The sequence below is a fragment of the Anopheles maculipalpis genome, chromosome 2RL (genome assembly GCF_943734695.1).
Source record: "Anopheles maculipalpis chromosome 2RL, idAnoMacuDA_375_x, whole genome shotgun sequence".
In the NCBI taxonomy this organism is placed as follows: Eukaryota; Metazoa; Arthropoda; class Insecta; order Diptera; family Culicidae; genus Anopheles; species Anopheles maculipalpis.
The window spans coordinates 6,416,975-6,484,871 of NC_064871.1; the positions used below are offsets into that span (position 1 = coordinate 6,416,975).

At 44.7% G+C, this 67,897-nt stretch overlaps 12 protein-coding genes across 12 annotated transcripts; 7 read left to right on the plus strand and 5 right to left on the minus strand.

The window, feature by feature from the left end:
• The first annotated feature begins 14,109 nt into the window (after window positions 1-14,109).
• LOC126557691 (zinc finger protein 629) lies at window positions 14,110-15,727 on the plus strand. The gene has a single exon (XM_050213549.1). It carries the CDS (start codon window positions 14,120-14,122, stop codon window positions 15,725-15,727), a length of 1,608 nt encoding a protein of 535 aa, XP_050069506.1. The 5' UTR covers window positions 14,110-14,119.
• Window positions 15,728-18,662: 2,935 nt separating this feature from the next.
• LOC126557863 (protein-cysteine N-palmitoyltransferase Rasp) lies at window positions 18,663-20,248 on the plus strand. The gene is made up of 2 exons (XM_050213772.1): window positions 18,663-18,773; window positions 18,841-20,248. The coding sequence occupies exons 1-2, from the start codon at window positions 18,677-18,679 to the stop codon at window positions 20,217-20,219; spliced, it is 1,476 nt and encodes a 491-aa protein (XP_050069729.1). The 5' UTR covers window positions 18,663-18,676; the 3' UTR covers window positions 20,220-20,248.
• Window positions 20,223-20,808, minus strand: LOC126559382 (peptidyl-prolyl cis-trans isomerase NIMA-interacting 4). Its single transcript, XM_050215531.1, has 2 exons — window positions 20,632-20,808; window positions 20,223-20,562 (listed from the first exon to the last, which is right to left on the minus strand). Exons 1-2 carry the CDS (start codon window positions 20,726-20,728, stop codon window positions 20,246-20,248), a joined length of 414 nt encoding a protein of 137 aa, XP_050071488.1. The 5' UTR covers window positions 20,729-20,808; the 3' UTR covers window positions 20,223-20,245.
• Window positions 20,809-21,182: 374 nt separating this feature from the next.
• On the plus strand, window positions 21,183-25,392 carry LOC126557273 (protein HBS1). Its single transcript, XM_050212984.1, has 6 exons — window positions 21,183-21,308; window positions 21,389-21,603; window positions 21,669-21,903; window positions 23,605-24,182; window positions 24,254-24,659; window positions 24,761-25,392. Exons 1-6 carry the CDS (start codon window positions 21,269-21,271, stop codon window positions 25,390-25,392), a joined length of 2,106 nt encoding a protein of 701 aa, XP_050068941.1. The 5' UTR covers window positions 21,183-21,268.
• A 222-nt stretch (window positions 25,393-25,614) lies between these two features.
• On the minus strand, window positions 25,615-26,187 carry LOC126559162 (ADP-ribose glycohydrolase OARD1-like). The gene has a single exon (XM_050215279.1). It carries the CDS (start codon window positions 26,185-26,187, stop codon window positions 25,615-25,617), a length of 573 nt encoding a protein of 190 aa, XP_050071236.1.
• Window positions 26,188-26,457: 270 nt separating this feature from the next.
• Window positions 26,458-29,858, plus strand: LOC126557277 (DNA repair protein XRCC1). The gene is made up of 5 exons (XM_050212990.1): window positions 26,458-26,604; window positions 26,673-27,998; window positions 28,978-29,066; window positions 29,136-29,627; window positions 29,696-29,858. Exons 1-5 carry the CDS (start codon window positions 26,554-26,556, stop codon window positions 29,856-29,858), a joined length of 2,121 nt encoding a protein of 706 aa, XP_050068947.1. The 5' UTR covers window positions 26,458-26,553.
• Window positions 28,084-28,891, minus strand: LOC126558936 (serine-aspartate repeat-containing protein C-like). Its single transcript, XM_050215026.1, has 2 exons — window positions 28,798-28,891; window positions 28,084-28,724 (listed from the first exon to the last, which is right to left on the minus strand). Exons 1-2 carry the CDS (start codon window positions 28,889-28,891, stop codon window positions 28,084-28,086), a joined length of 735 nt encoding a protein of 244 aa, XP_050070983.1.
• A 95-nt stretch (window positions 29,859-29,953) lies between the features above and the next one.
• Window positions 29,954-30,923, minus strand: LOC126558815 (26S proteasome non-ATPase regulatory subunit 8). Its single transcript, XM_050214887.1, has 3 exons — window positions 30,810-30,923; window positions 30,559-30,734; window positions 29,954-30,493 (listed from the first exon to the last, which is right to left on the minus strand). Exons 1-3 carry the CDS (start codon window positions 30,906-30,908, stop codon window positions 29,980-29,982), a joined length of 789 nt encoding a protein of 262 aa, XP_050070844.1. The 5' UTR covers window positions 30,909-30,923; the 3' UTR covers window positions 29,954-29,979.
• Window positions 30,924-32,160: 1,237 nt separating this feature from the next.
• Window positions 32,161-35,014, plus strand: LOC126557069 (uncharacterized). The gene is made up of 3 exons (XM_050212717.1): window positions 32,161-32,231; window positions 32,308-32,851; window positions 32,922-35,014. Exons 2-3 carry the CDS (start codon window positions 32,356-32,358, stop codon window positions 35,012-35,014), a joined length of 2,589 nt encoding a protein of 862 aa, XP_050068674.1. The 5' UTR covers window positions 32,161-32,231; window positions 32,308-32,355.
• Window positions 35,015-36,166: 1,152 nt separating this feature from the next.
• Window positions 36,167-37,392, minus strand: LOC126558553 (ribokinase). Its single transcript, XM_050214585.1, has 4 exons — window positions 37,325-37,392; window positions 36,684-37,232; window positions 36,444-36,597; window positions 36,167-36,373 (listed from the first exon to the last, which is right to left on the minus strand). Exons 1-4 carry the CDS (start codon window positions 37,390-37,392, stop codon window positions 36,167-36,169), a joined length of 978 nt encoding a protein of 325 aa, XP_050070542.1.
• A 1,640-nt stretch (window positions 37,393-39,032) lies between these two features.
• Window positions 39,033-39,411, plus strand: LOC126559514 (uncharacterized). The gene has a single exon (XM_050215683.1). It carries the CDS (start codon window positions 39,075-39,077, stop codon window positions 39,375-39,377), a length of 303 nt encoding a protein of 100 aa, XP_050071640.1. The 5' UTR covers window positions 39,033-39,074; the 3' UTR covers window positions 39,378-39,411.
• Window positions 39,412-39,964: 553 nt separating this feature from the next.
• On the plus strand, window positions 39,965-40,817 carry LOC126559235 (protein FAM177A1). Its single transcript, XM_050215364.1, has 2 exons — window positions 39,965-40,192; window positions 40,492-40,817. Exons 1-2 carry the CDS (start codon window positions 40,001-40,003, stop codon window positions 40,810-40,812), a joined length of 513 nt encoding a protein of 170 aa, XP_050071321.1. The 5' UTR covers window positions 39,965-40,000; the 3' UTR covers window positions 40,813-40,817.
• The last annotated feature ends 27,080 nt before the right edge of the window (window positions 40,818-67,897 follow it).

Sequence of the window (67,897 nt, forward strand, 5' to 3'; positions counted from 1 at the left end):
GGTGTGTGGCCCATATTCGGTTGGCAGTGAAGATACTTTCACCATCCGTGTCCGTGAGAACGATCGCGTGAGAAATGGTTATTTATATTCGAAATCTGAACTGGATGATGATGAAGTATGTACACTTCAAATGCACCATTCGTTGTACGGTTGATTGCATTTGGTCGAACAAGAATTAAAACCAGAAATTGTGTTGGAGCAGAATAGAGACTAAGCAATAAATCATCTACTTGTGCCTGATCCCGAACTATGCTCTAATGCTCCTTCTTTAGCATAGGTTTAGAAGGAGATAAAGCCGTTAAGGGAGCATGAGTTAAGTAACAAAACAAAGCTTGCTTTACGTGGCAAATAAATCACTTTTCCTGTGGACTTGTTGTGCTAAAATTTAATTATGCTTAAACTAGAGTAAGCCCACCACTGGACAGATTGGATTTTCCATTCAATTATTTGGAAGTGAATATATTGCATCATCATCACGCGTTTCGGACTTTCGATGTAAACCAACACGCACCATCTCATTGTGCTTCTGGTGGCGCATGAAAACACATGCCGAAGGGACCGGGTTTTCGATTGCCTATGTAATACATCATCATCAACTTACACCAAGCAACACCACCATCTAACCACCTTAACAGCTAACAAAATGCCGCTCATGCTAGCCTCGGGCAATCCCTGCAAAGGCATCATCCACCGGCTTTAGGCCCAATACACCCCAAACAGCTTCGCAGGATGCTTCTGTATTCTCCTTTTTGCGCTCGATCGGTTCGGGCGTTTCGAGACTTGCAGTGACCGATACCGAGCTCAAAACCACTGGAACAGATGGTCAAATGGGATGCGAAACTACGGGACCGATGCACGATTAAGGAACGTACGGTGTGTGTAGGTTGAGTAGAGCGAAAAAAGTTGGTGCAGTAGGAAACAAAAAATACCCCAGCAGGACACAATGCGCACCCTAACTAGGTTTTGGTGAGGCTTTTAAAAATGGTGGTGGGCATTGGAAAAGATGGCACACAAAAAAAAAACACCCAACAACAACATTGTATCATCGTGCGTTCGTCGTCTGCTGCGCCCTATCCCCCTGTTGCAGTCCTTTGATCTTTCCAGGCCGGGAGAGGCTGGCAAGATACATCTTTGTTAAGCTGTTGTCAAAAATTCACAAATGTCAACATCAGCCGGATTCCGATCGGGCACGGGATACAGGTATGCAATTTTCGGTAGGAATAATCAAAAACCTAACCGTGGCGCTAGTGCATTTGTTTTGATGTGGCAACCGGCCACTGTTATTCTATTGCTATGCCCGTGCCGTTATATAAACAACGGGACCAAAACCCCCACGGTTGGAAAAAGTCATCGATAGTACGCGCATCCGTTTTCGAAGATGGAAATGAATTATTGGAGGCAGTAAATTATCATGGAAATTAAAACGCCATGAACGGGCGTCGGGGTCCTTTGGGATTGTTAGCATTAGAAAGATTTCAATGAAACACAAGCGGGAAGAAGATTGTAATTAAAAACCTCACAGCAACAGATTATCTTGTCGCGTCGTACGGGGAGTTACGCCAGGAAAGATGATCAGATATCCGATTGCGAATGATATCGACTCAATAAGGAAGGAAGGAAAGGGCGAAGCAGGATTTAACAGCGGGATATGCACAAAATTCAAATCAAGCTTGGGTTGTTTGCTGAAATGAGGACTGTTATAACAAGGACAAAATGTAGCTCGGGGAAACGTTTGCCACGGTCTCGAGGGACACAGGAGCACGCAATGGAGATAGGTATGTGGCGATTAACGTGTGCTTAGTTTTCAGCCACAGTTACATGTTTGTATGATTTATTATTGTATCGGAGAAGAAGATGGGACGGATATAAATTTAAATCATTCCGTATCCTTTATCCTTTTGAATGTCACAAAAAAACGTGTTGCGCCTAAAAGTATACAATATTGCTTTCCCTCCGGGAAACAACTTCACTTTGGATCTTTAAAGTACTCCACAAAGCAGTCAGTACGGCAGACGAAGGATGCATCAGTCTATTTTACTCTCCCACGCTCTGTGCATGATGATGCACACCGGGAAAGTGCAGTTCCAACCCCACATCCCAAGCAGGATTCCTCTGAAGGGCTTCCGCCGAAACAAAGGTTCAAACGTTCCGTGCTACTGCTACTGGAAATCGATTATTCCGTTGTTTTTGTTTCCCTTTCCGAGTAGTACGGAAGAATAATTTACAACCGAAAAAAAAAAAATGAATCGGCCCGGGGGTTGCCCTTCTTGTTGCTCGTTGTAATCCCCAAACGTTCGATTCGGTTTGCAGGACAATTCAGTCTCCCACGATGGGTATCGGTTGGAAATAGAGAAGCCGAGCAGTAATTGAAAACCGTTCAAACATTCATCGTGTAACATCGCGCTGGGTCAGTAAACTTAATCTCCCGGTGCAGGAGAGAAGTATTCAACTGGTCAGCTATGGCCATTGCCCTCGGAACCGATCGAGGGTTTTTTGGTTTCATTTTCTACTACACGTAGGCAAATAGCTTCAGTTGATAGCTTCAAACGTACCGATGGAAGCCAATCTTTACGTTGGTATTTTTCAAGATTTTCCTAGGCCCGGGTCCTAGTTACATCGCATCAGTGTTCCCCCTGGCATTTGTCACACACAAAAAAATAACTCTTCCTTCGTCATCAAAAATGCAATAAAACACATAATGCGTGCAATATCCCAGCATAAATCGACTGACAAAACAGGTTCAGGTTGTTTTTATGGTCTTTTTTGGCGACAAACCGACTAGACACCCGCTACTCACGTATGCAACGGCGTTTGATGAAGGGTTAAAATTGTACCTGTACCAGTATCAAGCCGCAACTGAACAAAACAAAAGAAAAACCTACACACCGTAATTAGGGCTTCCCCTGCTACGGACGAGCCGAGTGGTGGACCACTTTCACCCGTTTTGCCCCGATGTGGCGGCGAGTTGGTTGACCATCTACAACACTCCATCGATGGCGTTGGCGTGAGTGCATCGTCCCGCACCTGGGAAACAGGAAGTGTAGAGCTATTCCGGACGCCAGGTCCAAGGTATGGTCAAGTTCGCAGCTTGCTTCCGGATTGGGTCGGGTTCCCTGTTTTCCTCACGTTCACGATTATGGTTTTGGTACCGGAACAGCGACCCTCTTCGGGCACATTTGAGTGAGTCCAGTGGTTAGAAGTGGATGGGAACTGTGTGCTGGGAACTGGTCACGCAATTGCTTCATGTACCGTTCCTTGTGTCCTTTCCGGTTTGCTATATTTGTGATGATGTTTCCACTTATGAGTGTGTGTGTGTGAGTGTAATGATTGCCTGATTGCATTCCCGTATTGCTGGTGTGCTAAACTTCGAGTGGCGGCTACTATGCCAACTGGAACTTGGCACAACAAATGCACTTGACCACTTTTAACGACCGACTATGTACACGGTAGCAATGCATGCAGGACGATGCACCGACCTGCTCGATGAAGCATATCTTGATGTTCGAATCAACCTGAAGTTCAATGTAAAGTTCATACAATGACAACTTTTGAAGGTGGACGTCTAAGTGTGTTCCACGAAACAGGCGCATAAAAAATTCAAAGCTTCGAGGAAAGAGTACTTCTGGAACGGACAAAACAATGCTTGAGTTCTGTTATGGGAAATAAATTCCTAAATCAATTAAGGACATCACGGACTAATCCCATTAAACGTAATAGAAAAGGAAAAAGATGTCACCATGTTGAGCCAGTTCCTACATTCGAAACGATCGTATGGTTTCGTCATACCGCATCCACATCGCACCACAATCTGATGATCCAAAAACCCATGCCTAGGGGAATTGGAAGAATTCCGTTATCTGCTCTCATCCTAACCGGCCCTCATACGGACGGGTCATCGCCATCCTCGCAGCGGGCGGAAATCCATTAGAAGCGGCGGTCGATCGTGGTTCAGCTGCAGCACGGTGTCATGCAACTTCATCGGCCCTTCTCGAGTCGATATCGTACGCTGCTCATCGTGTCCTGCCGGCATAGGGGAACTGGAAGAAGAAATAATATTAAATTACACCAAACAACAGCAACACCAAAAACGTTGTTCCTTTCAGCTTTGTTTTGTTTCATTCCGTTCGGTTCATCTGCCTATTTTTCATTGGGTTCCATCAAAACTGCTCCATCACCTCGGCCCGACCTGGCACATATCCCTCCAGGCAGAGGTGCAATTCTGAGGCATGCTGCTTGTGTTAGAAGAAAAAAAAATGCCCCGTAAAACACATCCGGAAGAATTATTAATCGATTATTAAACATTCTCCACCCTCGGTGGAATCTCTCGTGTTCGCTGGCTTGGCGATGGATGTGTTTTTTGTCCAAAAAGTTTTTGGTTTTCCCCTGGTCTCTTTTTTGTCGGGTGTTCGTGTGCTCATCGTCAAGCGGGATGAAAAACGATACGAAACTCATCCGGTCCGGTCCAAAGTGGCGTGTAATGTTTGGTGAACCACAAAAACCGTACATTTAAATTACTCTCTCACCTACAACCGGTGTTTTTTGGGATATGGTGAGGTGAGAGGACAGGCGTCCGCAAGGACAGGACCTATTCCAAATAATTCCATCCCAACCAGCTGTTAATGATGCGATAGTGTGAAACGGTACGGTACACACCCACATATTTAATGGGGGAGAAAACGGCATCAAGGTAGTGATCAATCTCATTAGATGTAATCATTCTTTTCTGTTAGAAATAATGTGAATCGACGATGTGCATCTGTGTCAATAAGGAATTATAAGAAAATAAAGTGAGGATCCTCTCGAACCGAAAAAAACCCACATCTCATCTCGCCTAACTCGTACAAAAGTCAGCAAACTTTTCATGCTGTTCCATTTTTTTTGCACTCTTCCAAGCCCAAAAGCTATAGGGGCACTTTGTCCTGGTCCGCTGGAATGACAACAAAATGCCAGCATAATTCGTGCTAGGTTTCCTGCGGAATATCATTGCACCTAAAGCTGCGAGTGACTCACACGCTAGACGGGAAACCGGATGGCACAAATTCCGGAACTGATTCGTGAGACTTTGGTTGTCACTTTTGTGTTGCCGTTTTCCACATGAATGAGAACCGGATGGACAAGTTCATGCTTAAGTAGTCATATTGCAACAAAGCACCTAGAAACTTACAAAAAGCTGTAAAAGAAGGAAGGAAATAAATTGTGGCTTAAAACACGGCTCCTTAGAAAATGGGCCGGTCGTCGTGTTATGCGGGTTTTGAGTTTGGCGAACGAGTAGACATCCTTTATCGTTTTGTCCCCCATTTTCGGCTATCATAACCGATATTCTCCACGGGACAAATGGTTCCCTTTCTTTTCGGGTGAAATTTGAAACCGATACCGCACCGTACCGTACAGTTGCTCCGAACTGATCACGCTCATCAAGAATGTGTTACGGCACGATCAGATGGCCAAGAAACGTCGAAACGCCCTTCCTTTTTTGCTTCCTGAAGGCAATGTCCTTTCTTCGTCACGCGGCATGTGGTGCGTTCAAGACCCGCGGAACGATAATTACTTCTCTGCACGATGCCTTTCCCTGCCGGGCGCTGGTTAGAGATTCTAACCAGCAGCAGCCGGGTGTTAAAGATGGGATCACTAAAACGAAACTACTAATAAAAAATTAAATACATCGCGACCATACCACTCGAATGGCCACTTGAAACGTTTACAATTAATGTTATCCCATCGCAAAAGGATCACTTTAACCAGGGGGCGCTTATTTCACGTTCTTTAGACGTCGTGGAACCAACACTCAAGCACTATTTGCACGAAACCCGCAAGATGTGTTCGAAGACCCCTATGCGTCGAACGTCTTACGCCCTCCCGGTGTGCTACGGTTGAGTTCCTGTGCAGCACGACCCATTTACCGCAGGATTAGCGGTACGGCTAACGATGGCTAGTGAGCTCTAGTGGAGATGGAGATTTCACGCAACCGAGCCCAGGATGACACATACACACACATGGGCTGTAATTAGGCAAGCAATGAAAGTAATAATAGTTTCTTTTATTGTAAGAGGTACTCTGGGGTGGACGTATGAATTGTGATTTGAAAGCGTAAAATGGGCAATGTGGCAATGTTTAAAGGGGATATGTATGGCTATTATATGGAGAAATGCACAACACTTTGAACAATGGTGTAAGAAAGAATATTTTGATCGATGATAAGCCTTTGCATAGGGACATAACTCTTCAGATGTTAGTGCTTATTTATATGAACTTCTCGTTTATATTTATAACAAGTTTTGTCTAATTTTTGGCGCTGAAAACTTTGAATATGATCAGTTAAAAAATGCTCAATTTTGATACGAAATATTTCAAGCACACAATTGAAGTTACAGAGATCACTTAGCAGCTACAAGTTGACTGATCTGCAATGAATTATACTTGCAGAAGATCATTGAACCAATCTTCTGAAGGTTAAGTTCAAGATCTTTATTGTAATTCACCACACAACAAGCCCTAAAATGGCTAAGCTCTGTGATAATATATCATTATAGAGATCAGAGAATAATTGAGTTGAATGTGATAGTGCTATGGCTTTCTCTTTTTCTTCTACTTGGCTTAACTACCCACTAGATCACGCTGGCCATAGAATTGCTTACTAGACTTGATGATATCACTTAGTTAAATAGTCAATCCTCACTACAGAGGAGCGGTCCTTTCTTGTGAAGACCGGCGCCGCTGTCGGCTTACCGCCGGACCGGTTTCATGAGCATTTCTTATTTATTCTGCTCGTCACATACAGAACCAAAGCCCTACTGAGGATTCAAAAGACATCAGTAGATAGCGGGACCTCGTTTTGGTTAGGAGTCTCATCATCTACAACTAATAGTGTTAGTCGTAGAGATGGCCAAGTGACGAAGTGGCACCTATTGGAGTCCAAGAAAGAATCTGTAAATTTTTTAGTTCCTTATCAATTAGCTTAAAGTGAATATCCTTACGTAGAATTTTTATCCTTGGTGTTAAGGACATTTGGGCACTCTCAAACTTCCGGAGGTAATGATCTGAGGCCAAAATCCTTACCTCAAGACTTCGATTTCTTTTTGTTTCAATATTCTCATTCACAACTGTTACAAGTTTCTCACGCATGCAGTATCACGTCGATCCCGCATTTATTTCTTCACTAATAAAATCCTTTTCTCACCGCAAAACACTCATTTTCACCGTGAACCCTACCAGCAGGGTGAAGACAAAGAACACAAAAAAATAACGCTACTTTTCCCATTGTATTGTCCCATGGCTGGAAGTGTGATATCAATTCTTAAGATCGAGCACCAGCTGAAGAATGCTTCAAGCGGAATGAGCAATATCGGTAGCAAACGATCGCAATGCGATCCACTTTCTTGCTGTTGCCGAAATGCATCTATAAACCCCTTTTGCGTTTCTTCGTTTTTTTTTAATTACCTGCCTCATACCTATTCACGGCTCATGGCACTTGAAACTGTGCTTAAGATTGTAGAACAAGAAAAGGACTACAGTGTAGCACTAAAAAGGAAACAATTGCTGGGAGGGGTATCAAACTAACCGGCTGCGTGTTAGTTTTGCGTACCGCACATTGATTAATCTTATCCGAACGGTTGGGGGTACCTGCTGTGTTTTTCATCGTGAAAATGCCTGAGAAAAATGGGAACAGTTATTAAAATCTGTGCTCGATTTGAATAAAAAACTTCGTTTGTTTCTTTGAAGTGTTCTCCTATTGCTACTTTATGGAAATAACTACCTTTAAAATTAATCACCACAAGCTTCACCCATTTCTTAAGCAGTGATTATAAACCTATCAACAGCCTGCAATTAGGAAAACGTTCAATGTGCTTTCCCAATTAGTGCCAAATACTCTATCTATCGGGAGCAGCACATAGCAGCGCATAGCAGCACGTGCAGCACGTTTGACAAGATAGTCAGTGTGACAATTCATATGCTTTCTTTGTTGTCAAATGCTTTTCCCCTTCTTTTTGAGGGTGGAAAACATGAGAAAATCACTTTTGCTTTGCTGCCACGTTGATGTGGCCATTCTATATATCGAAATGCGTGTCACACAAGAAGGACACGTAATAGCACATCGTTACGAAGCACCACCTTCACCGAGCTGCGAAAAAGCCTTCGGTGCTTTGTGCTCTCTTTAGTCTTCAGAACGCTTCAGCTAGCTCAGATTGCGTTCATCCGTTGACATCGAATGAATATTTATCGTGCACCCTGCAATCTTAATTACAACCGTGTCCACAATCCAAGACACCCATGTCCCATTGCCGGTAACTCGATAGGGATATTCGGTTCCATTCCCGTCCGCTGTGGAGGAAAAAGTCCGGCGGTAGTCTCAAAATACGTTCAAAACTTTAGCCAAACGCCGCACGATGGAGGGAGCTATGCGACAGTGACAAATGCGACGTTATGCCACTGCATACGGTCGAGGGAATTCAATCGCAAACTAATCCACCCCCTTTCTAGTTCGGTCCGAATCCGATGAGGGGTGGTACGCATCGTAGGGGAGTGGTAAATGAGTTTTCGTCACAAAACGACGAAACCCATTTATCCGCTGCCTAAGATCCTAATTGAATAAGAAGTACCGTTGAGAAGAAGAGCTTAGGGAGAAGATTTTTCCGCAGCATTTCTTTGCTGTGCGTGGAAAATCTCCTTTTTTATGTTTCGCACATCATCATTCCCTTACGCTGACATTGCACTGAACGTACACCAACGAGCGTGTTTAATTAAAATTAATACATCGAACCGTAGGTCGACACCAACGGTTTTCTGTTTTAAAATGGCACCCGGTTACTCATCGTCCCCTTCGGTGGAGGCGCCTAGTGGATGGGTGGTCAGGGTGCTATTTTTAAAAATATCTTTTTTTATTAATTGCAAACTGCAACGCATTGCGACTCATTCGTGGGCTCGTACCGTGAGTCATAGAGTGGAACAGAGCCATGCAAATGACTAATCACCAGACGGTTCCGTCGCACGAGACACGTTTGACTCATGCGCGCTAAATGTTGGCGGGAAATGTTGTGGATTTAGTTTTTGCTTTAGTACACGATGTGCCGTGTCTCATGTGCTTGGTGTGGTACATAAGTAACAGGTTGGTAGAAGCGAAGAATCGAAATGCAACAAGTTGCTGGAACGATGCCAAAGACAGAAATGGGCTGGAGGCATTATTTTTAGACCGGTGGTATTTGCGATGACTCATAGGCGTTTTGGGATGATGCGTATTGATTTCTTCACCGTTTTCTACTCACTATTTAACACTCATCATCAGAAGAACATCCTCTACTCGGCTAGTAATTTAATCGTGTTTCAATCCGAACAGAAAGCACACGTCTGCAAAGCTCAAGATAAGCCTTCATTGAGTGCATAATTTGATACTTATCTTGACATGTACCTTCTGGCCACAGGAAAGCCGACACAAAGCAGCAAAGCCGTTGGTGACCTTAGGCGAGCGAGGACAAAATGATTGATTGATTTCTCGTATTGTTTACGTACCGAGTTGGCGAGAGTGCTATGGAATTATCTCCCAAAGAATTATTCCAAACTTAAGGGCATCTATCTGAAATTAAATTCTACCCAGTATTAAGAACATGCACCTTCTCCTTCCAAAATGGCCATGGACAGCCCAAGCTAACGCACCAAATCACATTACTCAAACTCATTTGCATTCGCTTCTATTTCCGTGCCGTTTAATTATGTCCATAATTCTCCTTGCATTGGATCTGTCAATCAACGCTCGCAGCAGAGCATGCATCATCGGTCTCCTGCCCCCCCCCCCCCCCCCCCCCTCGGTACAGCAGGCATAATGCAACGCCGAATCCATCCCATACGGACTACCAAATACCGCTGGGCAAACATAATCGTACCATCCCTTTTGTGTGAGGGAAAATCATCCCTTCGGTATCGTGGCACACCCTACCCTACAGCATTCAACGGCACACAACTACACAAGCAAAGTAGGAAAACGGAGCCGTAGTAGAATGCTCAATTTTCTCGATCGGTGGAAATATTTTGTACTTCACTCGATGAGCGGGGGAAATACTTTGACCAACGCTGCGTTTGCTGTATTGCTCGTAGCTCCGGTAGCTCAAAAAAAAAAAAAAACATGTCCCATAAGCACAAACACAAACATCTCCCCGGCTCGCGAGCGAAGGGATGCGTCGCATTGTAATGCACCCATACACGGGCGTACTAACGCGACGCGCACATCCACACAGCATTCGGACCTAGGATGGGTTCAAATCTTGCCATTCGAAACTGCTCGAAACTGCCGTAGGGTGAACGATAAAGCCCTGTGCGGTGCATCTACCATCGAAGGCATAATGGGTTGCTCAGTAACTAGCTTTTCTTTGGATTGATTGTGCTGGAAGAACGAATATTCAAGGGTGGTGGTGCATTGTAGAAATGTTTTACAACCCCTTTTTGCTGAATACTAGAAATAAAATCATGCTATATGATGAAAGCAAAAAAGGGGTCAAAATGGGTTTTTTTTGTGTGTGTGTGTACTGTTAAAGGCAACAACTGCATTTCTCGGCAAACCTAACCCACTGTAACATACCGGGCTGATAGCTATAGCTACGAGCGTGTTTCCGATTATGGCAAGCGTACTTTAAATGTCCCACTCGCCTACTGCATTTCAGTGTAGAAGCATTTATAAACGCCGGATGTAGAAATAGAATCAAGTAATATATTTATGCAGCATTATTTAATACCGGTCGGGGGTCCTGGGGTTGTACTGTACGGACGCAGCGCCTGTCCAGGTGAGATAAGGCTTTTTGGCTAAAGGTGTGCAGACTGGGAGCGCATAATTTATGCCACACGCGGGTATGTCACGGCCGGCAGCACTTTCGGTATGTTTTGTGGCGCGTGTATGCATTTCACGTTTCATTTTCCCGAATCCCGAAAGCCCAGAAATCCTTGCCAGCGTGCCTCGTGTTGAACGTGCGAGCGTAGATTAATGGAATAAATAAATAACTAGAAAATAACGCAGAATGCACACGACCAGAACGATTGTGCGGACAAGGAGCGTGACATAATGTTGACGCGAGTTGTTCTGGGTCCCCCGAAAACGACCTCCCCAGCTAAAGGTGTGTGCTAGAAAGGGGTGTATGATAGATTTTTATTATGATTATCTTATTTGCTCGATAATAGGGCAGAGATAAGCATTGGGACAACATGAACATGGTTGGACGAGGGCATACGCTTTACGCCGAGTCTCAGTTATTGGCAGTCGAGTGCCCGATTAAATGACTTTCTTTTGTAAAAACAGATCCTATAATAGCTTCTGTTTGCATTATGTCGAATTGAACCCCAAACGTTAGCCCATCCCAGCACTGTTTCCTTCCCGAGACCGTGAACTTGAGAGTATAAAGCGGAAAGAAATTCACCTTCCTTACGTTAAAAGCACTTCCCGCGATTGAAAACATTCCCTCACTGACTCTGCGTCCGGTTTGCCATATTGCTTCTAGACGGTAAAGGGTAGGGTCTTCTTTTTGCCTTTGCCACCTTAGACGCAGACCATCAAGTTTTACGAACCATAAGTTCCTGGTCGACATCCAAACATTCCCCGACACATCCTTGGTCCCTAAGACGCCGTAACCAACCAACGGAAAGCATAAAGGGTGAGTTTGTGGTAGCTCCTATTACCGGTAGTTGCTACCGGTGTTTATGGACGATAAAAAAGCGCTGTAAGGAAGGAAGGAAAGAAAAAAGGAGCCATAAATGTACGTGCCCTTTACAGGAGACGAAGCAAGTGTCTTGCAGGCAGGTTCACACCCCACTAGTTGTTGGAACTGGCTGTACGCGTTTTGCGGTAAGAAATCGAGACAGGTGTCACCAGTGAGGAAGGTTAGGAACTTTGGTGTAAGGTGCATTGCAGAGTAGATGACTTTGAGCAGTGGATTACAGCGTTGTAAGTAAACAGAAAATAGTTGATCAAATTTAAGATGTCGAGAATGAAGACTTCAGGATCACGAAACAGAGAGGCCTTTTAGTCGATAAGGTCTTTTGGTTAACTTAACGCCTTAGACGACGATCTTGAGGTGAAGTCTCTTGGTAGACGAAGAGAGCGTTTAAAGGACACGATGTCTCTTAGTCGAATGTATTTCATAAATTGACCCAACATTGAAACAACTGTCATCTTTACTAAAAATAAAATTCTCTCAAATAATTGTATAGAATTTGCCAAATTCGCCTTATCCGTTACCAGCTGACGGAAGACGGCACTAGATTCTAGATTCTTCTCGTTGTATAGGAATCCCTTTAAAAAAGAAAACCACCAACACAGCAGTCCATCTTAACAAAGCAGGCTAAGAGAAACCCGTAGAAAAAAGTTCATTGACATTGAAAGAGATTCACCGCAGAACATATGATCGTGCTCGATCCTCCCAAACAAGGGCAACAGTTTCGGAATCTTTCCTTACCTGCGATCGGCAAAACTGTCAATCTGGTCCTACCTACTTTGGTCGATCCTTGCCCAAAAGCAGCTGCAATTTTATTGTAACTTAACGGTTGACTCAAAGCATCAATCCAAAAAAAAAAAAAGGATCGTATTCCCTAGCACACTTCACCTTCACCTCGCGCAAACCTCAGCCATCTCCTACCCTCACAGGAGAGGAAAAGAAAAAAGAAGCAATAATGCGGAAAAATTCATTCCAGCGTGTGCACACGAAGCCACGGCACCGGCACGAGCCACAAAGCGTCCCCCAAAGATCCGCATACATTGCAGCTGTGGTTGGCGCAAGCGGCAGACAGAGAGAACAAAATAGCGTCACAGGAACAAGCCTGGAGGAGTTGAAAATCAATCTCCTCCATTCGCTCCTGTTGGCATTATTTGTGCTAAACAGGAGAAAAAAAAGGTTGATAAAAATGCGTTTCCTTGTGCGCGCATATTCATTTCCATCTATTTTCACGCTTTACTGACCTCGTGTTGGGCGACAGCAAAAGGGGCACGTTGCACCAAAAACTAATCATAATTAACAGTCCAAAAAGCTGGGGTTGTTTGATCGTGCCCGCCACAAGCAGTGGTGATCTTTAAGGACGAAACAGAAGGGATAGATATAGAGTCCGGGAAAACTGCATTAAGTTCCAAAAGGATCAAGGAAGAAAAAAAAGTCAGCAACACACACACACACGCACAAGAACATCAACGCCTTAGCTTACTGTATGTTGAGGCATTGGTGATTCACCATCCGCGTGCGCTATTGCTGTAGAAAATTGGCCGGCATTAGCAGATACAACAAGAACAAGACGAACCTGATGAATCGAAACTCAACACAAACCGGGGTGGCTTCGTACGATTATTGTGCAAAAGGAGAAAGGACGCTCAAAACAGACCCTCAAATATCCTTACAATCGAAGAGCGAAAGAGAGCCCGAAAAGGAGAGACCAGAACACACCGCAGAAAACTTGGCAAGGGAAAGGACGCCATCAACGCCGCACGTGCTCGAGCTCTTTGTGCAAGTCAAAGTCGCGTGCCACACAGGGCATAGGGTGGCATAGGGAAGGGAGCAAGAACCGGTGTGTTTACATCCGTACGGCTTGGTTTTTTTTTTTTTTTTTTGGTGCCGCTCGTTGTGTGAGTAACCGAGTTCTTGTAATAAAGAGGGGAAAACTCGTACACATGCGCATGGACACATAGACGATTCTTATGTATCCGACCGACGGCGCTTTTCCGTCCGGTTCCGGTGGTGAACGCATACGAGACCGGTTTTTGAGTACGATCGGCACGGTAGAGAGCGAGAGAGAGTGTTGCCGTATGAGTGACCCCGAGTTTATATCCTTGAGGGAAGTGTACATTGTTATGTACAGTGAAGCCCTCGCGAGTACGCCCGATGTGAGCACACATATAAAACGGTCCGGATCTTCCGGAGGGAGGATCATTCAGTGCCTGGCCACGGCCGAGGTCATACAGCAGCCGGAGAACGATTTAGTTTTTTGTAACTCGTTAAAAAAAGTGTTTGGCTTCGGAGAGACTGAACTTTGTAAATAGCAAAACCTTCCCGAAACGTAGTGGCCTTTCCTACCCGGATTTCGGATTAGTGGTGTTTAGTGTTTCGGTTTCGTGTGCAGCAAGTGACTAGTTCCTCTCGCGGTTGTGTGACATGCAAGGATGGCAGCAATCGTACAACCATCCCAGTCCCGTCAGCCATCCCCTGCTGGTCTCCTGACCACGGTGGCCAGTTTACCGCCCTCCTACAAACTACAGTACGGTGATGTGGTCGGTAGGTCGGTCATCTCCACTGCCAAAGCGCCTACGGCGACCGGTGGTGACAGTCCGCTAGATTTGACCGTGCGCCAGGTGACGATGGCAACGACAACGTCGGGAGGTCCAATAACACCACCGGCAACACCATCCCCGTTGAAAAAGCGTTACCGTGAAGACAATCAGTTGAATGTACTACAGCAAAAGACGGAAGAACCACACCCGAAACGGGTCAAATCGGGATTCGAACCCAGCGAACCGTTGATGATCGACGTGAGGAAGGATTTAATTACACCAGCAAAACCCACTGCCAAGACCGGTACCACCGACGCTACCGTTCCGAATCCACCGAAAAGTACGAAAAATCCTCCCGCACCGGCAGCACCGTCCGGTGGCACAAAGGAACGACGCGCCAAAGCCATCCGGAAGCTAAAGTTCGACGAGGAAAACTCATCGCCCGTGTCGGGCACGATCATTATCTCGCTGGAGGAAGCGCTCAGCGGTGACACACCGCGCGAATCCGGCGACATTGATCCACAGTTTAATCTGGTCGAGGTGTCGGATGAGGTGCGTGCCGAGTTGGCCGCCATACCGAACGTGATCGGTGGCTATAACTGTAAGCTGTGCCGGTTGGAGTTTGAGGATGCGTTCGGGTTGGCACAGCATCGTTGTTCGTGTATCGTGCTGCTTGAGTACCGGTGTCCTGAGTGTGGCAAGCGGTTTAACTGTCCGGCGAACCTTGCGTCACATCGCCGATGGCATAAACCGCGCGATCAGGTCGGAAAGAAGGCGAGTGCTGGGAAGGTGGAAACGGTGAGCAGCGATTCGACCGATTCGGACAGTGCCACAGGGAAGTTCCGGTGCCACCAGTGTGACAAAACGTTCAAACGGCCTGCCTACCTCAAGAAGCACCAGCTAACGCACAACAAACAGTCAAACAAGACGGTGAAGCCGGCATCCAAGCGAGCTCGAAGTCCAAGTGTTGCTATCGCACAAGTTCCGTACCGTGGTGAGGACTCGAACCATTCCAACCACTCGAGCCAATCGGTGGAAAGCAGCAGTGTTGTCACGTATACTACCACGATTGAAGAGTTGACTGCAGGATCGAAGCCACCGCCACTGACAGTGTATACCACGCTCGCCTCCAACGATAATGGAACGCAGGAGATTGAGATAGTTACATCGGGATTCTATCAGGACCCGGGTACGGTGGCGTTTGGGCAGGAACGTGCCGGATCGGTAGTGTCCTCGTCTGGACGGGGTAGTGTTGCGCTGGACCATGATGATGATGATGATGATGATCACGATCAGGAGAGTGATTGTGAGGAACGGACGCTGGTCATCAACGAGGACTATCGCGATCACGAAGAGGACGACGATGACGAGATGGAGCGTCAGTACCGGTCGGCGTACTGCGATCGTTTCACCGAGGAGGAAAATCTGGCTGCCGCCGCCCTTGCCCGACTCCGCAACGGACCGTCCGTCATCCGACATACGACGGCACTGGTTGTGTAAGTAGTAAGTTTTAGCGCTAAGTAAGTCACTAGGAATACGATCGTACGTAGTGGTAGCCTTTTAATACGGTGCAGAGTGATGTTCTACCGCCGGATGCGTCCATATGCAAATCTTGTACATTTCTTCAATCGTATCGAACCCGATTCTACAGCGCCATACCAAAGGACTACTATTAAGGGAAAGTTGTGGGTTTTGGTACCCACACACCAGTGGCTCCATCTATACATATTATTAGTAACTCGTAAGCTAGGTAAGCGATAGGAGATGAGAGACTTATTTGTAGAAATTTACATTCCAAAGATAACGAGCAATATGCTAGTCATGATAGATTTTTTTTATGGAAGCAAAGCTTCACCAACAATACTCTAGTCTTAGTGTTCTTATGTTCTCACAATTTTTTTGTGACGGAAGTTTCGGTGGCGAGTTTCGAGTGTTTGTTATCCTGTTTACTTTTTCCCTAATTTCTTTTCATATCATATTACTCACTATCTCTCTCTCTCGCTCTCTCTCTTTTTCATTGTCTGTGGAGATGCATCTATTAGTATTTTACTATTTCTATCCCTATTTAGCTTAAACAAAAGAAAAACAAAATCAGGAACTTCCGTCCTTCGGCCATACTTCTTGTACATTCGAGGTTTGTCGTTTACGAAACTTCATTCCCAAACCCCAAAGATGAGTAAACATCTAGTCATTCGTGTAAAGTTTAGGCTTAGTCGTGTGGATTTCAGTTTAGTATTTATCTATCAACAGTAACGGCTCGGCTGATTCCATTTTCCTCCGTCATTAATTTTCATCCTCATACTAACATTTATACTATCATCCACATCATCCATCTAACAAGCTCTCTGGACAGCTCTACTCTGTCTGTTATGAGCAGTATAAGCCAAGACCTGCAAAGATTTCAATCATTTCGTCCTGGGACACTCACCCGGTCTCAGACGTTGTACAAAACCTAGTTCCAGCTCTGCCGAGCGCTATTAAGAAAAATCCTTTCCCACAGCGAAAGGTGTTGCATTTGGTATACGATTTTCGGTTAATGTTTGTTGTAAATCTTCAGTTTTGTTTCAATTTCTAGCAAAGGCTTTCGAATGCACCTCCTCGTCCAAAAAGTGGTGCGCGTGGTGCATTTGAAATGTGCGCTGCAGGTTCGGGAGTGGCTTTTGCAATCGTGCGAATAATCGTGCCATGTTAGGGTAGCAAAGAGGTCCTTTTTTTTCGGTCACTGTTTTTTCTTTTGCTCTACAAAGTGCAGTGAGGTAACGAAAAAGGTATCAAACTATAGCACAACATGCCAATTGTACAATAATGCGCACAATAGGTAGGAAGTAATACAAGCTGTTTAGTTTAAGTGTGGCAAAGCTAGTCATGCGGCAAAGTCTTTTAAATTATGCTAGTCTCGTGTTAACGCCAAAGAATGTGAAATTCTAGTCCCAGTTTTATGATCACCAAACTAATCCAATAGACCCACTAGTCAGGGTGCACTTACTAGTCATATTTATTTACTTAATAATTTATTTCATCGCAAGCTTTCATAAGATCTCAATCCCAGTTCGAATCATGTCAGGCTAGTCATCATCATGTACATTTTTCTAGTCCAAAACACCAAAAAGATTTTGCTTTAAAACCAGGTTTACTACCAAAGATAGTATTACTTTTGTGTCAGTGTTTAGGTATTTTTCTATCTATTTATGTATATTTATTCATTTATGTGAGTTGGTAATTTATTCAGTCTATTTATTTTCCTATTTATTCTCACACACTCATACACGCACATGTATATTTTTTAATAGTTTTTAAAATAATTTATCTTTAGAACTATATTTATAACTACAAGCGGCAAATGGCGGTAGAACATCACAATCCACAAAACAATGCGGTACAGTAACACAGCCTAAAGAGTGAACGATTAACAATAAGAAAAAAAAATGCAAACAATCACATCACAATTTTTACAAAACCCTTAAGAGGATCACACAAGGAGAACAATCGCTTAAAATATCTTGTTGTAGACATGTTGTTAGGAGCTTCTATCATATTTACAGAAAGACAGGAGAAAAAAAAACCCTCTAAGATTACGGTCAAATCATTTGAATATTACAACGTTTACAACGGAACGCTACGGGAACGTTTCGAATGGGGGTTTCGAAAACAAATCAAACATGTGATATTAGGTGCATAAGATCTCTTCTACAAAGAATTAGTATAGCTCTGCTACCAGTGTACCGCACGGATGTGTATTGCTTTCGTGCAGTAAGCGTTTTCCTTCGTATTTTCATTTGAAGATTTTATGCCCATTCTCTCTACGTTTGTTGCATGTCATGTCACACGGTTTTTTTTGCTTCTTTTTACGTCCTAATTTTTAAGTAAACTGGCTTTTTTGATGCAAGCAAGCTGTAACTGTACCGAACTGCGTAAGATTAAAAGTTTGCGCTTTTGATTTTAAGACGAAAACAAAAACAAACGTTCATCACACTCAATTACAAAGATAAGTATGTGTGCGTACACTCTTTTATTTTTGTAACCAGTGCATTATTTTAAGTGGAATTTTGAAAATTTATATAAAAAGTGAAAAGAAAGTACAATAAAGCCAACGCAAAAAAATCGAAACACGTTATGAAGTTTTTATTTTGTAATCGAACGTAAATAGTAATGGTCCATTAATTTAACCGTCGCTTATACCAGATGATTTGAATATTTGAATGCTTGTCAAAAGAGGGTGTTCGATGGCGGTCGCACTGTCCAACGTAAGTTGTTTTGTTTGCCTCCTCAGATGCATTCAAAATGTAAACAAACTGAATTTCTGCATTGGTGGAGTAATTGTGGGTGAGATAAACCTGTAGAAAAACAGTTATTTCAGTTTGCCTTCCTGTCGCATGTTGCTAAAATTTGTACAAAGAACCTCCATCATGTAAGTTTTGTTTCTAAGGAGATCGTAAATGCTGTTCCAAAATGGTGCAAAAGCCCGCAACGGAGCTGTTTGTGTGTTGCGTTCTTTACGTCGGATGTTTGCTATATTCTTTCTATAAAAACTACGAGCTAAGCAATGGTGAGTCCAAATAGCAGGGTATCTTAAAATTTGATTAACTGCACAGCCCTTTTCCTGTTTGTTGCAGAAAATTTGATAAACTACCACAGTCTCGATACCGGTTGGTACATATTCAACTACAGAAGGCGAGATGATTTCGACTGGGAATGGGAACATTACATCGGTTTCATCGAGCGGCATGGAATGTATTTCCTTGTGCACGTTGTTGTGATGGAACTTGCCAGGCGCTATTCTCCGAAGCATATTTCCTTCGTTTTAACGCTGTTCGGACTCGTGGTGATTTATCGCATGTACAACGTGCCTGTATTGATGGTGATAATAGTGCAAAGTCTTTCCTTCTATTATGGAAACTCAGCAAGGTACTATCGGCGTACAATCTGGATCAAAACATTCCTATGGATCGCTGTGATCAACTACTTCAAAGTGTGTTATTTTTACGACAAGCTTAATGTACATCTCAACATCCACAACGATCAACTGCTGGAGCTGAGCCTCATCACTTCATGGAACGTTATCAAGTGCACCAGTTTCTGTCTGGACAAGGCTAGGGAAGCACCATCGAGCGAAGACTACGGTCTGCTCGATCTGATGGCTTACTTACTATACTTTCCACTGCTTTTGATGGGACCCGCCATAGTTTACAGCAGATTCAAAACGATTCACAACCATTTCCAACACGAGCTGGAACCACACAGCTTTCCAGATCGTATGTGGACCCTAGCAAAGCGGCTAATGATGGCATGGTTTTGGGCGCTGATCATGCTGGCCGGGCAACACTTTCTGTACGTGAATCTCATCCAGCAAGATCTGACATTGCTGCAGCATGTGAATCTTTGGGCACTGTATGGGCTAGGCTTTCTAATGGGACAGTTTTTCTGCATCAAGTACGTCGTGTTCTATGGCGTGGGGATAGCGTTTGGTTGCTTCGACGGTATTGATATGCCCGCCAAACCGATCTGCATTGCCAGAGTGAACCAGTACTCGGACATGTGGAAATTTTTCGACCGAAGTTTGTACGAATTTCTGTTCAAGTACATCTACACCGAGTTGTGCACAAAAACGTCCACACTTCCGCGGAAAATACTTGCCAGTTTGGCTACATTTGCTTTCATCTACATCTGGCACGGTGTGTTTCTGTTCATTTTCATCTGGTCGTTGATAAATTGGATTTGCATTTTGCTCGAACGATTGGTCAACCATTGCACACCCGCCGATAGCCGGTGGCGCCCAATCATCGGAACGCACGTGTTCATTCCTTCGGTCCTTTCGAATTTCTTCTTTTTTGCCGCTGAAAATGTGGGCTACATCTACCTCAAGCGCACGTACACCGAGGGAATCAGGAACTATGTGGGTTTATATGTGGCTTCGTATTGCTTCTACCAGACCGGACAGCTAGTGAAGATAATGCAGACGAATCGTGCTATCGAAGAGCGGCGAATGAGATGATATAATATAGAAAGCATTTATTTATCCTATTTCTTGCCTTCTACCATTATGATATGGTATCCGAACTTTGTTTTAATGGGCGGGTCCGTGTACTTGGGCGCGTTAGTTGTGGAAATGGGAAGTGCAAACGCTGCATCCTGGAACGGTCCCACCATGGCACCACGAATCTGCCAGCCAAGATCACCTCCCTGGCGTGCCTTGTCTTCGCTGTAGTTGGTCGCCACCACGTTGAATGCCTGTCCCTCCTTTAGCTTCTCCAGTGCTTCCATTATTTTGCCTTGTTTTTCGCATAGAATGTGTCTTACTTTCACTGCCGATCCTCCTTTTTTCTCCTTTGCTGCTCCTGTAATGTGCGCAACGAATCGTCGGTAAGCGCGAGTGGAAAATAATAGTGACCACAAGGAGTGTTTACCTTCTTCAGCAGCACCACCGCCACCTTTCTTGCCACCGGAACCGCCCTTAGCCGGGGCAGCTTTTCCACCGCCCTTTGCGTCCTTTTTCGGTGGCATTTTGTGGTGCGCGCTGTTTTCAAAACAATCCTACGGCTGGTGGTGCGGTGCGGATGGGATTTTCTAACCTACCGCCAGCCGGCACACAGGCAAAAAATGCCGATCAAATGGAGCTGTCATCTAGCATGACACCTGAGCGTGACCACGGCAGTTTGTTGTCGTACCATTTTCTTGAGAAAATTCCCATATTGGGTGAAAACGATTTGTAGATAACTTTTTTGATGGATTTTTAAACGAAACGTTTTAGTTTTCTTAAATTTATTTTCTCTATTATTTTTTTATAAAAATCATAGTACTGAACCATACGATATAGCAGCACTTGATGAAGAAGGTTGACGTTTGCTTGCAATCGCACACGAATTCGCTTCCAAAATAAATAAACACGTCGTGCATTCGGCCAGCAATTAAATTGATAATGCTGTGTAAAATATCCTCCTAAGTGAAGTAAACATCCAAGAAAACGTGTGCTGTATGTGATCGTCAATCGATAAACTGTAGAGTGTACGTTAGCTAGCGAAAAACAGAGCAAAATCCCACATCATGTCTCGTCACCGAAATGTACGGAACGCAGTCTACGATGGTATGTAATAGTGTTGTAAATGCCATCTTCATCTTGTAAGCCTCACCAGAAACCTTTCCACACACTTCGGTGTCCACTAGATTACGACGATGATGATTATCAGTACGGCCATTCGGTGGAGGATGAATGCATCTCACCGACCGATGCCCAGCAATGGATCTACGACCGTGCCAAAGGTCAGCAAAGTATGTCCGAATTTCTTGCCAACAATCGCGACATTGAAGAAGAAGACGACGATGAGCTGGCGGCGGAAAATGTGGGTGAAGGTGCGGCACACAAGAGGCGCGATTCCGAGGCAAGTTTGCGCGCTTTGCATCGGTTTTTTATCACAAAGCTAAACGTTTTTGGTGCCTCTCACAGTGCTTTCAAATGCCGGATCTGAATGATGAGGATCGTGCACGGTTGCTGTCGTGTATGGACGAAATCCGTGATATCGTGGGTGAAACGTGCAGTGACCGTCAGATGGTGGAGGCAATCATGAAGCACGATTATGACTGCAGCAAAGCGCTGGACGAGATACTGAACAGCAACAAGACGCCACCAGCACTTGTCGCGAAATCAGGAAGCAAACTAACGGCTGATACGATGGAAAAAGGTAAGATTGGGGTAGCGCCGTCACCAATACATTAACATGAGATATTCGGTACATAAAGTACTGAGGGGGAGGGTTGCATTACACCACATGGCTCATAACGGTCGAGAGAATACTTGCATATTGTGAAATTTGAAATTTAACTATGAGAAACTACGAAAATCGCATTTTTTCCATAAAATTCCGGCAATTCATATACACAGATTTGGTCATGAAAGTTTTTTAAAGTAAATTAAATTACCTCATCGATTGGTGGATTTAAAAAAAAAAGTATGCTATTTATTAAACAAAATTATGAGACGATACCAATGTGCCCGGTTCGATATATAAACATGCGCCCCGACCTTAATCGATTGCAATGTGATACTGGTCCGTGCGCGCGCATCTACGATACTAACGGACGTTCATTTTAACGTATCTTTTTTCGGTTTTATCACCTTTTTTTGGGCTCCGGCTTGGCTGCATCGGATGGGCATCACAATTGGATTGCTTACGGAAGGTAAGATTTAAAAGCTTCTCCCAAACCCAAGGATACTAAAGCGAATCTTGCACCGGCCTCCCCAGGTTCGGGTCTATTTGCTTTGCCGAAAGTGCAATTTAGCGGTGGTGGCAATTTGAATGATCTAGTGAAGCAACGCATGAAACAGGACGACACTTCTTTAGGCAAACCTATCGGAAATGAGGTTTTAGAGAAAGAAAATAACACACCAAGAAAAGCTCAAACACTGGCAGAATTTGCTGCACTTTCAATCGGTGGTCCAAGCACTCCGAACCTGGCTTCTCCTGCCGTTCCGATAAAATCTTTCACGAATTTATCGGACCTAGCAAAACATCATCTGAATGTGCAAGGAACACCACCTGCCTTCCCCGTCAAAGCTCAGTCGCCAAGGTTTGCCATCCCTCAGCTGTTTCAAAATCCATTTTGTTGTGCCTCACCTCCGTCCGCCTTAACGTTGGGCGGTCCGCGCACACCTTTCCAAACCCAATCCAATCAGCAACAACCACTTGCTGAGGGTAGTTGGATGTTGGATTTGAAATCGGCCCTTATAAAAACGAACTCCAACCCATCCCGTGTGGAAAAAAGCTCGCAAAAGGCTATTCCGAATCAAACCGATACAATTCAGTACGGTTTCATCGACTGCGATATCACGGAAGCGGTGAAACCGACGATCGATGAGTTTTGTACGATCGATATTAGCTCGGTGCTGGAAAAGGATCTTTCCACTCACCGTACAATGACTTCCTCGGCTATGGGGCTTGTGCTTGGTGTACGATATCGGAAACGGAAGCTTCCGGTACAGATATCGCATCACTTTCCGGCTTATAACACCGTCGATCGGTTTCAGTTCGATGTGCCTTCGCCGGACGATATAGTGTTGGGCCATATCAAGAAATACAGACCTTAGCATGCGCTTCTTTCTGACGATCAAAGACTTTAACAGGACTCTGATTGATTCCGTCGCAATCGACTACCGATGAATCATTCGACGTGTATTGTATTAAACCTTTTAATTATTCTGTGTTTTTAAATTAGCCATTCTGTCTAGCAAACTAAGTTGTATCCAATAAACTGTCTTTATTTATATTAAATCCATGTTCGTAAGCATTCATCTGTTCGGATTTGCGTGGATTGTTGCACAATATTATTCTCTTTTTGTCTTTCCCCATCAAACGAACACCACCTTTCCTTTCATTTAAATGTAGGCATCGGAGAACGATTGCTAGAGCGCTCGGGAAAGAAGCTACAGACGACAATTCACAACGTACCGATTATCGTTGCAACACCCATCGAAACACGACCCGCAGGCACTGATGTGGCATCTACCGTTGTAATAACTCCAAATCCATCGGTGGCGAAAAAAACACTCGCCTTCGAGGTGAACAGTCCACGCATGCAGTCACCCTGTGTGTCCGGTAGAAATACACCGGAACTAACGGACGATGCTCGACAGCAGCAGCAACAATCCCTCAAGGCAACCCCGAAGGAACCGGCGCGAAATGCGAAAGAACTGTTCAGCAAGGAGCGTGGCACAAGAAAGGATCACATCCATATGGTGGTAATTGGCCATGTGGATGCGGGCAAGAGTACGCTGATGGGTCATCTGCTGTACGACACGGGGAACGTTTCGCAGCGAGTCATGCACAAGCACGAGCAGGAGAGCAAAAAGTTGGGCAAGCTAAGCTTCATGTATGCCTGGGTGCTGGACGAAACGGGCGAGGAACGTGAACGGGGCATTACGATGGACGTTGGAAGTACACGGTTCGAAACCACGACCAAGGAGGTAAGGAACCTGGTTGGGGAAGCATTTATACATCAATTATAAATGATTTTTACGAACGATTTCTCTTCCAGATTACACTGTTGGATGCTCCCGGGCATAAGGACTTCATCCCGAACATGATATCGGGAGCGAATCAGGCAGATGTGGCACTGTTGGTAGTTGACGCAACCCGTGGAGAGTTTGAAACCGGATTCGAGCAGGGTGGCCAGACACGGGAGCACGCCCTGTTAGTACGCTCGCTTGGCGTCAGTCAGCTCGGTGTGGTCGTGAACAAGCTGGACACGGTCGGCTGGTCAAAGGATCGGTTCGATGAGATCGTAAGCAAGCTAAAAGTGTTCCTCAAGCAGGCTGGCTTCCGAGATGCAGACGTTACGTATGTTCCCTGCTCGGGTCTTACCGGTGAGAATTTGGTCAAAGATCCGACCGATCTCGGGTTGATTCAGTGGTACGATGGGCCGACCCTTTTGAAAGTTATTGGTAAGTATGGATCTCTCTCTCTCTCTCTCTCTCTCTCTCTCTCTCTCTCTCTCGGAATGCTAGATGGGAATGTATAATCGTTTAAAACTGTTTCTCTGCAGATTCCTTCAAAACACCGGAACGCGCTATCGATAAGCCGTTCCGGATGTCGGTGGCGGATATTTTCAAAGGTACCGGCTCCGGCTTTTGCCTGTGCGGTCGTATCGAATCCGGTATCGTGTGCGTAAACGATAAAGTGCTGGTGTGTCCCAGCAAGGAGCAAGCCGTCGTTAAGAACATCACCATCGATGAGTTACCGCAACAGACCGCCTTTGCTGGCGATCAGGTATCGCTAACGCTGGCCAACATTGACATCAACACCATCTCGGTCGGGTATATTCTTTCGGACATCTATCATCCGGTACCGCTAGCCACTCGGATACTCGCACGCATCGTGGTGTTTAACATTAAAGTACCGATTACGCGTGGCTATCCGGTGCTGCTGCACCATCAATCACTAATCGAGCCGGCCACGATCCGTAAGCTAAAGGCACAGCTGCACAAGGGCACCGGTGAGGTGATTAAGAAGAATCCACGTTGTTTGGGTAACAATTCGTGCGCGCTGGTTGAGATGGAGTTTCAGCGACCGATCGGTATGGAGCGGTATGCCGATTTTAAGGATTTGGGAAGAATTATGCTGCGCGTGGAAGGTGTCACGATTGCTGCCGGGTTAGTAACGGAAATCGTGAAGTAAAGGACAACGAAAAACTTTATCCTTCCTCCTAACTTCACAAACTTTTTGGCTTTGAATGTGCTGTGTTTGCGATAAATGGGTGAGACGGAATAAAAATCTTTCTTCCGAATGACGAAAAAAAAGTCATTCGGAATCGTTACACGGATTGTGAAGGATTTAATAGATTCTTTTATTACTATATATACCTATTAAGGAACATTCGGTAAGTTCATCTCGGAGTGATTACTTTGGAACAAAGTTGTAGACAACGATTTCGTAGGCTCCATTCTCGCCAAAAACGTTGTTCAGGATATCCTTTACCTTGTCCCACTCGAGTCCATCAATCCCGCACCCGATGCGTGGAATGGCCAGCTTTCCAACACCGTTCGCCGACATGTGCTCTTTCATGGCGTGCAATGATTTGGTCAGATCGTCGTACGTAGGCTTCAGGTTGTACGTTTTCTTGGTAATTAGATAGTACACGTATCGTTGCGGCCCATCCGCTAGTACGGCCACACCTCCAACGCCAACGTTTTGTGCCTTCAGTTCATCAACCTTTCCGTACAGCTGCTTAAACCTGACCGCTATTCCGGCACCCATCTTTAAATCAGCTGCAACGCAGTGTGCCAGCGAGTGATCCTTGGGCGCGCTGAAGAGGTCACCTTCGATTTCCCGCACACAGTTTGCCATGATAGAAGAGGATGCGAATGTCCGTTTCACGACCAAGGAAGCTAGCCGATGATGACCGTTGGATACGGGTACGGGCAGGAATTGGATGGAACTAGCTGCTACCCGAACAAAGTGACCAAGTGTCATGGAGGCTGGATTTTGGAGAGAATTGTCTAGCGGGAAAGAAAACCAGCCAGCAAAGAAACTGGCAAACCAAACACAGCTGTTCTGAAGAGTCAGCTACACCAGCTTAAGTGGGAAAATAATTTTATTTGAAGAAAAAAAAATTGTTTGCTAAAAATCTTTAAAACTCTCTTTTTATGTTAGTAAAACGACTTGAATGAAATTAAAATTAAATTAATTTTAGTAGTTCAACAATTTTGAGAATGTGATCTTTTCCCGATCCCATAGTCCGGTGTTTATTTAAAAAGTGTCAAAATTACGCGCCATCGGGAAGAAAACGCACAATAATCGTTATTCCTGTATTTACACGCTCAGCTCTGCACCGTACAAATGCCTTCTGTGAACTTAAAATCGATCGAATCGTTTAGCTCTGAAGATCCGGTGAGTATGAAGTGACCAGTCTTGGCTATCCTCGACCAAGAAATATACTCTAATTGTCTCTCTTTCAGAACTATCCTGCTTCGAATCTTCTGAAGCCCGGTAACAAGAAATGGAAATGCCGAACAGCGGGCGAACAGCAAGCCTTCGTTGTGATACGGCTCGAAGAACCGACCCAAATCACCGGTATCGATATTGGGAATGAACACTCGGCATTGATCGAGGTGCTGGTCGCACGGAGCGGTCCTAGCAATCCTTCGTTTAGTGAAATTCTACTAGCGACAAAGTTTATGAATCCGGTAGAGAGTCGCAACTCGACCGGTACCAACGGGGTCCAGTGTTTCAACTCGTCCGTACTGATTCCCTCGGTGGCCAGCGAAAAGTGGGATTTAGTCAAAATCATCTGCACTCAACCGTTCAATTTCCGTGTCAAATATGGTCTTACCTTTGTCGCACTGCACACAACCGGGGCAGAGAAGAAGGAGCGAAAAAGCTTAGTGCCGGAAAAGTTCCAGCAACAAATCCGGGAAGAAGCAAACAAACCTAAACCACCGCCCTCGATTGGGCTTGATTTTGGAAGGTTTAAACTGCGTGAAGAATCGCCCGATTCGGATGATGCCGGCAGCTCGAATGTATTTGCACGCTGGAAGAATAAAAATACGACGATCTCAACTGGCGCGCCGGGTTCAACCGTGAGTGCTTTGATGCGCGATACAAACACACCGAAGGCAGTGGAAAAGAATCTTCCCCAACCTGGAAGTGTGCGAACCGTCGCCAAACAGCGGCCCAAACCTCAAGCGTTTCAGGACAGCGACGAGGAGAAGGTTAGCAAGCCAACCAAAACAAACCGAAATGATGAGTCCGTTTTATACGACGCGGAAGATGATAAACCGGCCAAGAAGCTGAATGAAAGTGTGATTGGATTACAGGTCCGGAATGACACAGGAGTGGCAAGGCGGGAATCTAATACCCCTAAGTCAGATACGAAAAATGCCTCGAAGATAGGCAGTACATCATCGTCCAAATTTCAAGACTTCCTTAACCTAACCGGACCAGAACGGGAGTCGAAATGGAATTCACATTCAACGGCGGAAGTTAAAAAATCACAACACAATAGCCCATCGCAGCTGGACAGAAAGAAGACACCGACTAAAACCGAAGATCAAGCTCGTCCACCGTTGTCCATCGAAAAGCAACCGGTTCCTTCTTCCAAGCGGTTGTCGTCACCTACCCGAGGAAGCCCTGTGAGCAAGCATGATGCTGCTTCACCTACGACGAAAAAGCCAAAACTGACGATCGTGGACGACGATAGTGACGTGGAAGTAAAAAAATCGGTTCAGTATAAACCCTTTGGCAAGCTGCTAGAAAATGTTGTGCTGGTTATCAGTGGCATTGTGGTAAGTAGACAAGATTTTTGTAACTTACTTTCATTTAGCTAGTTTTTTAAGTTAGCCTGATTAAGAATTTGGTAGTTTTAACTTTTCATTCCTGCTTTCGGCTCTCGTCTTCGTTATCCGATTTTTTCGACTCTGTATCCGGTTCTTGTTTCATCGGTTTGTGCTGAATGGTTGAATCTTCATCGTCTGCATCATCATCATCGGAACCTACATTCGAGGAGGTGATTGTATCCGACTCGCCTGAGTCAGAATCCGATTGTTTCCCAGGGTCCGAATTAGTTTGCGATGCGTTTGAAGCTGTTTTAGCTTTATTATCTTCATCATCTCTATCACTGTCGGAATTATTGTCCGGTTCAGTTCTGTTGGGTTGTTCTTCAACATCCTGGTCCATAGTAGGACCTGAGTCTGTGGGATTTGCATCCATTGTATCGGTGGGCCACATCGTAACGGTGTTGGAAAAATTGACCATCTTTCTCAAACCGGATCCACTACTGAGCTCAAATTCGCGCGATCCACCGTTACCACTAGCTTCCGCTTGCTGCGTTGTAGAGCTGTGTGCGTATCGCAGCAACTCGTTCAACCGAAAGTATCCATTCTGATTACACGCTATTCCAGCTGCAACTAGCTGGTCCATGACGTGGTTTGATATGAATTTTAGCTCGGCTTCGGACAGTTGCTGTAGACTCTTCAGAAACACATAAGCTTGCAGGTCTGTCAGAGTGCATGCTGATCAGGAGTGTGGCATAAACAGAAAACGGGAATAAAGTTCTGATCCATCTATTTTCATCTACTCAATTACCTTTATTCAAGTGGCAGGTGTAGTATGCTAAGCCTTTCAAAAAGTACCGGTAGTACTTTTTGGAGATTTTTTCAGAATTCACAAAATCGCCCATCTTTTTTGGGTCGTCTCTATCGTACGGTTCAATTTCCTGCACTGCTCGTTCGAACGATTTCAATGAATGCTTCGATGCTCTTACAGAATCCTGATCGAGCAAACATACGCAGTCAAGCGTTGGCGATGGGAGCGAAGTATAAGCCTGATTGGGATGGTTCCTGTACCCATCTGATGTAAGTATCGTTTTGAAAAAAATAAGATACAATTCAAATTTCTTTATCTATTTCCCATCTCTTGATTAGTTGCGCATACAAAAATACACCAAAGTACAACCAAGTGCATGGAAAGGGCAAAATTGTAAAGAAAGAATGGATCGAACGATGCTACACTAACCGGAAGCGACTTTCCTGGCGCAAGTTCGCACTCGACACAGCGGAAGCTGATGTGTCCGATTCGGAAGACGAGATTGTAGATATAGCGAACAAACCAGCCGATGCGGTGGTACCGCAGCCGCTACCAAGGGAAGAACGTCAAAGTCCTCCAAAGTTGGTGAAGCAAGCACAGAAAGATGCAGTGATGCTTCACGAATTGAGCGACACGGATGATGACGAACCTCGCGAGACGACTGTACACCAGATTTATGAGAAAAGCACCGAAGAGGAAGGCGATCGGCAGGAGGAAAACGCATCGGGGGGTAGTTTGGATTTTTTCAAAGGGAAAAAGTTTTTCCTTCACCAAGAATTGGGAGCGATCGATATTATAAAGCTGGAGAAGTACATTGAATTGTATAAGGGGTAAGTAAAATTTTTAACGGGGATAAATGTATGTTTCGCGATATTGAGTCCTTGAAAATCGTTTTCAGATCTGTATCGAACGATATGGCTGGCGTAGATTATGTGATTGCTCGCAACAAAAATAGCTTACCACCGTCCAACAGCCGAGCTGAGCTGGTGAAGCCACTTTGGATATACGAATGCAACGACATGGAGTGTCTGATACCGGTGAATCGATATCGAGTGGTTTAGGGATGAACAACTAAAACAAGACGAAAAGCAAACGAACTTTCCTTTTAGTATTATTTATTCCGATCGAAAAAAAAGCTAATCAGGAATAGGTATTATCGAAACGAAAGCGTCACACCCCGATCTAAACGATCATTTCCAGCTCACGTGCGTACATGATCGCTTGTTCGGCGAGTTCCTGCGATGGTATCGGTTCCTTCGGTTTGGCTAGCTCATTCACGAAATGATAGAACCCATCCGGACTCATCTTCCATCCCTTCTGTTCACCGAACTGTTTCACCTCCTCCTTCGTCTTGAGGTTCAACCGCTTGGCTGCTTCCTGCAGCGAGATCCGCTCGTACGAACTTTCCAAACAGGCACCGATCTCGTTGCGTACCGTTTGCAGCAGGATGTCGATGAAAAAGTTGTAACTTTCCGCCGGCACATTACCCTTCGCTTGGAAAATTTTGTTGTACCGTCCCTCCATGAGATACTGTTCCAGTGCTAGCGGATGCCGGATGAAGGCGTTTGTTTGTATAATATCGGCGGGCAGCAGTTCGAGTTCGGTGTGGAACTCGGCTACCCGGTTCTGAGATAGCAGAAACAGCAAATTTAATCCCAGCAGCTGGTACTTGTTCTTGGACTCTCCAATCAATGTGCTGAAAGAGGGAAACTAAAACATTAGTATGAGCTGACAATCCAGTTCAGGACAGATGGTACGTACTTGTAATCGTAGTAGAACCACTTCAGCTGCAGGATGTAACGCTCGAACGCCGGGATGTTTTTGGTGGCGATACTATACTCCACACCGATCTCGAGGACATCTCTTGCGATGAGCAGTTCCTGCTGGTTGGCCGGCGTGTTCCCGGTGGGAATGTAAGACATTCCGGCAAGGGCCACCTGAAACACCACACAACAAAACACGCATAAACAATATGCGATCCCCGTGCAATCGCGCACATCCGATCCTCCTACCTTCAGTTTGTCCAGGATTGTGCCACACAGTTTCAGATTGATTGGCGACTTGGTCCATTCCGTTTTCAGCTGTTTGTACAGTGCAACCGTGCTATCCATGCTGTCTCTGTTGTCGTCACCTGTTTGCGCCTACGTTGAGGAAAAAATCACGTCTCCTTATTTTGTAGACTCGCCGCTTTTGTTCCAGTTTTCGTTGCTGCTGGCTGTTGCTGCAGATGATAAGTAGAAATTTGTGTGTGTCATTCGTGTCAAAACTGACAGCTCGGTCGCTGACGTTCCGCGCGGGCGGCAAATGCTCAACTCGGTGCTATATACGCGTCGAAAAAATTAAATTTTTGTCCGTGCGCCATTTTGGATTTCATTTACGGCGTCACAAAGCTTGACAGCGTCAGTTTTCACTGTCTACACACCTTGGATACCACGCAACGTCGAAGCTCAGCTAAAATAGTGTCAACTTCTGCAGAAAATCGAAGCGTTAGTTTTATTTGTAAGTGATGTGATGCTTTTAATTTTTTAGCTAACGATTGGTGGGTGGAAAAGTTGTGCTAGAAATTCGATTCGTTCGTAAAGGAAAGGGTGAATCTCGTATCGAGCCCGAGTGCTGTTCCACCATTCACAAGCGCGCTTGTGATTTCGTCCCAATTTGGCTTGGCTGGCGGCGCAGGATGACGATGAGCAATTATTGAGTACGGCGTCGTTCGCTTGCATCGTTGGTTGGGGTCCAAGTGACTTCGAAGGTGCAATTTCTAAGCGCGTTTCATCAGCAAGTGCGTACGTCGATGCGATAGCAAGCATAAATAGTGGGTGCCCATTCGCGCGCGCGAATCCGCAGCTTGATTGGTGCGATCTTTCGGGAACAGGGTGAACAAGATTTTCACAATACCCCCGACAGCGACATCTAGCGTCGTCAAAACGCGCTCAAAGTACGCCGTCACCTCTAGACGGACCGCTGCAGCTGAGGAGAAGAAGATAAACAAAACAATCCGTCGGAGTCGGAGAATCAAGTGCCAGCAGTCCCACAAAGCACCGAACCTAGAGGCCGAGTTTCGGCAGACGACCGATTATTTAAAGTACGCTCGGGACAAGAAGTATCAGGTAAATAGTGAAAGCGCGCCATCCAAAGGCTTGTCATTTTCAGAAGTGGAGGAATGTTTTCTCATTAGAGGACCCGTTTTCTCTTTGCCACAGCCTGTTGTAACTCTCGTCGATTGTTTGGCAAGTGAGAAAGGCCCCCAAAGCGCAAAGTACGCCGCCACTTCTAGACGACTTGCTGCTGCGGTTGCTGTTGAGCAGAAAAAATCAATCCGTAGGAACCGGAAAAGCAAGAATCGAACGCCCAGTACACCAGCACAGCAGAGCCTACAGGCCCAGCTATCACGTACGGTCAATTATTTGAAGTACGCTTGGGATAAAAAGTATCAGGTAAATAGTGAATGGTTTTAGGTCGCACAAGTGGTTGGAGTGTTACTATAAGGCTCCAGCTTTCCTTTTTTCACAGCCTGTTGTCACTCTCGTCGATTGTTTTGCAAACGAGAAAAGCCACAAAATGCCACGATTGAAAAAGCGCGTCGAAGAGGCACCCGTTGTGGTCCCGAGGACGAGAGAAATTCCGGAAACGCTAACTGCGGGCAGAGCGCGTCGTACGATAAAGCCCAATCCGAAGTACATGAACGATGAAATGCTCATACCTACGCGAAACACCATCGAGGAGGAAGAGCAGGAGGAGCTCGATATGAGCGGCGATGAGTACATAGTTGATTACGAAGAGAACGATGATCCGGAAGATTCCGGGCTGGTCATTCGGAAGTCCGTAGTCACGTCCACACCGCAGACGACGTATGGACAACCAAGGCGCCGCGGTCGTCCACCGAAGCAAAAAAATTTGGACGCTCCAAGAACGGAGCCGGTTAAAAATCTACGCAAGGAGGTGTTGAAAAAGATGGATTACAAAACGATTAGCATTAGCAAATCGCGGCACATGGGATCACAGTTTCTAGACGGAAGGCGCAAGCTGAATTTGACTGCAGATTCCATCGATGGTGGTACGAAGCGCAGCCAGTTTTGTTTCTTTACTTGGTTTTGATGTTCTTTTTTGTATCGCTCCCCTTGCAGACTCCGCCGATCAAGATGAAATGGACGATATGGAGATGGAAGAACACTCCCTTAGATCCTCACAGAAGGCCCTCAATGCGGCCTCTTTGAAAAAACATTTGATCGGCAATATCGGCGACCGACGTAGCAGCATGGCCAACAGACGATCGGAACATGATGGCACAACGGAGGAGGAAGAATACGACGACGAGGGCGAGTTTGTGAACGACAGCGACGCAAAGCTGAGTGAACCGGAACCAACGGAAAAGGTCAAGCGCCCGGTAGGAAGACCTCGTAAGCATCCGGTCAAGCAGGTGTCCCCGTTCGGTGGCAAAGTGCTACTTCCGGGCATGAAAACATCCACCACCAGCAGCACACCCATTCTGAAGCGCAAAGCGATCCAAATGGATGAAGTACAGCAGGAAGAATCGCAACAGTCGAAAATGTTGCGCCGTTCGTATGGGATGAAAAGTGTGAGTGGTGGCGGCGGCGGTGGTGGTGAAACATCGAGCAAAACAGTCGAAATTGAATCGGACGAAAATAGTGAGGGAAGAGAAAAACAGCTAAAACGATCTGCCTCATTCCAGACCTTGCCCCGCGGTCGTCCACCCAAGAACGCGTCCAACAGTGTCCAGCCCGGCGTCAAATCGGAGCGGAATGTCACGCAAGGGAATCGCTCGTTTCCCGAAGTCAAACCCTCGAAGCCTACAATAACGATCGTCAATGTGAACGATATAATGAAGATGAATTCCAAGAGTGCAGCCGACCTGAGACGAAAGCTGGCTGAAGAGGAGGCCGACTCGGAGGATGTGTCCGAGATCGAAGAGATGCAGACCGACCACCCGCAGGATGATGCGAAAACCAACAACCAGCTGGTGGCGTCCATCCTGGAACGGAAGCGACCCATCGCGCTGGAGCATCTGCAAAGTGTACGGCGGCGGGTGCGCGAATCGGGCGGCGAGATGGTACGCAACCGAGTGGTGGAGTTGAAGCCGAAGCGTGTCGGAAGGGACGGTTCGGACATGCTTACCGAAGAAGATATGGTTGACTTCGAGGATGTTCTGCAGAAGAACATTGTGAGCGCGAACAAGGGCGCCCGCTCGATTACGGTCGGTGCGGTGCGAGGCCGTGGGCGACCACCGTCCCATACGCCACAGGATGAAAACTACAGTGCTGGTTCGCCAACCAGACGTTTCCAGCCGGGCGGCAATCGGGTGAGTGTAGCCGGAAAACCGGTCGGAAATCAGAGACGCTCGTTGCAACCGCCCCGAATATTGAACGCCACGATGAAGTTGGGCGACAATCATCCGCGCTCAAAAATGTCCGGCGGATCGGGTGACAATCATTATTCGATTGACCTTTCCGATCCGGACAACAATGTGAAGCTAGTGTCTTCCTCGAACGAAAATACACCAATCAAACGATCACCTGCGGCCAGTGGTCCGGTCGCACCGACACTAAGCCAAAAGCTGGCCGCCGGTGTTGGAAGCGTGGCAAAAGCGATGCTGGGTGGTGTACGGACACGCTCACCGCTGGAACCGAAAAAGAAACGTGTCACCGTGTACGAAACGTGGAACGTGTTGCAAATCAAATCCATCGATTCGACGCTAAAACCGCCCCATCTGGCCCTGTCCATGATCAGTCTCGGCAATATTGCGGACGAAATTAAGCTACCATCGTCCGCGTGGTCATACCGTACGGTGGTGGAACAGCGCAAGATCCCACCGGCGGACGGTGACGAGGTGTTTATCGGCAAGACAGCGGATATCACCATCCGCGAGGAAGATAGAATAAAGTACGTGCCGAACAAGATCGTGTTCCGGCGTAAGGCTGCATCGCCCGGACGCTTCAATGTGCAGTACGATCGGTCCGTAACGTTTTGTGACGATACGTACAAGCTCAATGTGGACGGGCAATTCTGCAAGCTGGTTGCCGCACCGAGCCGACTAGAAACGGTCGAAGATATCGAAACGCTGCTGATGATTGTCGACTATGTGGATCCGAGGAATGGTTGCCTTGATTTGCCGGCGTCCGCAAGGATGCAGATAGCAAGGGATGCTGCTACGATGGCTAACAAGCGGTCCATTGGTAGCAAGGATCCGGTTATAATTTAAACAAACTGTAGCGCGAGCAACCATTAAAACACACAACGGGAACAATAGAATGGACCGGGACGTGCAAACAACGCAAACAAAAATACCGATCGAAACAGGCCACACAACCGTTGTTGTTACATTTGTTATGTTTTATACAAATGTTTAAGGTAAATATGCAAGATGGGCGAGTAGCATAGTTTAATTTTCTTTTTAAATCACAAGCGCCAGTGTTAATAGCTCTCCATTGAAGAAACAAAACTTTAAATTGTAAGTTTTAACGGATAGAAAGTACTTTTGAAGATAAAAATGACCCGCCAATTATCTGATTGATTGGTTATGTAAATAAATATCTTCCGCTGATCGATTTTAATTACGGGACGAAGTAAAATTTTAAACAATTTTCAAATTGGATCAACTCAACGGAGGAGGAGTTCGCCGAATAATCAACCCCAAGAGGTTTATTTTTTTAATAGACCATCTATAAACCTTGGTCCGATTGTTTGTAATTTTTTTTTTACAAGGACTTGAATACATCTTGACTGTCATCAATGATTCATAAAGAAAATTGTTTCGATTTATCTTTTTTCTCTATCAACCTTGGCGCTTGATGCATGCCAACATGAAAAAAGTACTTCAAAAATTCAAAACTCATTAAATTGATGTTAATAATTGTTTCCCACTTCATTCCTTTCAGATCACTTCACCATCCCGCAATTGTAGTAATGAAATTCAAAATTGTATTCGCTATCTCGTTGATGATCCTGTTTGCCGGCGCGAAAAAAAGTGTTACAAGCTGTGCCTGTTTTAGAAAACTTACTACAAACAAAAAGAAAATGCACATGAAGCAAAAGATTTAGCTGAATGAGCTAGTGGTAGAATATTTAGAGAGAGCGAGAGTGTAATAGTATATAGCAGTACTCAAAGATGCAGACCCTTTTGTACACAGTATATTTGTGTAAAGGTAGAGAGCTGCAGAAAGGGACACGATTTTATCTTTGTGTGTTACCCACAACACGCCTATAATACATGTAAACTGTAAATTGTGGCTCGTCGAGCATCGAACTTATAACACTTTGAACCTTTTTTTTTATTTCCAATTTGTTAGCTGACTATATATAGATTGAAATAAAATAAAATCCAAAAAAACAAAAATAAATCGATCCAGCTTTTTTAAACACATTCCCACTGGTCCCGCAGGGTGGTCAAATCGGCCGGCAGCTCAACATCGCCCACCTGTGGAAAACTGCTCTGCGTGCCGGGCCTTTGCACGGACCAGGCCGCAACACGGTTTGCTGCCGCAATGCAATTGCCCAGCGCAACGTCCGGATGCTTGGCTAAGAAATGTGCCAATGCACCGATAAATGCATCGCCGGCACCCTGAGATGCAATAAAAGGCAGGAAGATTGTACGCTTACGAGAAAAAACCGAGGCGTTCCTCTAGACTTACCGTTGTGTCTACGACCTTTTTCACCTTTAACGGCTTCACGTGGTACACGGTTGCGTCGTGCGGTTCGGCAAAGACGGCTCCCTTCTCACCGAGCGTTACGATAACCGTTTTACATCCCATGTCCCGCAGCTTGTGGACGGCCGCTTTTGCCTGTCTGCAAAGGAATTGCGCAGCGTTTATCGTTAGCGTTGATGTGGCATAGAACAGGGGAAAACCGGAAACCGGCCGGTAAGACATTACTGCACATCGGGAACGCTTGGCATGTCCGTCAGTAGCGCTGCTTCCGTTTCGTTCACGCAGAAGATGGTCGCAAGCGATAGTACCGCGTGGGGCAAATTGGTTTCGGCCGGTGCCGCATTAACGATCGAGATACCCCGGAATGCTTGCAGGGCGGCGATCGTCGCTTCGAGCGGTGTTTCTAGCTGGCAGATTAGAATGCGTGACCGCTCGAATCGGTCCCGGTGGGCCAGCACGTCCGACGGAGCGAGTCGTTTGTTTGCGCCGGTCACAATAACGATCTGATTGTCCCCATTGTCGGCGACATTGATCTGGGCAATACCGGTGCTTTCGCCCGGCAGTACGTCCACCTGTTCCACGTTGACGCCTTCACCTGCTAGGGTGTTGCGATAGGCTGTTCCCCACGGATCGTCACCCAGCTTACCAATCATCGCAGTACGGCTGCCGAGCCGAGCGGCGGCCACACATTGATTCGCACCTTTCCCACCGTTTCCGGTAGCAAATCTGGAACCGTGCAAGGTTTCGCCGACCTTGGGCAACCGTGGAACGTAGCTAGAGGGTGATTGGAACGGAAAAGCAGGAGGACGATCGTTAACACTTTATCCGGTCGCGTGTGATCGATCGGGCCAAAGGCGCCCCCAAACCTTATAAAATCCACTATGCACGATCCGAACACCAGCACATCGTAATATTCACCATCGGGGGAGGACATCGCGTTTTTGCACCTTTACTTCAAACAATGAGAAGAACCTCTATTTTCCGCGATTATCCTCCTTTATATTGCACAGCTGATAAGGAGCGGAACCGCAATAAAACGGCCGTCATCAAACCACCACAAAAACACGAACCAATACACAAACACACACACGCACACACACACTAACACACTGTCGTTCTACGCATTGGCTGGATGTTTCTTCGCACACCCGCCGCATGCTTCGATTCGAATCGCTCGACATCTCCGGAGCAAAACACGTTTTCCTTTTAAAAAACTTCCGGCACAATCCCGATGCTCTGTGGTTCACTCTGACCCACAGCACGCGTACATTATTTAACCGATGCAAACGAGAATTTGAAACCGACCCGAATTTCCACGCGACGGACGACATCATCGGGCATCGTCATTCATCATCACCTTTCGGTCGCCACCACCGTCGTTGTCGTCATGCTTACGCGGTTTAGAGAAGGGTGTAAACAGTTCACATGGTCAAACTGTCTGTGCTTGGATGTTTGGTATGAAATGGTAATTGTTTTTCTTTCTCCGATTGTTTTTCCTTCAGCTTTCCAAGGGAACGCACGTGGAGTAGATTTTTGTTGATCAGTAGCTTAATATGCCGGTTTTCCACAATAGCTGTAATAAAAAAGAAAGGTTATTACAAGTTGGCTGAGTACGAATAATACATCGAATGAGCCATAACGTTTGTTGGAGGCATATTTGCATCTGAAGATATCAGAAGAATTCATTAACCAAGTGAAGTTAAGAACAAGCAATAGGATTAAAAATGTTAAATAAATATGCCCAATTTATTCCAATAGGAAAAGTAATGTTCGAAAATGCATAGGAGCTAATTATTGGAATGGAGTTATTTTAATGTAAGGGCATCTATTCGAAAGGTTTGTGTTCGTACTTCTAATTTAATAAAATGGTTCATAATTTTTCAATCAATACTATGCATTATTGGTAGAACAAAAACTCCTTTCAAAATATAGAATTACCACAGCCTTGGTTGGCTGCACTTTCTTCAATATGGGTTCTCTGTTTGATTTCATTTTTACACATTTGGATTACATTTTTATATAACTTTGTATAGCTTCACGAACTATAAATATTTTATATTTTTTAGTTGTATTGCAGGTGTATTTCACCAAAGTTTGTTGGAAATCTGGAGTACCACGCCAAAAAAATTTAGATTTTTTTCTGTTTTGTTGCATTTTTACTCCTTTGTGGTTTCCTCCTCAAAAACTCAAATTTTCTAATGGTCAATAATTTTTCCATATAAAAATTTCTATTGATTAGCGCATTTGAAGATGACCTGGATTAACTTTGAAAAACGCCCAGATTTGTGGATGTTAATTGATGCACTCGTGTACGGGCCACTTAAGCTAATGCGTTGACCGATATTCGCGGTATCATTGGCTTAAAAATTCAAAATTGTGAAAAAATACTACAATTTAGGAAATGAAATATAATTGTACATTTTAAAGCTTATATTTACCACAATTTTAAGTAAATCCTTCCAATAAAATTTACAGCGAATGTCTGAATCCGTGTCCAGCTACCTACCTTTCTGTGCCAAACTCCTCCACAGACGTCCGGATTGGATAATCAATGTTTTGATTCCTTGTCGCAGCTGTTCATCGTACCGTCGTGGTGAAAAGAAACTCGCTCCCGAGATGATCCGACAAATTCTGCTGAAAAACGACATTCTCGTCAGGTTGGTGGCGGCCAGAGCATACAGCCAGCCTACACCACCGGCCGGACCGAAAGGACCATCGGCACCACCAGCTCCACCGGCGGATGTTCCCGGGCTAAGCTCGCGCTGCGTCGCGAAGAAGGATGGTCCGGTTGGGCCGGGTGCTGAACGGAACGGAACGTACAAGGTGCCGGAATACTTTAGCTACAACCAAACCAGCTACTTTGAGGCGGAGATTGAGATGTCCAAGTTCCGCATCCCGCAGCCATCGGCAAAGAATTGAACGGGATGGTTTTCCGAATGCAGCTGTAGATAGAGATACGGACGCGTACTAATAAAGTGATTAGTTGAAGGAGGTAATTGTGCGAGTTTTTGTGGATGTGTTGTGATCCTATCGAATCTTGAATTAATTCAGAAAGAAAGACAATGCCAATTGGAAAGGCGGTGGAATCAAGAATGGTTTATTATCTGTACCAATTAGCGTTAAGAAGTGCTGCAGACAGCCTCGAATCAATACCTCGGATTATTATAGTTGTTTTGATAGAGTTGCTCTATGTTTTACCTCATCTAATTGCACATAAATTCCACATTTACTTAAATAAATAATTTACACAAACTGCAAAAACAATTTCATTTCAAAAGAAAGCGGTCTATACGAACCTATCTGGCAACACTGAAACGCTCGTCTGTTCGGATTATTCGTGGAAGGACACGGATAAACGGACGACTTATAGTCCGCCTCACTGCCTTATTTTGTTGTGACAACAAACGAACAAAGTGAAAATTGCGTAGCATAAAAACGCATTTTCTGTACGTTGTGCTCGGTTAGGAACGTTGAAAGTGTATAAAAATTGCAACTAAACCGACGCTGCTTGCCGAAGGAAATACTACACGCCGCCATCAAGCATGACGAAGGTGGAAATTCCGCTCAAAAGCAAATCCGACCCATCGGAAACATTCATTCAAAACGAGAAGGACGTTGAGGTGCGGGTACGGGCACCGAAAAAGGTGTTGCATTTTAGCGATGGAACGTTGGAAGAGTTTAGTGACGATGAGGAGGACCAGGTTGATAAACCGGAACCAGCTCCAGTGGATGAGGTAAGCCGATTGAAATGGGGCCAGTTGTGTGCCACTTGGTTCCGTAAAAGGGGCACGGGAAGCGCCTATTTGGGTACTCAGGGATTTTTTCATAGCAACCGTTGTTTATTTATTCAGACCTTGACACCGCTGTCACTGTGGTTGCAAGCTGGCTTGTGATGAATCACACCAGTGGCAAGTGTGAAAAATGCTCGCATGTACTTGTCGATAGAGGCACTTGATACGACTTTTGTGTTCAGTATTCCGATAAGAATTGTTACAAAATTAATCCTATTTAAATTGTCCCCTATTTCATGCAGTCCAAACTGAACTGGAGCGAATGGATGCGATACAAAACGTGCAAATTGGGTAGCACGGTGCTGGCCGGATGTGATTACGTGGGCGAAGGACTAGCATCGTTCCTGGGCATTACGACACCGAAGTACAGCTACGAGATTGAGGAATTCAAACGGATGCAAGCGGAACAGCAGGCCGAAGACCGTGCCATTCAAACGTTCGTGGAACAAAACCGTCCTCAGAACAGTATTTCGGAAGCACCGTCCGCCACAAACACAACGACAAGCCCAACGAGCAAAGACAGCAGCGAAGTTTGCGTGGAAAACGAAATTCAAAAATTTTGAAGCATTTTCTGTATGAATTATCTCAACCCTAGTTGGATTCTGTTGATAAGAAACCGGTATAAGCGAACAGCAAATTCATCGCGTGTATTATAGAACGAAACCATGTAAGTTTAGTAATTTAAATCGTACGAAGCGCACAAATCAAGCTAGGAAAGCAAAGGCACTTACTCTGAGGGCTCAATATTTAGCTATTAAGTTCGTTTTATGATTTAGAGAATTGAATATTGAAACGAGGCGAAAGTTAACGATTGAACTGTATTGTGGAAAAGATCTCTAAGCTGATTTAACGGAAAGGAACGATGATTGCACTAATATGACAATGTAATTACGGTTTCACAAAACTTACTCTGAATGGGGGCGAAATTGAAATTTATAAATATTTATATTGACTAAAATCTTAACGAAATCACTTATAAATATTGAGAGGGTCTTACCATTATTTATGAGGAATATAATATGGCATAATGTATAAACATCACATGTAATGCAGTAGCAAAATAAACAGAAGGATTTGAAAATTTGATAAGATTTAACGGTAACGTACTTAGGAAGTTTTTGTAAATCGCACATGCGCCCTGGATGGTGGTTTGCAATCGCGGTTTGAATTGAATGGTTGAAATTTTTCAACCGGTCGAGTGAACAGTTGGTAAGTAGTCATGATTAAGTTTTATTTTTTATAGCAAAGACATTATATATATAATATTATTTAATACAATTCAGCTTGCGAATTTTAAAGTGATAAAACTAGTGTTTTAATCAATAAATATCAAATATCGTACATTTTCAGCAACCACGTGCTCGAAGCATCTAAAAATAATTATTACTAACAAACAAAAAACACTTTTATAAAAAAGTTTTTACAATAATTGTCTAAACACGGCATCGACTGTATATTCGCTTCTGTAGAGTTCATTTCAATTAGGCAACAAATAGGAAGCTTAGCCACGCCTACTTCGCGCACTATACACAACCCCAAATGACGCCCATTTTTCTTTGTTCCTTGGACGATTTTCGAAGAAATGAACAACTATTTGAACTTGTAGTTCGAAGCACCATTTTCGAAATAACAGAAGATTCAAATTCGCTATCGTTAGGTCAATTTAAAACATTTCGCTTGAACACGTGGTAAGATGAAAGAGTTATTTTGATATTTTGTAAAGATTTATACTAGTTGAAATACAACGAAGGTATTCTTTGTCAAAAGTAGTAGTATTGTGGTTGGATAGAAGGACGATCGACGATCACAAAATGTAAAGGGTTACTAATTATACCCTTTTTATTACTCCTTTGTTAAGGAACATTTTGTGAAGTGTCACAATGCCTAAACAAATTCACTAAGAGAAAAAAAACTTTTGAACCTTCGTTTACTTATTCTTTAGTCTCTTTTTCTAAAGGATTCTTCCAAAGAACAATGCTGGCTCATTTATGAATTAGCAACTCATAATTCGGGCCCATTCATGTTCTTCAAAATTCATGTTCGTTCCATCCAGAGTCATGAATCACATCATGGTCATGAATCGATGTGTATTCCTGTCCGTTCCTCATTTCCAAATCTAATTCTTTTGTTCTCGATCGTGTGCCAGCATCGAAGTACGATCGAACCGAGACTGTTGCTACCAGTGCTGATTGAGCCGCACTTTTGTAGCGTACATTACCAATTTAAATTTTACCCAAACTCACCCCTTTCGCTAGGTCGCAGCATTCGCATACGCATCCTTAACTCATCATTTACCTGCCCTGTGGAATCCCTCGAATCCCTCGGATAACAAAGTGTAGCAACACCGTTCGCGGGTCCCGGAAAGGGTATCAAATTTAAAACTGCTTTACCAAGGCTATGCGTTGTCATTCACAGATGCCGTAGCAAATGCAATTGCGTCACACACGCGGCCAGAATGATGGACGGGCCGCCTTTCCCATATACGAGCTGCTCTAATTAAAAAAGATTGGCAGAATCGGGTCGCCAGACGGTTTGGGACCACGGCAAATGGCACGGTTGTGTCCTCCAAACGGTCCCTACCGCTGAGCAGGTAGTCACATCCGTAACCGTTAGATCCTGGACGCCGTTAGCCATGCACACGGGACTTGGTTGACAATTTGCATATGCGTTCCGGCGGGAGGTTTCCCGTCAATTTTTGTGTGAGTGTGTTTGCACGAGTACGTGACCTGTTTGTGCGTCAGCCGTTGAAGGTTATGATTGAAAGCTTCGGCGAAGGGAGACAAGCAAAACAAAAACTCAACCACCCCAGCGGGGAGATCGTGACGGGAGCGAAACTATTTGCCAGCTGCGGGATACCACATCACGACAGCACCGCATGAAAAACGCTTAACTAAAGAGTGTTGAAGGAAAAAAGAGGTAACAACAAGTAAGTAAATGTAACCTTTAAAATTATAACTGAGGCGTTAAAATGAATATTATATAGCAATCTGGATGACTTTTAGCAAAACAGAGGTAGTTTATCACGTTGAGTTGATTATTTAGTTGTCTTCTGCAAGAAAATCTGACATATACACTTGACTAATGTACGGGTTTAAATATTATTCTTTATATATCAGCCAGGATTTTTTTTTTATTTGTAGATTTTCTTATAGTAAACCATGTGTTCTATTATTTTGAAGATTTTTTATTCCTTGTCAAAAGCAACTTCGTACAAAGGTAATTAAGGCGCTTTGACGTGCGGATTGCGTACTGCATGATGGATAAAATATTAAAACGCCTAAAAGTAGGCAATTATTGTAGTTGATTCATATTGCATAGTATTTGTATTTGTATCTTAGAATATATACTAAGATAATAAAAATTTACAAAGAGTTACCATTACTGTATAAAGACATACTAATGGGAACCTTTTGCTATAATTGTCCTATTTGAGTTGGGACGAACTGTACACCCTCCAAGTGTTTGCTTTGCCATGGATTTGTGGTCAAAGACAAAACAGCTTGATATGCTCACCGAGACAAGCGAAATTGTTCACTGTAGAAAACCACAAATCAGTTGCAGAATGCGTCCTGCTCAAGCTATGCGCCTGGTGCCGAGTTTATAGCGAAGTGATCCTGTTGAAATTATTCGCTGCCAGCTGCAAGTGGTTGAGGTTTCAAAAAACAAAGACTTCTCCAGGCTACGGATGAAGTCACCGAATTCAAATCAAGCAGCCACTGCTTTCGATCGTTTTCGATCGAAGCACATGTGTTTTGACACCGTACCCAGATTCCGGAAATCCGCTCCGCGCGTGTGTGCGTGTGTTGTGGATCCAATTTTCCAAGAGATTTCGGGGCTACGGATGCACTGGAATTTCAATCAATCCTTGGCAACGTTCGCCTTATTGTTCCGGCACTAGGCTGCTTCAAGCTATCGGAACGCAATCACGTTTCCTGCAAGCGCCTTGCTTTCGAGCGCCTTAACGTGTTTTGGGATGGGAGGTTAGGATGTGTATGTGTGTGTGTGTTTTCGTTTCATGTTATTTACGTAACAGCAGTACGTCAGTTCTTATCAGTAGTGATTGAATTTCGGTCCAATAAACCTTGAGCCGAAGACAACAACCATTAATCAAGCGAAGACACGTTCCACAGTCATATCGGCTCGATTAAAAGATGTCCACAAACATAAGACAGCTATTAGCGGGTACCGTTCACGAATCCATAAATCAATTTTTAGTAATTCTTTCCGAAACCGGACACATAAACATAAAAACCGTGTACGCCCCATAAACGGGTTGAATAATGGCGAACGTGTGCGGTCAGCTTTTGGTGTTCCCTACTACCTTTCTGGTTGACCAATTCGTTCTTTATTTGAAAGGGACCGGGAACGTAATTTGCATATCTATTCGCTGGCCGTCCAATCGAGAAGGTGCTCCTGCCGAAGAAGGGGTCACTCCCCGTACATTAAACGGCAACGAGGCGCGAGCCATCTTTTTGTCGCTGTGTGAGTGACTACGAAGGGTGCTCCTTGGAAAAGGGTATGGCCTTTACGTTGACCACGACGCTACCTGAACGAAGGGCAAACCCTCCGGACAATGGAATGGCAGCTGCTTCGAACCGAATAAGAAGCATTAATGCAACGAGTAGTACTCGCCCGAGAGCGCGAGTCCTTTATTTCGCCATTTGTGATAAAATATTTTGAATAAATTAATTCACCCAAAGGCCAGCGAAGGGAACGGTGGTGACCTCGGTGCTGTCCCTACTCGCCGAGAGGTCAGACCCTCTGTTCAGTTAGTTTGACAACGTTGAGGTAGCTCCGATTTCGATTAGAACGTTGCTCGAGCGGGAACATACATGGAGGACGAGAGTAAACAGACGAATTCGTGATTAAATTTCACGGTACGCAAAGGGGACAAGCGCGATGACATGTTCTGCTCTGGAGGTGCTTGACACTGGACACGTTTCCTTTGCACGTAAAACGGATTAGCAGATGGACGAAGACGTTACTCGTCCGAGCGCGGTAAATCTTATTCTTGACCAGCTACCCTGTGTGTGAAAAAAAAGGTTAGGAGGTTCAAGAAGGTCACGACGTCTTGCACGTTAACACGTGGTATAGCTGAACGATGGATGACCAGAACAAGCGTTTCGGATTGGTTTGATTGCTTAATATTTGGTAGAGGATTGAGAATGTTGGGCATTTTCATAAAAAAGCTTACTAATTGCATTGTGTATCTTCTAAGTCTTCTAAGTCTAAGTAAGTTTTCTATTATTCCTGATGATAAAAGCACAAAAATTGCTCATTAAGTCTTCGCTCGCTAATCTGAAGACCTTCGAGTGTGACAATCACACTTAAGTCGATTGGACAAATTCAGGTGATTTTGTGCAATTCAAATCACATGTTGCAGCTCCAGAGTTCCACAGAATCAGCCTGGAAAATTGACATCGGCTTCTAGTCTTCTTCTACTGATCCAATATATTTCCTAATGATCATTGTAAGCTGCATGTTGATGTGTTTTTAACTAAAGACCTTTGCAAGGAAAGAAATGAGAACATTCAGACGTATTCGGCAATTAAAATCCTACACAAACATCGTAATTGGAAGACTCGACACAATGAGTGCTGCACTCCCAAAGAGTCTCCCATTTCCAATAGAAATCTTTCCGATGAGTTTTGTTTTGTTTTTTTTTGCGTTGTGTAAGAAAGCATGAAGGAGTCAGATTTTTCACCGGCACCGATCATGTGAAATGAAAATGGCACCGATCATGTGAAATGAACAGCGCATACTGACTCTCCAACAGTCTAAACTCACTATGTACGTTTGATTGATTCGTAGGACTTAAAACGTGCAGAAAAGAAATGAAATCAGAGTATCGTCCCCAAGCACCTCAAGAGCCTGAAAACTTCAAGACGAAAAATAAAAAAAAAACTGGTTAGATTTCCCCCATTCCCATGTCTGGTCACGTGTCAGTAGTTCAAATGGCGTAGGCACAGTGGCAATGACGGTTACTCCGTTAACAAGTTTTTCACGTAATCATTACGGTGCTCTCTCGCCCCTTGAAGTGAGTCCCAAGAATGGTTGTCTTTTTTCTCTGCTAAAAAGATGGATGACTTTGTCGAACATATGTGTGGAATACGGTGGTCCCGTAGGTGGATGGGAATGAATTACGGCTCACCATGGCAGGTAACCTTTTTTTTTTACCGCCCACGAGGTTGTTTCGTGACGAGCTCTTGTTCGCGAAAATCGGCTAAAATGACGCACGGAGCTTGACTGAGGACGAAAGGACTCACCTTTCGTGTTTGCTCAAAGGACTCCCCATCGAGACGATAATTAAAGTCAATAAAACACACACATCTAGGAGCCCATGCGCCATAAACGGTCAATAAATCATCTTGCTGGGTCGAGAAAACCCTCCGACCAGTGGTCAACACCGTTGTCCAATTTACATACCGATTATGACCCGTCCCTGGAGGGTCAATCTAAGACAGTGGGCTAGAAATGGGAAGGTTTCTTAACCGGTACTCTTGATTGGACATTTGAAAATTCTACCGAAAAACTACTCGCTTGGAACACGGATAGAAACAAGATTCAGCTCAACAACTGACCATTTGTACCGGTTGTTCTCACGACAGAGGTCTCCGAGGGGCACTGTCCACTCACTGGTCAATTATAGTCCGACTGTGCGAAACCCGTTTTGTCCGGTTGATTGCTTGGGAAAAGGGGTCAACGCAATGTGTGAATAGGGTTCGAACGTCGCGCCGAAGGTCCAGCAAGCATTTTCTTGACCCGTCGTGAAGGAAATCTTAAAATCTTTGATGCATTTGTGGCTTAGAAATTATCCATCCAAAACGAAAGGGGAACCAACGACCTGGAGAAATTGTCTGGTAAGGATGCTCAGGACAGTGAGAATTAGAGGACGATTTCTTGACCCTGTTAACCCTGTTAAGGAAGGAATTCAGCTTTTCCAGACCCTGGATAGGTTAAAGTTCAAGCAGTCTCGCTTTCAGTGCGCCAAGATCGAATTTTGACAAGCAGCGCGTACAGTACATAACGTCTTCATTAAAGGGGAAAGCAGCAAAAAAAAAAGCCTTCCTCAAGACATTCTTTACCCAAGTGGCACATAATTCCGTCACAGCGACACGGAAGAAAGGAAAGCACAAAAAAGTCCCATTTTTTCCACCCCGAATCCTTCAGCATAATGAAATTCGCTTAACCTTGGCGTGGCGCGTTTTCACTTCCGAGTTCAGCGTACTACAGCGTCGTTTTTTTTTGTGCTTTTCGTTGCATTTATCGCTTCCTTTACGTCAGTTACACTGCACCCGTCCGTATTAGTTTCGTTTTTTTTTTCCTGCACTCTCGGTCTCCCGTCTTCTTGTGCTTCTTGTGATGCTGTTGCAGTTTTTTTTTCTTCTTTCCAACACCCACCCACGGCGGCTTTCACTTTTCATGACCCAGATTTTTATGCATCATTTTATGCTGCTGTTGCTCCATTTTGGAGCTCCGCTTCACCCCCGGGGGATGGGAGAAGATCGCGCGTGCCGTTCACTGTGCCGTCTGTGTCGCGACACTGACTGAGTGCTGTCGTCTTTCCCCGATTCCCCGTGCCAAGGATTGGGCCTGGGGATGCAAGTGTTACTAGTTGAGTGTTTGTGTGTTTTTTTCACTTTTCCCTAGTGTTACGGATTCCTACACTTCGTGGTAGATAAAAAAAGTGGCTAATGTTCACTAGCAGATGGAACTGGGAACGCAGTTACCCTCGAACGGGTATTTAAGCTGAATAGTTGAAGGAAACAGCCGACCACCATTACGAGCAGCTTGAGCACGGCTAAAGTGCTCGACTTTTCGCCGATTGTGTCCTAATCGAACCGGTTCAAGTTGAGCGCGCGCAGATCGGACGGAACAGATAAGACAGACAGGGGACGGGATGGAGGTTTACACGCAACTGTTTGTCTGCTCAAATCATGCGTAGTACCGACCGACCGTGGGATAGGAAGCGCCAACGAGTCCCGAAACCGAACCGTCAACGAGCGAAGAGGTTGACATTTCAATTTGCGGGTGCAGTGAAGTGGAACTTCAAGGTGACACCTTTTTTTATCGTTGAATCTGGACGAAGGGAAGAATCCGGGGCCGTTTCATTGATCTTTTTGTGACAATTCACTTGTAGAACGTGGTTGCAATCAAGGAGAGGTCCGAAAGTATTTAAAAAAAATATTTTTGTCATGAGGATTGCATACTTTTGGGCTAAATTCTTTAACATTTATTTCTTGTATTCCGGTTTTTAGAGAGGGTTTTTTTTTCGGAGAGTGTTTCGCCATTCAAAACACAATATGCTTGCTGTATCATTAATATCCCGGTAAGATTATAAATCGTGTGCAAAAATCGTCTCCCATTCGATGGCGCCCACTACAAAATAACGTCCTACACAGAAACTGGTGCGGTTTTTCCAACCCAAAAATCCTACTGGTAATGCTACGATAATTTTGCTAAATCCTCACTTCCTCCAGCAAAACCGCTAACAAAACAGGCAAAAAAGTACGATTAATTCCACCGCAACGTTGCGCCAGCGGGATCGCACGCACTTGCAGTACACTTTCCGTCCGTGTTGCTTACGGGCGAACATAAATTAGCTTTATCCTTTGGTCCTTTGCATGCTAATAACAGCCGTACGGCGCACCGATGACGCAGCGATCGTGTGCGGACGTACAGAAAGTGCGTAAATTAATCTCCACCACCACCCTCCACCCGTCCCCCAAGCGAGCGAGTTTTGTCACAGAAAAAGTGCCTGTCCTGTGCCTGAACCCTTTCCGTACGTCAGGAGAGACTTTTGCTAACGCCTAACAAATGTGTGCCAACTCGCGGATGCCGATGCGCTGCTCCTGACTGCGACATGTGATTAATTAGCACACTTTTCCCTTGACTCTCGGAAAAACCTTTCGCGGCTGTCAAATGTGCCAGAGTGGCGTAATCGAACTCGGACGGTGGCACCCGGGCACACAGGCAGGCAAGTAATGTAGCAAGCGTCCGCGGGCGTGTGGGTAAATCATTTGTCTTAAAAATTCCCACATCACCCATTAAAATCGGCGATACTCTCCGAAGGCTCTTAAGCACGGCGAACCGGGGGGGGGGGGGGGATCGAGCACCGTTGGACCGTTGCGATTCGTTGAAAAATGGAATGGAACCATAATTAAGAACGTTAATTAAAAATATATTATTCGCCATTGGGTTTTTCCAAAGGCGGCCCATTACGAGGCCGGGGATATTCGATGGCAGAAACTTCGAAAGGACCGTTGGGAATCGAAGAGGAGGACCAAAGTTCAAACTGTAGCGCCACCACATGCCGAGGAATGGGTGGAAAATTGCTTCCCACATACATGCACACACACACACAATCATGCCGTGTATGGATGTGGGTGATATGTGTGGCAAAAAAGAGGGTAAATCGGTGTCCTGGAGACACGGTGGTCTAGATCGGTGATTGAACCGAACCGGGGCAATGTCTTGACGGAGGATGTTCGACTTGATGTGATTCGGGCCAGCGTGTGTGTAAAGCAATTTGAAAGAATAAATTACTGAGCTTCTAATAATATTGCTTACACATTTGGATTTAATACAAAGTAAACTTAAGGAAATGTCAAGCCATTCGATAGAAGTTCGAAAGTCTCACAAATGTCTGCTTCTAACAAGACAAGACCGGTTATCAAATCTCATCTGGACCAATCTTTCGTACGGGAAAGAATGTTTTTATGCAGCTACAAGTTCAAGAAAGACACAGAATAACCCAACAAACATATTTTTGTCCAACGTTATATTGTTTGCAGCAAATCTTACACTATTTGTCGCATTTTTATCTTTCAATTTGAGTTTTACTGCTTCTGAATAAGTATTACATCGCATCACTGCGTATTATTCTCTTCTTTCTTTCGCTTTTTTCTCTTTCGTTCTTCTATTTTACACAAGCAATTTAATTGCTAAACTCAAGCTTTTAAAAATTATATTCATTCTTTATTTCTCTTGATTCTCTTCACACTTGTTTCTCTTTTCAGTTATTTTATTTATTATTTACTAAGAACTAACTATTTTACTAAAGTTTTAAATGACTTGTTTTTGTATTAGTAGACTTATTACTAATGAGTAGACGAGGGAATTAACTTTAGAAAGCTAGAAATAATAGGACAGGACTGTCCGAGATTGAACACCGAATGAAGAAGAGGACCTCTACTTCAACTTGGCTTAAAAATCCAGTCCTGAAACTTTTTACTCAAGAATAGGGCTTCTTATTCTTGGTGTAACAACCTCTAAGGTCATGCAGGCCATCGAAATGGCTTTCTTAGACTGCCGATACCACGTAGTTGGTTAGTCAGACCTCACTACGGAGGGACGGACCGGATGGGATTTGAACTCCGGTCCTGCCGTTTGAAGACCGGCGCCGCTGTCACCTACACCACCGGGCCGTCTCCAGAACAGGGCTTATTTTACTTAATAATTCGGCTTCAAAGGATATGAGATCACATTGTTGCTAACATTTGTCCATCTACATTACCCTAAATCTTCACAGGAAATTCTGTTATAGTTTTTTAAAGTTTTTTTATCCATATCTTACTTAGTAATGTTGAATTTGATCTAATTTTGAAAACGATTTCCAGCTGTACAATCTATTAATGTTGCATATTTTTCTTCATTATTTATTTAATTTAGTATGACGGCTCTACGCCGTATTGTCATATTGTTCTTCATATGGTTTGATTTTTTTTGTATGGATATTTATTTTACAACAACGACATTCGGACTCCTTACTACAGATTAATAGTAGTTCGTAAGTACTTTGTTTACATTTTCTTATTCCTACTTTTATTACTCTTATTAGATCATAATGTAACTAAAACACAAATGGGATATATTAATATCTATTCCAATAAATAGGTTGTAACATGAAATTGTATCGAAAAAGGACTCTAAATAATCAAACCCGCTTAACTCGCTTCCACTTTCTCTACCAAAAATTCAGCGATTCGCTCGACAAATGTATTCAAACACTCATTACATCCTCTTACGGGTGATAAGAACAAAAAGCACTCCAACTGCAGCTTGGGGCAATAAATTACGCGCCCGCTAAAGCAAGGGCACCCATGTATGTACAGTCCATAAAAGTCGCAGCAAACAAAAGACCACAGAACCAGCGAGGTACGTGTGAGTTAATTTAAAGAAACTTCACTCCTGTGTCCCCCTCCCCCTCCCCCCCTCCTCTCCCGGACCGGGGACTTGGGTGCTGTTGGCCCATTGTAGGATTATATCCTTTTTGCCTCATCACACTCTCGCACAGGGGCGACACATAAATCGTGGACTCGTGGACGGCCTCCCGAAAAACGTTCGTCATTGGTTTTCGGGTTCTGTTCCGGGATCCACACAATTCGAGAGTTTCGTCCCCTATCGAGGGTGTGCGTGTATGTGGGTTTTCGTTCTCATGTGACCGGTCCTGCGGTGTGGTCCTGTCCTGATCGAAGAATTTATCGTATGCCCACGTATGTATGTACACGCGTACCGTCGTATGTACATCGGTCGCATTGGAGCTTAAACACATAAAGTACAATTAATCGCGAGGGTGCTGCGACCAGAGTGCGAACCAACGGACTATGGGATAAAATCGAAGGTTTGCTCTCCAGCGCTTGTGTCCTTCGTTTCGCCCGTTTCCACCGACCTGGGCTGGATGGACAGAGCGTATGTAGTGTGTCCTCCTACTCGCACGTACGAAAATGGCATTAACCCTAACGGACGGGGAACAAATGCTCTGTCCAAATGCTTGCTTCAGCGATAGCCAAACACGCCAACAAGGGTGCCCTTTATCGCAGTGTGCCCTGTCCTAGCAGCAGCGGTGCTTCGTTGCCATGGAGCTCACATCCTGCGAATGGGATTCTGAACGACAATGAAGCGCGAGGACATGGAGCAAGCATTAAGAAATATGTCCTCTCGAAAGAGATCGAGCTTGTATGCTTGGGCGTGCGTGTGGAAAAGGAACAGAGCATTAAAACATCGGAAAACTCTTGCCTGTGATGTGTGAGTGTGAGCGTAATAGCGCACGTGCTTTATCTTCCATCTCGCCCCATTCCAAATGTTCATGGCGCTTTTCTGCTGTGGATGCTGCTGCTAGTGCTCTGTGTGTTTACCATGGTAACGTCGAATATAATGTATGCTCATATCGGCACCCCCGAAACCGATCGTCGTCGTCGTCGTCGTTCACGGACGGGCATATCCTTTCGCATCGTTTCGCGTTTTGGTTCGATGGTTCGCGGGGTCGTTTTTCTCGCTTGCTGTACGAGCGCCAGGGCATTTGCAATTCCTCGATGGAAAAAACCTTTACCTTTCTCGCTTCTGCACATGCACACAGTCCAGCCGCGCAGTACGCTTTCTCCTTAACCGCGGACTGAGAACTCCTTCGCCGTCGGTCATGGCGTTCATTCTATTTGTGCCGACGCAAGCACACTGTGTACGGCGTCCACCGTTTCGTCCGGTGGGCAGAAAAGGGTGATTGAAAAGTTCTCATAGTAATGAGAATTTTAAAACTTTTGTTTGAAATAAACCTTTTGACACTTCTTGATGACTCAGAAAAAAATTTTAATCTGAAGAGGCTTTGAAAAAGATCATTCTACAGATTTTCATATGATCTTTTACAGAGATCTTGCAGAATTATTAACAACTTAAAAAACATACAACATAGAAACATGAACGTCAGGTGAACCAGACTAAGGGTGTAAACATTATTTCATGAGGTAATCCTATGCAGCTCACGGAACAATTTCATCAGGAAGCAGTAAAAAACGTCCCGTGTTGATATTGCTAGCTAAAAAAGTCTTGTACTTGTTCCAAAAAATCCTTAAAAAATATTATCTTTTTCTATTGAATTCCATACTTATTCACGCTCCTTATCAATCCGCCAATAACGCACGACGTGAAGGATGTGAAGCATTGGTTTTGTGAGCGAGGATCCCCGGTAAAACCTGGATCGGGGAAAGGCAGGGGCCCGGATAGGTTGGACGAAGGATTACTGGAGTTAAAGACCATGGGGGTGGCCCCCATTATGTGCACGCTTCTTTTCGGGGCGCTGGCAAATACATATACGCTGCTGTTATGTGGACGCCGATGCGATGCGAAACGACGGCGACGTTTCTACGGACGGTGATGGCAGTTGCCATGGCGACCGGAATAATCGGACCGGGTCGCATCGCCATGGGGGCCGAACCGAGCAAAACAAGATGGCCGTGCACGGTCGGTGTCACGTGATGAGTCGGGGGCGGTGGTACCGGACCGGGGGTTTTTGGAGGCGGCCAGGTTTTGCTAGGTCCCGTATCGGACGTTCGGGGCTTTTCGGGTTTCGGTCATATGAAGAATGGGTTGTCCTTTGCGATTGAGTGGAAGCGCTTGTGTGGGTGTATGTGTGTATGTGGGAATGGCACTGTCTGTGTGTGTGTGTGTGCCTGTTTTGTGTGCTGACACTGTTTTATGTGCCTGATGTGTGTTCGATGGTGTGGAACGGTAAACGGAGCGCACTCGGGACGACGCGCGTTGGAATGTTTAATATGTGCGATGTGTTTTCTCGCGCGTATGAGATGAGTGAGTGAGTGGGTATGTGGGTGGTACATAAAAAAGAGAGAGGAAGGGTGTGAGGGAAGGTGTGTGAATGCGATGTCCTTTGGCTATTGCTATGGCCACCTCTGGGTATGGGTATGGGAAAGGAAGATCGGTACGGAGTTCCAGTTTGATGCTCCGGCGTAATAATGATGACGAAAATGATTGTACTTGACATTCCGTCTCGCTGTGCTGTGGTACGTTCTGCTGTTGTTAAATTCAACCATAACGAACGGAAATAACCATACCATGACGACGATGCCGACGCCAGCAACGACGATTTGCATGGCACTCCGGTTACGCTTGGCCAGTCGCTTAGGAAACGGACTTTACTTATTTTCTACAGCATTTTCTCTCTCTACATGTCAACCGAACGGTTCCGGACGAAACTAATGGAGCAGCAAAACATAAACTATACCGGAAACGATCGTCACACGCCAGTACGGCACGGCTTCCTGTACGTACGTGACAGAATGCAGGTGCTTTTAGCGAGATGTTGCATGGGTCCAATCCTCCGGTACACAGACACACACTGGCTGGGATTATTTTCCACTTGAGCTCTCTCTCTCTCTCTCTTATCAATATATTTCCATGCCTGCATTGTAAGGCGAAAGGATTTTTCTAACGAGTCGCCGTACCACGAAACCAATTAGTGATGCAATGAAAAGGGGCGCATCCAAAACTGAACAATGTCATCCCCACAACGGTGACATTGTTGCGTGGTGGGTTTAGTTTGCATAAATCCTCTTAGAATGAGTTTGCGAAAAAAAAGTGAATAGAAAGGCAGACACTGTACGCCAAAAATGTATTGTGACAAATAATTGGCTTTTGGAGGTAATGATGATGCATCATCGCATATAGTGTGGCAAAAGAGCCATGTAATAATGTGAGCAATGAGCATGAGCATGTACTAAAGCCAATGAAGACCTCAATGGGACAATAATCATCATTATGATGAGATAAATTATGTTCTGAAATTTGAACTCTAAATGAATGTAACTTAACGATTCCCGGTAACAATCAATTAGAAATGCAAATACTTAAGTTGCAGTAGCATTTAAAGAAGCATCGTGGTTTGACAGAACTGTCAAAACCGTTCTGTCAACTGTCAAAAAATCGTTCTACAAAATTGAAATTCAACCTTGTTTGCGCCTTACGGTTAGGCTATCCGCACGCGTACTCTCGATTAGGAGAAAGTTCGGGTGAATTCACCAAGTCATCTATTACGATTAGGAACTAGGATTAGGAAATATGAATAAATGAAACACTCACCTTACAGGGATTAAATGCTTCCAAACACAACACATTGAGAAAAGCAGCTAGATTCTTCCGCGTATCAAAAATATTCTTTCAATCTATGTTGAGGTTGAAATTAATAATTTATTATCTTAATTTGTACTGCATAATATTGTCATATTGCCCTCTGTGATACAGTTATACGTCGGATATCTTCTGGAAAGGATCTAGGTGTGTGCCTAGATCCTCAGCCTCATCCCCTGCTCAAAGAAATGTCGAAGAAGGTAGCAGGTTTCAACCTACTTGCAAATATTCTTCATCGTGTTTGATGCACACTGCGCCGCTGTCTTGATGACCCGGTTGATGTGTCCGGCGTGGATCATCATGATGCATCACTCCGGCAGGTTCCACTTATTAAGTTTACTCGACATTTTTTCACTGTTTCCAAACACTTGTGGCTTTCGAATGACGTATCTTTTGTTTTGATACGATAACTCAATCACGAACTATTAACGAAATGGCCAAGTGTCAAATTTCTCGTTCACACCGTGTAAATAGTTTTCCCTAACGACTTCCGGAAGCAATCAATTAGAAATGAAAATACTTATAGAATTTCTAATTTTCTTATTTGCAATAGAATCTAAAGAAGCCATGGTTTGACAGAATTAATGAAAGATCCTGTTGCAAAATTGAATAATCAATTATCTGAAATTGTACTGCAAAAATTGTACGAAGAATTTTAATATCCATCCAACTTTCTTAATTCCTTATTCCTTTTCACGATCTAACTTGTAGTAAATATTTACTGTCATCGTATTTTGAACCTTTTTCAGAAGTTAAAAATCTCTATTGGCTTCACTACAAGGAATCTTTACATTCCGAACTATTATTTCTGTTTTGTAAAGAGCACAACCTAATCGATGGATTTTAAAAGATGTGAAAGAAACATCAACATCCTATATTTATGAGAATTCCCTATCAACCGTTTGGATAGCAGCTCAAAGGTATAAATTATGCCGATTTGGTTCGCCTTAGACCTGTACCACTATTTGATTGCATCGAGCAGTGGTACAACCAATGGCAACGTTCGGATTCGCATCGAGGGAAGAAGTACAACACCAACGATCCCTCATCAACCACCGTAACGGTCAGACGGACGTGAGCTGAGGGTGAGCCTGTTTCAAGCACAGACCAAAATGCACAGGATTAAGGGGTCAATGTTTGCACCCTCGCAAATTTATCTCACCCTCCCGCCTGTTACAAATGCCCCGATCTGCCATTTATCTTCTTTTCTTCGCCAAAAATTCAGCAGGGACATTCGCGACCATTTTGTTCGCTCGGCCCCTTCGCAGAAAAAATTTGCGCGTTTCGCTAAGGTGCAAGAAATGGATGATTTTAGCAAACGGATAAGACGGTTGAGAAGTAGGGGCACTTATTGCAAAAATGTGGCTCAATGTGAATCTTCAAGCTACTGCTGGTCCCGATAAGTCCTCCGGGAGTCGCCCCGCGGACGTAGCGTGCGTTAGTAAACTCTTATCCGGAGCTCGTTCGCAGTAGAAAAAAAAAATCGCAAATTATATCTCCCCCCTAAACACCCGACATGGCCAAAGGATATGACGCTGTTCAAATGGCGTACGTTTCCCCGGACGCTTATCGCTTCTGGGAGGTTGCATGGGTTTTGCCGGATGGAGTGGCATGGAGAGTGACGGAACGGTACAGAACATTCAACTCAGCAGTAGCAGCAGTACTGGCGCATAAATATTTCATGCCTGTACGATTTTTACTTCGTCAAACGCAGATAAAGCGCGAATCCAGGAAAAACATAAAATATAAATAGCTTCCGAATCCGGCACGCGGAGACAAAGACCATCGAAGGATTTGCCCGTTCCGTACTGGGGCATACGCGTGACTGCTTGGACCTTGTTCCGTTTCGGTAGCTTGGTTGCCGGAACTCTGGCGAGCGATAGGACGCGGGGTGCAGAGAGGAAGCAGAAACCATTCCCTCTGCAAGATGAAAGTCTTTTTTCGGTAGTAAGGGTATCGTTCCTGTCAGCGCGTCACGTTCGGATCGAGTGCCCAAAACTCCCTTTCGTTCTCTTTCTTGCGTTCGGCAAACGATCTGACATATGTGGATATTCTGGGTACAATGAAATCGCGTACCGTACACGCGAAGGATTCCGTTTGATGCATGCCCTTCTTTAGTGGGATTTCAATCAAATGTTTTCTATTTCTTGGCTTGGGTCTTTTTTCTCCGTTGTCTCTGTCCCTCTATCTTCTAGCCAGGATTAAGGATTCATTCTGCTTTTGTACGACGGGTTCCCAAAAGGGGATCTTCTTCAGAAGTCAAACACTTCCTCGTACGGTTTTCACAATCACATGTCACTTTTGGGATTCTCCCGTGAGATTTCTCCCCATCTCCCGCTCCTTAAACTACCTACTTCCTTCCCCCCCACTGCACTTCACAAGGACAAGCGCCAATCCGGAAAAAGGTGTCAAATGGCGGAACGTGGAATGAAAATCGAAACCTCGTTCGTGCGCGTCAAGTGCGAGAAATGTGTGCCAATGTGCACACACAAGCAGCTGTAGGGAAGGAGGTTTTGCGTAATGAAAATCACTTCGAACCCGGGCTGTGGGGATGTGAGTGCAGTTTTTCCTCCTCTGCTCCAGTCTGGGCGGGTTGTTTATTTGCTCGATTAGATCGCTGGCAGCTATCCAATAGAGCAAATGAATTCTGGGTATTGTTGGTAGAGCGTACAGGAATTTACGCTCGGAATGGTGCTTGCTCTCACTGCACTGAGTGCTCCTTTGAAAACGGATCTTTTTTTTCTTCTCCACTGTCTTCACACACTATCAGCGAACAGCAGTAGGGCGAGGGTTTGGAACGTGTGTTCCCGTTTACTTGAAGGATGTTTATTAAGTGCAACCAGTTGAAAGCAATAAACATGCCTGATGCTGCTGCTGCTGTTTTGCTTGGCTAGTGAATGTAACGTGTAACGGCTTAGCACGATCACAGTTATGGAGATCAGCAGAAGAAAAGAAAAAAAAAGGCTAGATTAACTTGGAATGTGAACTATATGAAATACCTTTCTATTTGGTGCACTATTGGGTTCACTTTTTTGCTGTATGCATATGACTCTACCAGGGAAATCTACACTAAAAGGATAATTATATCCTCATGTCAAAAGCAACAAGTACTGTTCTTAGTATTCTCTCAATTTACTAATGGGTTTTAGCTTGAAAATTCGTGAAAAATCATCAATCAGTATATTGGTCTTTACTAAATCAGCTAAGAAAAGTATTGTGCATTAGATCTTATCATGTATTCAACCTAACCTTCATACCTAAGCTAACTCTTTATGTGATCTTATAGGATCACAAGGAACGAACCACACTACTTGTTTAAATTTTCGTACTGTACTACTTGTTTAAATACTACTGTGTCCGAAAAATTAAGTGACTTTGCGTTTTTTTTAAATGGTTTTTTATGCCTTCCGAAGCAATGAATCTCTTCCACCTCTTCTCCACTCCTCGAAGCAGGTGGAAAGCGCGGATGCTGGGATGTCCTATAGTTCCGCCGTCGCTGCGGCTTCTATCTCCTCGATAGTGTCAAAACTGTGTCCTCGAAGCGGCCGTTTTAGCTTGTTGAACAGCTAGAAGTCGGTTCGTGCCAAATCTGGCGAATCTGGCAGTTGCAGAACAATATGGGCGCCAGTTGTTGCGAAAAACTCCCTCAAAATGATGGGCGTATGGGAGGGCGCATTATCGTGGTGCATAAACCAGCCGTTGTTTTTCCACAAATCCAGCCGCTTTCGCCGGATGGAGGTTCCGAAAGGTCTCGTATCGATAACCAATGATTATTGACCACTAAATCCTTGATTTGGACGTCCTGAGCGTCGTCGGTCGAGGTGGATGGTCTCCCCGGATGATCCTCGTCTTCAACCTTCTCACGACCATTCTTGAAATCACTGTACCATATGTACACATTTTTTTCGACATAGATTCTTCCCCGAAGGCTTTTTGTAACATCGGCAATGTTTCCGCAGCGTTTATTTCATTGCGCAAACAAAGTTTGATAATTGCGCGCTGCTCTACAAACTTGGAAATGGTCAATATGGACAAAAACACTTGGCGCAGCTCCGAAAACAAATTATTACTCCTAGCCGGGTTGATGTTGTGTCTTGAAACGTGGCAGAACTGTCAAAAACTTGACATGATATTGACAAGCGAAAAATAAAAACAAGGGACTTCTTTTGGCGCGCGAAATTTGACATCCAATGTCACCTTACTTTTCGGAGACAGTACTATTAGACAACCAGACACAGTAGTAGCAGATAACAGACAAGTAACAGACATGAGTGCACCTGTTGGTATGGCACTTGATAGCTGTTTTAGTTGTAATACCCAAAGGAAAGTTACGTTTAATACAACGAATAGCAATAGAATTTCCCAACCCTATGTATATAACAAAAAAAAAAAACTCTTTATACGAGGGCTGACAATAAAGTAAGGTCTCCAACGCTGCAACTTCGCCGGATCACGCGTTAGGCGAAATCTGGCAACACCGCCGTGTTTCTTGGTTCCCCCACTACCACTTTGCTGCTGGGTGAGGCTTCCCCGACCGCTTAGTCTTGGCTGAGCAGCCGTCAACGATGGAGGTACCCCTCGCGTCAGCGTCCAAGTGCGAATTGCGTTCTGTAATACGTTTTTTGAGTGCGAAAAAGGTGACACCTATTGAAATCCATCGTCAACTAGTTGAAGTTTACGGGGAAAACTGTATGGACATAAAAAACGTGCGTAAGTATAGCCGCGACTAGTGGGCGCACTAATGTTCACGACGAGGAGAGAAGTGGCCGACCGTCGGTCTCGGATGCGATTGTTCAAGCAGTGGAGGCAGAAATGCTCAAAAACCGCGTGCGACAATTAGGGACTTGGAAGAGAAGCTTGGAGGAGTGTGTAGCAGCGAAACAATCCGTCATATCCTTGTGAACAACTTGCATACTGCAAGTTTCTGCCCGATGGGTGCCGAAACAGCTCAGAAAGAGGTCAACACCTGACTGCGCGAGGTGGACGGAGAGTGGTATTCTGCCGGCATAGACAAGTTCATCGTGCGGATGCGCAAGGTGTTGGAAAAAAATGGCGATTATGTAGAAAAGTAGCCAAGACCTTGGCCTTTCCAACGGTGTATCGCTTTTTGTAAATAAATGTCATTTTCTATGAAAACAAAATTGGAGACCTTACTTTATTGTCAGCCCTCGTAGCTCCCTTTTATTTTATCTTTCCTTGATTATGCTAATATAGTTTGGAGCCTTTCTGCTGGAATATGTTCTGAGCGAACCTTAGATGAATAGAGATTCCCGCCTAAACAAAAATTCACCTGCCCTGAATTAATAGCTAAATTCTTCATAGAGTATCCTTCCATGTGACTTATTTCAATCTTAGAACTGTGCTTATGATGTTTCGTTGACATAGTGTTAGCTCCACGAGTTGTAAGGGCCAATGAGTTGATATCCCAATCTATTCTATCCTATTCCCTATCCTATTTTCGGTGGTTTCGGCTCACTTTCGGCGCTTAAACTGAAGCCTAGACGTTTCATCTGAAAGCCTAACTTTATGCTCATCATATAGCGGCATGAGGCAATCCTCGGACAGAGTTAGCCATAGCCATAAAGTACTCCATTCCATTTGTTTTATGCAGAGTCTTTTGACTGTGTGGAAAAATTTGAAGCAAAAAGTAAAATTACAACCAATTCGCCATACGCTAAGGTTTCGCAGCAGGTAAATATTTATTTCCTTCCCGGACTCAGCAGGAACGAATCGAGCATTTGTCTGCACATTAAAACAATGCGTACCTCATTAGGCGGGAAATGAATTTTAATCTCTCTTAATGCACGGCTCCCTCCTGTGGAGTCGCTGGGCAGAGCCGCCTGATCCGTTTGATTGATATTCAATGGGGAAGTTTTGGACAGGCCAAAAGAACCCGGTTCCACCCCACAGTGTACGCGTGGTTTGATTTACTGGTGAGAAAAACGAATTCCCGCCTCACATACACACGAGCGGAGGGCTGAAATTCCACAAAACACTTTCTTCGCCTTCCCGGCTAGCCTCCGGGGTGGAAAAATTGCATACTTCTTGCTTGTACCGAGTGTGCGGACCGACACGTCCTTCGGTAGCACCGTTGCACTTTCCCGATGTGGTTGTACCGATGGAAAGGAATTCGAATCCTGCTTCGACATTTTTGTGGCCGTGGCATACGATCCAAAGAGAAAAACGAAACTGCGAGCACAAAAACTGTCTTGACGTCCTTTCGGCAAAACCTTGTCGGCTCGTCCTTTTGTTCATATGAGAATAAGCGAAATAAAAAGGGGTAACTGAAGCATTTGGACGTCCTAAGGGCATTGCGGACGGAATACCTGAGTCTTAAGGATGCTGCTCGAACGGCGCAAAGCGCAAATCAGAATCGGCACCAGCGTGAAATGTGTAAAAGCGTACGCAAATAAATCCAACCCTTCCCATTAATAATATCGGGACCGAGGACCCAAAAGCCAGGGGTCCTATCGCGATTCGCATGCGGACGTGACTTATGATGAAGTTCCGCTAACCGAAAACACAACCGTAGCAACAACTATTGCCGATGCCACTGACTGTGAATCCGTACATTTTTTGTTGTGTCCCTTCGTTTTGCGAGTTGTATCTAGCGTTTTTTTTTTGTGTTGTGTCCCGAAATCACACGATACGCAAATCTATTAATCAGTGGCATGAAGAAAAAGGTAAGCCAAAAAAAAAAAAAAACGAAAACGAAAACCACGCGATCAAGGGATATAAAATGGATAAAGGGAGCTCAGCAACCGAAATCAGCATACAGGAACCCTTTTTCGTCCGGATTCGATTACCGTTTCGCATACGCGTTCCAGTTGCATATGCCAATTTAAGATCGATATAAGGTTCCGGGAGGTCCGGAAAGTTGAAGGGGGAAAAAAAAGAAGAAGGAAAACATGACACCCCGAAAGCCATTGTTTGCGTGGATATGGCTCTTCCCAATTTAAATTTATCACTTGTGCAACAAACCAGCAGGATGCGTTGCATCGGTTGATTGCGTACAGGCCAAACCTTGCCAAAATGGGGTTGAAATGGTTCGACAAAAGGGTCACCAGCAAGATCAGCGAGAGAAAGTACCGTAAAGTTTGATATGAAAAGTAGCGTAAACTAACTTAAATATGTTTACAATAATGCAAAATCAAAAGCACTGCTCAGAACAACCGGGATGACACTCTTGACAGTGGTACCGGAACGGTACACACGTTCCGTGTGTGTGTGTGTAACTTTATCACTCAATATGCGCTTGAGGAGTAGCTCGGGACGATATTTGATTTCATGGTTATGCCGAACATGGGTTCATCCTATTTCGGGGTTGCACACATGCAGGCCAGCTTTTTGCATACAGCAGGGTGTCCTATGGATTTGTGGACAAAAAAAAAAAGAGAAGATTACATACGCTTCCGATGCCACAAATATCTTTTTGGCGATGATAAATGTCAATGTGTGTTGTGTCCTACGTTTGGGAAGCGTTGTGCCAATTTATGACACCGATTCTGCTGATGGTAGTGTGTCACTTGATTCTGTAGCCGGAGTTTTTTTTCTTCCTATTTTACCTTTTTGAACCATTGAACGTTATTAGAATGTGCATGACGCGTGCATGCAAAAAGTGTCCCAATTACACCCTTTTGTTTGCTGTGTAACCTTTAGGTGGTCGGTGAGATGATTGGATTCCGATTTCTAATCAATGTTTTTTTTAAGCAATGAAGAGAACAGAGATTTAGTTATGTTTTGATTCTATAAACAAACAAGAAAAGAAGTATTTTGATTGCTAATTCCACAAGCTAACCGGTAAAAATCAATGAGACATTTGTATTGCATACTTTTAGGTGTTTTTTGTTAGTAGCGCGTGCGGTTTTTAGCATGCAAATATTGCAGAAAAGGGAACAATTATTTAAGAAAAGTAAAAACAATATTTGTGAAACTTAGAACTGTATAAAATGTATCCTATTTCACAAACTCATGTTAGTTTGTTTTTCTCCAGTAGAGAACAGTGGTTTACATGGTCAGATTTATCAAAGTCTCGTCAAGCCGTTTACCGATATCGATACACCGCACACCAAAATACCTTTTTCCTTCTCTTGTGCCAATTTTTCCTAAATCCGAAAATTTGATGGCAAAGTTATCGGTATCGGATGAAAAATACGCGAAAGAAAGGCCACAAAAACACCAGATCAGGCTGTGTGAGTGACTGTGTGTGTGTGTGTCCCTATCAACAAGAGGAGCAGAAAAATGGCTTTCCATGAAAAGCCATAGCCATAGGTTACCATCCATTACCGGCCTTCCCCTGGTTCATGGGCATCCTTTCTTGCCGGTTCGCACCACATCCTTTCAAATCCACCTTCCAATTATTCTCCCAATCGTGATACCACTTCAACCGTGTGTGTGTGTGTCTATGAGTGTGAGAGGGAGGAAAAAAGGGGTGGTTATCGATCGATAACAGAACGTCACGAAGAACAAACAGCCCATCGCGATGGGACGTACATAGCCACAGCCACACACCGTCCTGTGTTTTCCAATATCCCACCAAACTCTGTGTGAGAGAGGACCATGTGAGGTAAACAAAAAATCCATTTAGGCAAAAAAAACCCCAAAAGCCGGGGGTTTTTTGCGGGGTAAACATTTTTGTAAGAAGATGTCCGCGCAGCCAAATTTTGTTGCCATATGTGTGTGTGTGTGTACGTTTGGTTTCGGATGAGAAAAGAAGTCCAACGAGAAAATACATCCATTATCATTTTGAAGATAAGTTGTGAGCTTTCGGAATATGTGAGATTTCCTATGCTTGGACCTTACGATTGGACGTTTGACAGTGGGTTTCTGAAGAGTAGAGATAAGGGTAGAACAAGATTTAGGCGTGAAAAGGAAGTGTAATGAATTTTTAGATTGATTTAAATAAAGCGCCTCCCAGTTCTTTAGGTTTTACGTCGAGAGTTAAGGACACAAACTGCTTACTACTTCATCGTAAGCCATAAATATGTTCCAATTTCACATTGAACAGCAAATCCCTTTCCTTTTAAAGTCGATTCGTCGATATCTTCGTGTGAACCATTCAAACAAAACGCAACAAAAAAGAAATCCAATTCTACAGAAATCTTCCACTTGCTCGCATCGATCCTCAACAAAAGCTTCCCACCGCGAGAGCTTCGAACAAAAATGAAGCACCGAGCTATCGGGCGAAAAAGGACACCGGGCGGTTTTGGCAATCCGTACCGTACCATTCCGTAGTCCGTTGCGGTATGATTGACCGGGAGCGAAATCGGGTGGTGAGCCCGAGGATTGAGGACGGAGAGACTAAATTGAAAGCACACTACGTCGCGGAAGACGTATCCGAAGGATATGGGCGAGTTGATTGGGACATGCGAATCGTTCGATGTGTGTTGAGGGGAGAAATGGGTGAAATGCAGGAAGCTGCAAGAAAGAGAAAACATGATGCGAACGAGTGTGTGTGTGTGTGTGAAGGGCTCTCAAGATGTCCATACCCGAGCGTAAGGTAAAATATATATAATAGCGTGTGCTTATGCTCTCTCGGCAAGTACTTGTGAAGAAAATAAAGTTAGCCTCAAGTCCTAAAAATAAGCAACAGCAGTAGAAGTAGTGGAAGCAGTCGAGGGAGCTGAAGAACGGAGCGGCTCTCCACCATCAGCAGCGAGTTCTGTTCGGCCATCAAACAGGATTCTTCGAAATGCGGTAAATGCGAAGAAGACGCGGTTGGTTTGGTTTGAAGCATTGGCGCTAGGGAAAGCGCTTTCGAATGTGCCCCGCTGTTTGCTTCCAAATGCTTCATATGGTATCCCGGGTTTTTGTCAGTCCACACGGGTGCCCTAGGCGTACGAAGGGAAGGGGAGACGGGAGCCCGGGCTCGGGTTGGGGCGTAAAGTTGGGAAAAAGGATATGAGATATTTGCATGTTTGATACGACAGCGCACATCCTGGCTGAGGGGGTCGTTTGGTTGGGCGAGATTCCTACACATCGGTCCAAACGAAAGACAGAACGAAATCTTCCTTCCATTCGCTCACTCCCTCCCGCTTTTTCCCTCTCGCTACATACGACGTAGCCATGAGTGAACTGAAGGATGGTTCTACACGACTAAAGGATGAAGACACGCTCGGCATGGAAGCGGTAGAAGACGTGTGAAGAAGTGAAAAGCGTGGACCGTCGTCGACGGTGGTTTTTGGAGTATAAATTTTATAATAAAACAAGCTTAAATTAAAATCCGCACATAGAAACGTTTGCTGCTCGGTCGGGCAGCGTGCGGGGAGATTTGTGAGATGCGGCAAGCGACGAACCTTTTCGGCGGGAGGCAAACCTGACTGTAGGCATGTCCGTTTAAGGGAGCTGGAGCTGGTGCAGGGTGCTGCAAGCGATAACCGGAAAAGCAAATGCTTGGACCACTCTCCGGGCACGTACAGTCGGTATGTATGCGTGGGGGAGGGCTCGTTTCGTTTCCCTGAGTGACAGCCGCTTGGAGTGGAAAAGTTTGCTCGGTAAAAAAGTACCCCCAAAGTGCGACGGGACATACGGAGAAATTGGGAAAGCGTGTGTTCGTTCGGGAGGGTTTTTTTTTTACGTTGTGTATGCGCTGTTTTTGTTTCCCTTTTGGTTCGATAATTTGAATTTTATGTTTTTCAGCTTCCGTGTTCGATGCAAGTTAATGGTGGAAAGTAAAGGATGGATGGATGGAGTGAAGGATGGACGAATGTAAATGGTTGAACGTGTATGTTATTTATGGTTGAATGAGAGCTCATAATGAGTGTTTTGAAATCCGAATCTGTTGGCTACAAAATTCCGTTGGCAAATGAAACACAGAGACAGAGGCGCAGAGGTTTGTTAATTTGTGTTGCATGTGTCTTTGTTTTGCGATGTAATTAACTTCCGGGAATGGATTGTAACGGGGTGGCATAATTTAGCATGTTTACATACGTGATTGAGAGTTTATTTTTATGCGTTGAAAATGTAATATAAAGTCTTTTATTACACAGAAAAACTAACACAACAATAAAGGGTCCTGTTGGACGCATAATAATTTAAAAGTAGTTATAAAGCGTCACTTATCAACTGTTTGATCAATGGTCCCTAACTGGGCATGATTAATGATCTATTTTTGGTTCCTTTCTTGCTCACGGTACGAAAAGCGATCCGACACTGCTAGTGAGTGTCGTTGTGATTAATGATAGTTTGATCGATTGATTGGTTTTTCATCGAAAGAGTCGCTCAAGTGTGTTCAAGTTGCGGTTGCATACGTTGAGGGGATAGTTTCATCTTCCGCACAGGCACATACGTGAAACCACGCACAGAACCGATTACCGATGTGAAAGAGGAATTAATGGGTTTACCAGCAGAATCGGCGGTGGAAAAAAAAAGTCTGTCCCATGGTAGAGAGCAAAAATTAAGCCAATTTATAAAGAAACCAACCGGCCGAAAAAAGAAGTCACGGCAACGAATTGAAAAAAAGGCCGCCTTGCAGAGCTAAGGCTGAGTTCATGAATAATTCTAATGAGATCCAGTGCAGAATCGTAGCGTCACAAGCTAGGGTGCCATGGAACTGGTAAGAAGGCAAACAGGACCCAGAACACACACAGCTCATGCACAGGCTCCACACATAAGGACGCGATACATTCTGTGGTTGCTCGACTTCCGGGAGTGAGACGGCCAAACCCCGAGCAGTACATCCTTTCAGAACATCCTCGCCTCCCCCATTGCATTGCCGGATCCGGCAGCGCCAAGTGCACCAATTGTGCCGCTGGAGAGTCGTGGAATATAAAGTATGCACACTCGAACAAATCTCATAAGCCATATTGCGATGCTTCCAAGCGTTAAATAATGGGAAATGTGTGCGGTTACTGTACTAGTCGTTGAAAATTTTAGGCGGAGAGGACGAGCGATGTCGACCGCCCATCAGAATCACCCGTCCCGGTGGGCCATCGGGCGGGAAGGAAGAAAGGATTTCTTTGGCAAAAACTCTGGGCTCCAAAAACCTTGGAGAGGACTGGAATTTCGGATGATTTTCGCGAATGCATGGGTTGTCCTAGCGACCGGGGTGAGTGTATGGGTACAGCCATTTCGCACATAGCAATCGTTCGAATGACGACGTACACCCGCATGGGCCCCGGTTTTGCTCGCCGAACCGAACTACGAGCGGGAGTAAATCTGAAACGCCAAAGGAGGAACGCAGCACGAAGAAATAGAAAAGTCTTTTCATTTATATTTATTCACTTCATCTCGATGTGCGGGGTGGGCGGGAAGATTACCGAAGGAGTTGTGCGAGCAAGATTTGTGTTGTGTTGTCACAGATACAATCAGGTTTGCCGTTCGCCGAGCGAGTCAAGAGCGAACCGTTAGGGGTTTTTTGGTCGGTGGGGTGCTTGTGGTCGGAGGGCCGAGGCCGAGGAACCTTGCGAGCAGGGGAAGGAAACAGAAGAAAGTTTAATGAAGCTCCCGGTCCCATGTTTCGATGGTAGTAGGTATTGTACGAGATAAGGAAACGTGTACATACGGACTAATACACATGGATCCGAAAAGAGCGACGGAATGGATTAAATTAGACACCGGCAAACTTGACAGGACCAACCGATTCTAACAATTCTTGCAACACTGCTGGGAGTGGCTGGTAGCGTTTTAACGACGAATGACAGCGAGCGGCATACTCAGTAGCACACCGTACACGGGGCTAATGAGTTGGTTGGTCACGACGGGGAGAGGAACATGCTAGTGCTTTATGTGTTG

What these genes read in the sequence shown, in the direction of transcription:
- LOC126559514 (XM_050215683.1), top strand. Translation starts at nt 39,075, where the DNA reads ATGATCCGACAAATTCTGCTGAAAAACGACATTCTCGTCAGGTTGGTG.
- LOC126557277 (XM_050212990.1), top strand. Translation starts at nt 26,554, where the DNA reads ATGCCTTCTGTGAACTTAAAATCGATCGAATCGTTTAGCTCTGAAGAT. An exon ending in GGTTCCTGTACCCATCTGAT is followed by an intron (nt 29,067 to 29,135) that starts GTAAGTATCGTT and finishes TCTCTTGATTAG; the next exon opens with TTGCGCATACAAAAATACAC. An exon ending in TACATTGAATTGTATAAGGG is followed by an intron (nt 29,628 to 29,695) that starts GTAAGTAAAATT and finishes AATCGTTTTCAG; the next exon opens with ATCTGTATCGAACGATATGG.
- LOC126557863 (XM_050213772.1), top strand. Translation starts at nt 18,677, where the DNA reads ATGGTGCAAAAGCCCGCAACGGAGCTGTTTGTGTGTTGCGTTCTTTAC. An exon ending in AAACTACGAGCTAAGCAATG is followed by an intron (nt 18,774 to 18,840) that starts GTGAGTCCAAAT and finishes TGTTTGTTGCAG; the next exon opens with AAAATTTGATAAACTACCAC.
- LOC126559382 (XM_050215531.1), bottom strand. Translation starts at nt 20,728, where the DNA reads ATGCCACCGAAAAAGGACGCAAAGGGCGGTGGAAAAGCTGCCCCGGCT. An exon ending in CGGTGGTGCTGCTGAAGAAG is followed by an intron (nt 20,563 to 20,631) that starts GTAAACACTCCT and finishes CGCACATTACAG; the next exon opens with GAGCAGCAAAGGAGAAAAAA.
- LOC126558815 (XM_050214887.1), bottom strand. Translation starts at nt 30,908, where the DNA reads ATGGATAGCACGGTTGCACTGTACAAACAGCTGAAAACGGAATGGACC. An exon ending in CAATCCTGGACAAACTGAAG is followed by an intron (nt 30,735 to 30,809) that starts GTAGGAGGATCG and finishes GTGGTGTTTCAG; the next exon opens with GTGGCCCTTGCCGGAATGTC. An exon ending in TGGTTCTACTACGATTACAA is followed by an intron (nt 30,494 to 30,558) that starts GTACGTACCATC and finishes TCCCTCTTTCAG; the next exon opens with CACATTGATTGGAGAGTCCA.
- LOC126558936 (XM_050215026.1), bottom strand. Translation starts at nt 28,891, where the DNA reads ATGGGCGATTTTGTGAATTCTGAAAAAATCTCCAAAAAGTACTACCGG. An exon ending in CACCTGCCACTTGAATAAAG is followed by an intron (nt 28,725 to 28,797) that starts GTAATTGAGTAG and finishes ACTCCTGATCAG; the next exon opens with CATGCACTCTGACAGACCTG.
- LOC126559162 (XM_050215279.1), bottom strand. Translation starts at nt 26,187, where the DNA reads ATGACACTTGGTCACTTTGTTCGGGTAGCAGCTAGTTCCATCCAATTC.
- LOC126559235 (XM_050215364.1), top strand. Translation starts at nt 40,001, where the DNA reads ATGACGAAGGTGGAAATTCCGCTCAAAAGCAAATCCGACCCATCGGAA. An exon ending in AACCAGCTCCAGTGGATGAG is followed by an intron (nt 40,193 to 40,491) that starts GTAAGCCGATTG and finishes TATTTCATGCAG; the next exon opens with TCCAAACTGAACTGGAGCGA.
- LOC126557691 (XM_050213549.1), top strand. Translation starts at nt 14,120, where the DNA reads ATGGCAGCAATCGTACAACCATCCCAGTCCCGTCAGCCATCCCCTGCT.
- LOC126557273 (XM_050212984.1), top strand. Translation starts at nt 21,269, where the DNA reads ATGTCTCGTCACCGAAATGTACGGAACGCAGTCTACGATG. An exon ending in ACAAGAGGCGCGATTCCGAG is followed by an intron (nt 21,604 to 21,668) that starts GCAAGTTTGCGC and finishes TGCCTCTCACAG; the next exon opens with TGCTTTCAAATGCCGGATCT. An exon ending in GGCTGATACGATGGAAAAAG is followed by an intron (nt 21,904 to 23,604) that starts GTAAGATTGGGG and finishes ATTTAAATGTAG; the next exon opens with GCATCGGAGAACGATTGCTA.
- LOC126558553 (XM_050214585.1), bottom strand. Translation starts at nt 37,392, where the DNA reads ATGTCCTCCCCCGATGGTGAATATTACGATGTGCTGGTGTTCGGATCG. An exon ending in TGCATAGTGGATTTTATAAG is followed by an intron (nt 37,233 to 37,324) that starts GTTTGGGGGCGC and finishes ATCACCCTCTAG; the next exon opens with CTACGTTCCACGGTTGCCCA. An exon ending in AAAAGGTCGTAGACACAACG is followed by an intron (nt 36,374 to 36,443) that starts GTAAGTCTAGAG and finishes ATTGCATCTCAG; the next exon opens with GGTGCCGGCGATGCATTTAT.
- LOC126557069 (XM_050212717.1), top strand. Translation starts at nt 32,356, where the DNA reads ATGCCACGATTGAAAAAGCGCGTCGAAGAGGCACCCGTTGTGGTCCCG. An exon ending in TGCAGATTCCATCGATGGTG is followed by an intron (nt 32,852 to 32,921) that starts GTACGAAGCGCA and finishes CTCCCCTTGCAG; the next exon opens with ACTCCGCCGATCAAGATGAA.